The sequence below is a fragment of the Alnus glutinosa genome, chromosome 5 (assembly GCF_958979055.1).
Source record: "Alnus glutinosa chromosome 5, dhAlnGlut1.1, whole genome shotgun sequence".
NCBI classification, from domain to species: domain Eukaryota; kingdom Viridiplantae; phylum Streptophyta; class Magnoliopsida; order Fagales; family Betulaceae; genus Alnus; species Alnus glutinosa.
The window spans coordinates 19,944,575-20,016,663 of record NC_084890.1 but is presented as its reverse complement, the minus strand read 5'-3'; the positions used below and the strand labels follow the sequence as shown (position 1 = coordinate 20,016,663).

Sequence of the window (72,089 nt, the reverse complement as noted above, 5' to 3'; positions counted from 1 at the left end):
TGAAATAGCAGTACAATGCAGAGAATGGCATTTTTTTTCCCTATTAATGTCAAGCTCAAAATTGTGTTATGTTCAGATAATTGTATGAGTAGACCTATTTAAGAGATGTTATTGAACATGTTAGGTACTGTTTTATTGGTAAGTTCAATTACATAAATGCATGCATCCCCACATGATCAAAACAAACAAATAGTGGTCCTGTTGTATTCTTATAATCTTTTTGTCAAGTGATGCTTACAGTGACAAAATCTGTTGCGGTGGAGTTTGCACGAAAAAAGGATCCAATTATATGCGTTTTGTTGCACCCGGGCACAGTGGACACTGATCTCTCTAGGCCGTTTCAGAGAAATGTTCCAGAAGGCAAGCTATTCACCAAAGAGTTCTCAGTGCAGAAGCTCTTAGGCATCATCAACAGTGCAAAGATCCATGACAATGGCAAGTTTTTTGCTTGGGATGGTCAGGAAATTCCTTGGTGATCTGTCAGATTCATCATGATTGGACAGCATTGAATAATTATATCTGAGTTTAAGATTTCCGTCGTGTCTGTCTTTTTGAGTAAATTGTTGATTTTTTATTTTTTTAATGTTAATAAATGAAAGCCCATAGTTGACTTTTCAATTTCTTCTTTGTTAACTTCATTGATTTCTGAAGAGATGGATGTTTTCTGTTTCTAATGTTGTTGATTTTTTTTTATTTTTTTAATGTTAATAAATGAAAGCCCATAGTTGACTTTTCAATTTCTTCTTTGTTAACTTCATTGATTTTCTGTAGAGATGGACGTTTTCTGTTTGTAATGTTGTTGATTTTTTATTTTTTTAATGTTAATAAATGAAAGCCCATAGTTGACTTTTCAATTTCTTCTTTGTTAACTTCATTGATTTTCTGAAGAGATGGATGTTTTCTGTTTCTAATGTTGATTTTTTATTTTTTTAATGTTAATAAATGAAAGCCCATAGTTGACTTTTCAATTTCTTCTTTGTTAACTTCATTGATTTTCTGAAGAGACGGATGTTTTCTGTTTCTAATGTAATTGCTGTCAGAAAATAAATGGCATGACTTTTCTGTTCCAAATGCATTGAACAAGCTATCATCTTTTAGTTGTAGTCATTAGTTTTGATTATCCTTACTAAATGATGATAGCTTCAGTTTTGGCACAAATCATTCACCTTATAGGTTGGCTGAACCGCCCTCATTCTGTAAAAGTTGACATAGCTTTTAGCCAAGGACTTGAGCTTAGATATGGGATTCGATATCATTGGACCTAGTGAGATTAATAAAGATTGGATTAATGCTCTCTACATGAGATCATGAAAAATAATTGATTTCATAATTTAATGTTTGATTCCTAACATATGACATATAGAACAATAGGAAATAAAATCTTTTGATTTTAATGTAGCATTACTCTCTATTAATTAAGTGCAAAAGAAAACATTACATACATTGGACTAGTTAATAGGAGAGAGTTTTTCATGATTTGAGGGGCATGATTGCTCTCTTGACTTCTCAAAGAAAACAGGCTTGTCTCTTACACTTCAACTCACCGTTTCACACGACCAACCCTTCATTCTAACTCTTCCCATCTCTCTCATCTTCTCTTCATTTTCCTCACTCTCATTCACTTCCAAGAGCTCAAAAACCATTTCCTACTCCTCATTCACTTATAAAGCCTCACACCCCTTGCTTAGGAGAAGCTCTTTGTGTTTTCTAGTGTGCCTAACCTCACCTTTGTAACTCTTTATCTCATCCTTCAAAGTTATTTTATATGTTATGCATAATATGTGTGATAGTTTATTTTCCTTAAGTATTGAAAATGGTATTCAAACCATGAAAATGATACTATGTTACCTACCTTGTCTTGTATATACATGAGTTCCTTTTATTAGCTAAGGTCGGGTATGAACATATGGGCATCACCATACTTTAAGACAAACTTGTCAAGTCATTTAGTAGCCAAAATGCATGACTTTGTAAGATGGTAGTCAATAACAATATATATATTATCTAAGTTTATGTTTACAATTTTTGTTACTCTTTCAAAGAAAATATTTGTCCTTTAAAAATGTGTATACGGTTACAAAGAATGTTTGTAATGTCCGAGGCATTATTTAATGTCTAGATGTAAAATTGGATAAATAAAATAAGTAGGATTAATAGGATGTCAGAAAAATGGCTTAAAACACTTAGAATAGTGTTTCTGCTTCTGGCGTCCGAATGGTATAGACTAGTGTCTGGGCGGTCAACAGACAAGTAGCGAACAGGCGAGCAAACACCAACCACAGAGAGCAAATTTTGCTCTCGGGAAACCGAATAACCATTGAACAGCTACAGTAGCTTATTAGCATCCGGACAGTAGCAAATTCCGTTCGAACGGATTGTCTCAGCTAATGATGTGACGCCACGTATGTGCGTGTCTGGACGTTCACTTATCTCGTCCGGTCGATTCGAGAGTATAAAAGCTAAATGGACGAATTTTAGCCTATTTCTTTCGGATATTTCTTCCCCCAAACGTTTTCTCTCTCACTTTTTCACCTTAAAACACTGATCTACGGAGATCCAACCGTTCAATCTCAAATCCGACTTCAGAAACGTGATCTACGAAGCCCGATCTATGTTTCTACCGTTTGGTTGGAAATTTAAGTTATGCAATTTGTTTGAGAAAATAACATGTTGAACCGTCTATGTTTTATGAATAAAGCATGTGTTAAAGCTTGATCATGAGATAAATTGTATAGTGTTTGAACATAAGCATGAGCATTGAGCATAAACGAACTATTGGGGGACCTAAGCCCCAGGGTACCTGGCAGATATTATTGGGGGACCTAAGCACCATGGTATTTGTCAGGGAAGCAAAACTAGTATTTGGGGACCTAAGCCCTATAGGAACACCAACAGAGAACAACAAGCATGCATAGCATTGTTTTTTATATGTGTGATGTTTTCATGATATGATATATAGTAGTTTTATGCTAGATGTATTGATATGCATATAAGTCTTAATGGGAAAGAACATATGTATATTTCTATCGACTGGTTGCATGATTTAAGGGCATCGAGCTTCAATATATTTAGATGTTTACGCTACCAGATTGGGTAGTGCAAGTGTCTTCGAGTAGGTAGGCGGACTGTCGTTCATTTGGCACAAAGCTGTAATGCACTTAGACACAGAGTTACTTACATTTGGCAACGCTGGATCTCTGTATAGCGGAGCCACCAAATATAAAAGTAATATATTGTAGATGAGTTTATATGTAGATGCTTCCAAGGTGGGATAACTGGAACTTCTATATATGTTCATAGCTACATAGTATGCTTTCATATTTTTCTGAGATATCGATCTTTACTTTACCAACTGCGATATTGTTTTCAAGGGACGGATTTTATAACCTCAAAATGTAGTGGTATAGTAAACGTATGATAAATGAAAAACTCGGTTCTTTGTGAAAACCCAATGATTTTTATACCACTGAGGTCTTGGTATGTTTTATACTGATATGGTGAACTCATAATTTCACTTATACGGATGTGGTTAACCCCACAACCGTGTAGACATTGAGGCTTTGGTTGCAAATTCTGCAGATATAGATAATTACTCGTCCACCTAGCATATTGGATGCTATAATTGGAGTACATCGCGATAGTCATAAGTTACGGAGTAGTCCACATTTTGGGTATTTTGATATGGCTCGTGTCCTATATGACACATGTATTTTGCAGAGCCAATAGTTTGGTATGTAATTATAGTATCATGTTTTAGAAGCCTTAAACAGATAGACATATGTATGGCTTTTTTGGTATAAACAACAGGTTATGTCATAGATGTGCTTGTCCGTTGTAATATGATGGTATCTTTATGTTTTCTTCTGTTAGATATAACTCTGATTATCAAGTACATGTTATAGGGCATGTGTCATATGTTGGTTGGTTGAGCGACATATAATGGTGCCACTGTGATGATCCGTTTGTATGCTTTAAAAAATAAAAAAAAAAAAAGAAAAGAAAAAAAAAGAAAAAAAGAAAAAAAAAAGGTCGTCATAATGAGAAAAGATTTGTCTTTTTGAAAATGAGCCTCATTCTAGCCCTTATAATAATGTTTTTTTTTTTTCATGAAAAAGACCTAGGATTTCATCCCTAAAGCCCATAGTGATTATTAAGGTGAAAAGTACATTTTTAAAATGTATCATGAGCATGGATTTTAGACTAGGTCAGAAACTTGTATAGCAAAAAAATCTTATAATATGATTCTTTTGAGTAATCAAATTTTTCTAAACATTAACCCTTACAGTGGTGTTAAAATTATTTTAAGAAAATAAGTATTTCTCATATACGGCATCAAGAAACGATTTTACTTAAATTTGAAAAATGTATATCCATGGCATGTTTGGGTGGGTGTTTAATCCAAATTTTTTTGGGTGTGTTTAGTAAGTAGTTGTGTTGTGGAATATTTATTTGAATAGTAGAAATGATTGATGTGATATAAAATTTGAGAATGTTTTATAGAAAAGTAAAAAAGTTTTGTTTTGTAGTGGATTTTTTTATTTGAATAATAATAAAAATTAATTAATGTGATATAAAAAGTATAAAAAAGTTAGAATATTTTTTATTTGATGGGCAAAAAGACAATTATGGGTAATTGGCAATGGCTTGCCAAACAGACCCATTAAGTTGACAATAGCTTTAGTTGAGTTTTGGGCCAGTGGGCTAAGTGACTAAGGCATCGTTTGGTTCGCAGAATGAACCCCTAAAATGGAATAACTATTCCTATGGAATAGTTATTAGTTTGTTTAGTAGGGGTCTATTTCTTGGAATAGTTATTCTCTCATTAAAATAACTATTTATCTAAAAAATGAGAGGAATAGCTATTCCTAAAAGAATAAACTACATTTTCCAGAAAAAATCACTCATTATTTTCTATTTTCTTTCAATTTTATTTTTAAAAAGAAAAGAAAAAAAAAAACATTTACAGTGGCTGGTTGGGGTGGTCGGCCAACCACATATGGGGCCCAAGGTGGTTGCACCACCCCTGATTCTCATCGAGGGTGGCCTGGCTACCCACTAGTTTTCAATTTTTTTTTTTTTAAAAAAAAAAAAATTAATAATTTGAGTTTTTTTGTTTAACTTTTTTTTTCAGAAAATAATATGGGGTTTTTTTTAATAATTTTGATTGGATTCTAATTAAAGTATGTGAGTTGTTACCAAACTAAAAAGTATGAATAGTCATTCCATTCCACTCTCTTTTATTTCTGGTAATAACTATTTTATTTTTCAATAGAATACTCATTCCGCAAACCAAACGAGGCCTAAGTGTAGTGCACTAGTTTAGGCTCATTTAATGAGTTGTGGACCTTAGCTGGTTAACCTAATTAGAAGGCGGTCCAAGTGGGCCATTTCTGACCCAAGCCTCCATAAAAAAAAATTTTGAGATTTTTGGAAGAAAAAGTAAACCATTTTTTAGGGAAACTCCAAGATTAACTATACTTTGATCTCTTTATTCAAAGGTTATGAAAATATTAATAAGATAAGTAAGACTAAAATAAAATATGTTTTTAGGAAAAGTGAAATCCTATTTTCCAACCAAGGTCCAAAATAATAATAACAATAATAATATTAAAATATTTTTTTTAAGAAAAATGAAAGAAACTCTAGGGTTAAGCTCGTAACTTATTTCTAAGAAGAAAACTTCTCTAATAATAGGGAAAAATGTCAGAAATATCAAGTAAGTTAGGACCGGCTTCTATAAGTAGAAGTAAGTATATCGATATAAAGTATCTCAGTGTGAGAGAGAACATTAAGATACATGAAGTGTCTATTGAGCACATAAGTACTGAATTAATGATTACAGATTCTTTGACTAAAAATTTACCAGTAAAGAAGTTTAAAAGTCATGTGGTGCATGTGAGACTCATTAATTCATTTTGTACTTAGTTTCTTTCTAATTCGTTTAGATGTCAAATTGTTATTATAAAGTTTTTGTGCACATTTATTGTTTTTTTTTTTTATCCGTGTGGATAAATAAAGTTAGACCCAAATGACTTATAGGAAGTCTATTTATAAAGTTTGATTGCTCATGAAGTACTCATTTAGGGAGTATTACACATTGTGATACATGGAAGGGACAACCTATTATATAATGGTTTTACCGCCATGATTCAAATGTTGTGTTCTTTATGTGAGCGGAAGAATTCCATGAATAGTTAGAATAAATAAAGTTATGGTCATATTAACAAACCATAAGGAATTCATGTGTCATAAGGGCTAAATAAGAGAATGTAAGAAATTCTATTTAACATATGACCCATATGCCACATTTATTTTATTGCGATCTAACTTAAACACAATTATGGGTATTTGGTAATTTATTCAAAATAAAGAATTACTTGTGGAATCAAATAAATTATAATTAATTTTATTATGATTCTTATTCCTTTTTTTTTTTTTTGAAAAAATGATTCTAATTCCTTGGTGGAGGGATAAAGACGACAAATTCTAATTGAGATCCCTGGCCTAGCCTATAAATACAGAGCTTGTGTATTTTATCAATAAGGCATCAGTAGGTATAGGTCAGAAGATACATCTCTATTAAACTATTATTTCAAAGTTTTTGTTGCAAAGGGTCTTTGATTCGCTTGAGCAAAGATGACAGAAGGTAATTTTTAACCATTTCCGTTGTGTTATTTTACATAAATAGGCCATAGTTTTATAGTTTACCATAAAGGGAAAAGCCTCTTGCACAATAGTTGTGCACAACTGCAGAAACATGCGGTGGGTCCCACACACATGGAACTCACCCCATATGTTTGTAGTTGTGCACCAACCAGTTCCCTACCATAAATAAGCCAAAGTTTTATCCTATTGACTGGCTGGCCCTATTCTACTGATTGTCTGGCCTCTATTATCGTTCTTTCATGTGTTTAAAAAGAACTTTTAACTAATTGGAAAAAAAAAAAAAAAACTTTTAACTGATTGATGTCTTTGGATTATCCACACCTCTTGAAGGCCAATTGTTGGAAATTTTAATTTTGATGAATCCTTTCGTAACTAGTTCATTGCGCCTCATTTTTTTTTTTTTTTGTAAGTACAATAGGGGAAAACAAACAACTTAAGGAACTAGAAAAGGAAAAGAGGAATCCGTTCCAAAACAGGGAGGAAAGGTTCCAGAAACTAATAGACTATAAGAGTTGGGAATGCAGCTAGAAGCAAATCTAGTTGTGGCCCAGTAAGCCACATGGTGGGCACAGAAGTTTGCACTTCGGTTAACAGAGCTAGCGAACCAGCAAGTGGAAGATGGAATGGTGGAAAGAAAATCGGAGATGATAGAAGAGATACGCCAATCTTGTGTAATTAATGGATTGTTGATGGCAAGATTAACTGTGAGAGAATCCCCTTCAAATATAACATGAGACAAACCCAAAGAAGAGCATAGCCGAGCAGCAAGAAGAGCTGCAGTCGCTTCTCCATACAAAGCAGCACAGGGTGGCCTAATCTGAGTAATACTTTTGACAATGAACCCATTAGAGTCACGACAAACTGCAGATTGTGCTGAGAAAGTAGAACGAATGGCCGTGTCATAGTTGATCTTGAAGCAGCCAGGATCAAGCTTCTTCCATACTTCTTTCAAACGAGTGGTACTTGTAGACCATGCAGAGAAATGAATCCTAGAGATTTGATTAACGGAATGGGAAAATGATAAAGCATTGGGAATCAAACCTTCATGCAAAGCCTTATTACGCGAGTACCAGATCTGATCACAAGCAATCACTGTAAAAATCTGAAAGAAATGTGTATCCACTAGAGGAATACCTATCTTCTCCGGATGCAATATAATAAGTAACCAGTCAACCATAGAAGCAATAGGCAAAGCAGAAATATCCAAAGGCCAAAAAGAGTTTCTCCATATTACTCTTGCAATGGGACAGTAGAAAAATAAATGAAGCAAAGAGTCACTAGTATTAGAGCAAAGGGAACAAGCTGTATCCAACCCAGACTGAATGACTAGAGAAATACGAGATTTTGTTGGAAAAATGTTCCAAACTACTTTCCAGAGGAAAAGTTTAAGTCGATAATTAAGCTTAAGTTTCCAAAGACCTTTCCAGCTAGAAGCCAAAACTGGAGAAGGATGGAGAGGCCGCTGAGCAGTATAAAGATGATGCGCTGATTTGGTAGAAAAAAACCCCAAGGAGGAAACAGTCCATAGGAGAGCATCAGAACCAGATCAAATTTTGATACGCAAAATCTCTATCACCGATAATGAGTCAAACAAAAACTGTAGAAGAGATACATTCCAGGTTAGAGAAACAGGACATATGAGATCAAAAATTGCTAACGGATATTGAGCAACCAAACAAGGCCTTCGGGGAGTAAGGGTAAAATTTAGCATAGTGGGAATCCAAGGAGAAAACCAAATTGTCAGAGAACTCGAGATATGCGAAACATAACAAGAGCCTAATTTTAACAGGGGAACAATAGACTTAATACCATTCCACACATAGGATCCCAAACCCAAAGGACAAGAGATGAGAGAACCATATTTAATATATTTCTCTTTAAAAAGAGACACCCAGAGGCAATCATGATTTGAGAGAATTTTCCACCCAAGCTTGGTGATAAGAGAGATATTGATGTCCTTCATCAGACGAAAACCCATACCACCCTGATCCTTTGGTAGACATAAAGAATTCCATGATTTAAGAGATAGATTATGGTTTTTACCTTTAGGAAAACCCCACCAGAAGTTCTTGAAAGCTATGTCCAAACAAAGACAAAGAATGTCAGGGAAAAGAAAAGAACTCATTGCATACGAAGGGATGGTCAAAGCTACCACTTTAAGAAGAACTGACATGCCAGGTTGGGAAAGTGTTTTTGCTCGCCAACCTTCAATCTTATTGTGCACTTTATCCAGAATGTCCATAAAAGAATTATGTTTAGATCTACCAAAAAACATAGGAAGACCCAAATGCTTTGCCAAAGGTGGAGTTTCCGAATAGGGAATAATATCCAAAATACTTGCCTTTGTTGAAGGGGAAGTATTCGGACTAAACAATATGTTTGACTTTCCCATATTCACTGACTGGCCAGACCACAGACTATATTTTGCGAGACACTCTTTGATGATACCTGCCTGGAGAGAGCTAGCCTGTGTAAAAATAATCAGGTCATCCGCAAACAGTAGATGGGTAAGGGGAATGCATCCCCTAGCAACTTTATATCCTTGCAAATTTTGGTGAAGAAGTCTGGAAATAACCTCAGTACCCAAAATAAAAAGAAAAGGCGATAAAGGATTATCTTGACGTAAACCCCTTGAAGGCCGAAAAAGACCCAAAGGGGATCCATTTAACAGAACTGAGAATGAAGAAGTAGTAATACAAAGTTTGATCCAGTTGATCCGCTGAGGCTTGAAGCCCAGTTTCTCCATGATAATCAACAAAAATTCCCATTCCATTTTGTCAAATGCTTTCTCCATATCAATATTAACTGCCATAAGGCCACCACGTCCACGTTTGGATTTAAGAGAGTGAAGCATCTCATGAGAAAGAATAGAATTGTCTTGGATATGACGACCTGGAACAAAAGCAGTCTGGAAAGGAGATATGAATTTAGACAGTAAAGGCTTTAGTCTATTAGCAAGGATTTTAGATATAATCTTATAGATAATGTTGCACAGACTAATAGGACGAAAATGGTGAACCATAGAAGGGCCTAGTTTCTTGGGGACTAAAGTGATAAAAGTGTGATTCTGTTCCCTGAGCAGAGCATTAGAAGTGAAAAAATTTCCAATAGCCAGGAGAACGGTAGATTTTATACAATCCCAATATTTAACATAAAATAAAGCTGTGAACCCATCAGGGCCAGGAGCTTTTTCACGACCTAGACTAAGCAAAGCTTCAAAAATTTCTGCTTCCCCAGGGATAGAACATAGAGAGATGTTATCTAAATCCGAGACAACAGGATGAAAAAGATCCAAGAATTCCGGAGGGGAAGGTGGAGCTGTAGATGTGAACAATTGTTTGAAGCTATTCACAAAACAATTACCAATATCAGTTCGATCAGAAAGCCACCCACCATTTGGAGTCTGGAGGAGAGAAATAGAGTTACGGCGTCGACGAATAAAAGTACTAGTATGAAAAAATCTGGTGTTTAAATCAGAAGCAGTAAGCCAAAGCTCTCTTGACTTTGTTTTCCAGAGAGATTCCTCCTGTTTTAAATATTCATCCAATAATTTATGAAGATGGAGTTCCATTGCCAAATTAGGATCCGAAGGTGAAGCTTGTTGAACCTTGTCAAGCAAAGAGAGAGTAGTATCCAACTTATGTTTAATATGACCAAAATAATGCTTATTCCAGTATTTGATTGCATCTTTGGTAATCTTTAACTTCTTAGACGAACAAAATGTGGGGGAACCTGCAATAAGTGCTGACCATGCTTCATCAATAACAATACCACAAGTAGGATCCCGAGTCCAAAAAGCCTCAAACCTAAAAGGCCGAGGAAGGGATTGAACAGGAGAATTAGAATTCAGAAGTAGAGGACTATGATCAGAAGTATGAGCTGGGAGATGGACAACCGAATAAGAAGGAAACGAAGTTATCCAAGAACTATTGGCAATCCCCCTGTCAAGACACTCCTTAATCAAACTAGATCCTTGTCGATGATTTGACCAAGTATAAGGATTTCTACAGAAACCTAAATCAACCATTCCATAACCATCCATAAAATCAGTAAACGGATTGGAAGAATAAGAGTCAAAGGGCCGACCCCCCAATTTGTCATTTGGCGAGATAATAGCATTGAAATCCCCAATACAAATCCACAGATCATTATAAGAAGCTCCAAAAGCATCCATAGCATTCCAAAAATCAACACATAAATTCTTATAGGGAGGACCATAAACAAAAGTAAGCAAGCATTTAATGCATGGATCATCAGCATAGTGCCAAACACAGATTATATTACATGAAACATGAAAACATACAATATTTACATCTGTTCGCCAAGCTAACAAAAGACCTCTCTTAGAACCAGAGGGAGGGGCATGAGTCATTAAAGAGAACCCCAATTGATGCAAAATAGGGGTTGAAACCAAAGGTGAAACTTTAGTTTCAGACAAAAACAAAATATCAGGATTATGTTTCCTGATCATAGCCCTAAGACTGCAAATTGTAGAGGCTTGGGCTAAACCCCTACAATTCTAAGACAAGGTAATCATATGTCTGGAGGGGGCATGGCCAAGCCAGCCGCCTCAACTTGTGCAGAAGTAGTGGCCCCTACATGAGAAGTAAAAGTCCTTGGAGGAGAACCTGCATCCATCAAAATTAACTGAGTAACACTTCTAGATTTTTTTGCAGCCTTATAAACTTTTTTCTCAAGGTAGGTGACATTGGAACTGTAGATAAATCCCTTGAATCATTCCTGGCAGTAGGGGAAGATTCTGCAAAAGAGGAGTGGGTCACCAAAGGAGATGTGTGGAATATTGGAGTGGTTGGCGCCGGTGGAGATTCCCTCAAAGCCGAAAGAGACTGAGCCGCCAGCATCATCTGATCCTCATAACTACCAACAGAAGCAAACTTTTTTGATAGAAGGGGAAAAAGATCAGATATTTCCAAAACAGCCATCCATTTCTGTCCACAAGTTTTACTTATCTCAGAGAGTGGAGATGGATAGATATTATCAAGAGAGGGTTGGTCAGGGTAGTCTGTAGAGGTTGCTGCAAGGCCTTTTTTATGATACGGATGATGTCGAGTTACTGAACGAGTGGAATAAGTAGGCATTTTATGAGGTAAGGGAGCTGTGGGATAGACAAGATTAGGAACATTAGAAGTGTAAGGGTGAACTGGGGAAGGTGGCAGAGAGAGGATGGGTTTAGTGTATATTTGTGGAGGAAAGTTTGAAGGATGAGAGGAAGGTACCGGGTATGAAGGTGGAAGAGGTGGTTCACCAGAGACCATAGAAGGCATTGAAGAATCAGTAGCTAGCGGACTAGCATGGAAGCTTCGAGAAACCAGAGGGTCAGGGGAAAAAGTCGCAGGGGGCAGCATCGGCAGGCCAATAGAAGATGTTCCCTGATAGAAATGGAGGGCAGATGGGCCAAATAATGTCAATCCAGAAGAGGAGTGCCCCATAACCCCAGTTAATTGCTGGGCCAATTGCAGATGGCCTGAGTGACAATGTTGAGTAGTAGCTCCATGGAGAATGGGCCCAGAAATGGACGGCCCATAGCAAGAGGTGGAAGCCCATAAGTCGTTGGCCCAAACCCAGGTGGAAATAACTTGTCAGATACACCCCTAGATCGAGATTCCAGAACCTGTTCAGCATGACCTGAAGAAGAGGATATTTTTGCCTTGCCTTTAGGACACTTGTCATGATTCAGCTGGTGAGACGTGGCTTGATAGGGATCATGGAAACCACCAGCAACTGGAGAAGGAGCAATATCCGGAAAAACCAAAGAAGCAACACCTTGCATTGGCTGAGCAGATTCAAGAAGAAACTGACTAGATCCCAAATCACCATGAGAAGAAGCCGGGTGAGTATGGTAACCAGTACCCAAAGTCGCGGAACCGAGCTGAGAAGAGGAAGAATTCAGCGCCTGGGAAGAAGCTGGACGAGGTGGAGCGATTTTGGATACCAGATAAACATAACCCCGAAGTGTATGAGCAAATAATTCCTGCTGATTAGAGGGGATAGGACCAGGGCAAAAAAACTTCCTATGACCAATCAAACCACAATAAACACAGTAATCAGCCAACTGTTCATACTGAAATCGAATCCAAATAGATGGAAGATCCAGACGAGGCAGGAAAAAACCCGGAATGAGGGGCTGTAAGACATTAATCAGAACACGAATACGAAGATGATGATGAGCAATAATCCCCTCAAAATCACCATTTTCAACATTAAGAACTTCAATACCAATAAACTTCCCTATCTTGATTGCATTCACCGCAGTAAGATTTTGCAAGGGAAGACCATGAACTTGCACCCAAAAAGCACAAGAGGATAGATCAACTTCATCAATTGAAAATTCTGGGGGCCAAGATTTAACAACTAACAAAGCACCTTTAACATTCCAAGGTCCATTATCTATGATCTTAACAACCAAAACTTCAGAAGATATAGTAAACAAAAAACGATCACCTGGGATCAGATCAACCGTGAAGGGAGCAGCGAATTTCCAGGCTTGAAGAAGAAAGTCACGTACCGTAACGAGTGATGGTGGATTGGGCGAAATGAGACGACCTAGAAGCCGAAAACCAGCCTCCTGAGGGAGAGAAATAGGCACCGACTCAAGGGGAAAAGGGTCATCACAATTGAGAGCAGCAGTAGCTTTGATAAGTGCCTGTAAGTTGGTGGAAACCAAAGCCATATTGAGACAAAGAGTCAAGATGGGGCCGGAGAAAGTGGTTGTTAGATGGTGATTGGGAAAACAGGGAAAAAGATGTAATACCCGGGAAAGACAACCCACTTAAGTTATCTAAATATGTGCATAAATATAAGACTTAAGAATTGCTCTTAGTCTAATTGAGTTATATAGTTATGCATGTAGAGAGTTGGATCAGTAAAGTGAAGTCGATCGAGCGACTTTCTGGTCGATCAAGCGATTATAGGTCGAAGTCGATCGAGCGACTTTATTTTCGATCGAGCGACTTCGCCCAGTGTAGTGCAGTTTCCGCCAACTACGAAAATTGATTTTTCCACCTAATGATTTGGGACCCACACGTGGTACTTGATGCCAAACGATCATGCCCATATTTAGTTAGCCTAGTTAGCCCATTTTGGTTGAAGCCCAACTAGATTTCCTTAGATATCATGTAATCATGGACTAAGATATGGAATAGTCACCTATGAGATTTGAGCTATAGATTTGAGGTGTTGGCTGGCTCAAATCCGGCCATTGAGATGATGATTTGTTGGATAAATCTCAGCCCTTCAAGAGTGTTATATATAGGTTGCATGGGGAGTTGATTTTCATGAAGAAGAAACAAAACTCTAGCCAAAACTCTTTCTCACTCTAGTGCTGCAGAAGTAGCACGAAAATCCTCCATTTTCACCTCACTTTCCAGCACCTAGCAAGCCCAATTAAGCTCCAAAACCACCCTCATTCTCCCACAAAATCAGTGGTAGAGTGTGAGTGGAAACCTCCTTTGTTTTGAGACCAAGAAACCAAGCTTTGCAAGTGGAACTTTCTTGGACAGCAACTCTCTTTCACTCTGTAAGCATATGGATGAGTATTTACTACATGAGATTATGTAACGCCCCGCCTTTTTATAAAAAGCGTAAGTGAAATTTTTCCGATTTTCACGTGACATTACTAACTCATCAGAGTTATAAATTAGCAGCGGAATATAATTTTTCTTTAACAATGACACATCAGAGCTGACTAATAACCTCAATATATAAAAATAATAACCTTTTGTTTTGATATAATAATTACATCCAAAATAATAATATATGTGCCACAAGCGGCACTTAATAAAGTAGCAGTAATACCAAAATATTATAGCATCAGGAACATAAAAAGGAGTTTGACATATGTACATGAAAGGATAAACTAAGCAGGGTAGTCCATCACATCCAAGAGACCACAACACGAGGTAACCTAGCCTAAAAAAAGACTGCTACTCATATCCATCTAAGCATCTGGATAGTCCTGATATTCTTCATCCTCATATCCTGTATTAATATATAATATAGAGAGAAATAATAATACAAAAATACCTAGTGAGTCCACTGTTTTCAATAATATGATGATTATTGATTTAATTAACAATATACGATGCAATGATATGATGTAATGATAGTTTTATATGCACAGTCTTATTTATTTTCTTCTTGCACTCCTCTCATACCAGGGCCATTAAATCCCTGTTTGTTTAAGCGGCTAATTATTGGAGCACAGACTCCCTTACCATGTTTTCTTAGCTTTTCCGCACTAGTAGTCAAAGTAGCATACTTAGTACATTGGTCATCCCGACAACCAAGTACATTGACCATCCCGACAGTCAATTAAGTAGCCATAACTTGCCTAGCACATTGACCATCCCAACAGCCAACTTGTACTTATTATTGTTTTTCGCACAGGCGGTATGCTTGTCCATTGGTCATCCCAACAACCAACTTGTTATTAATCCTGCATCAGAATTATTAACAGTATGCAATATACTATTCCTATACATATAATTAAATAAAGCAGAAATCACAACATTATAGAAAACAACCACGTATGATCCTCAGTGAGTAAGAATACTCACAGTTCTTTCCTGCTTTAGAAAGTATTCACAGGAATGATAACTGCATAATTATATACATGCAATAATAAATTAGTATAAAATACTAAGAACTTATTTTGACGCTTTTATCATTTTCGACTTTTAAACCACTTAACCCGATTTCTAATATCGCTTCGATATTATAACGGCATAAAATAGGTTATTTATTACTACATATTTTATTCGGACATTATTACGGCATTTATTAATTAATATCCACAATATCCTTTTAAGTAAAACGGTATTATAAAATCTTATCTATTTTTGTACCAAATCAACATAGTGACTCCATTAATATAGTTAATGGGTTTTATATTTTAAAAGTACACAAGCGGTACAATATTAATAATCCTTATTTTAATCTTATAAATTTTGGGTGGAATAACGGCATTAGTGTTACTAATGCCTAAAAATACTTTTAGAATTTTGGGCGGCATAACGCTTTTGTAAAATATTACTTTTTACTCGGGCATCACAATGACGTGATTTATTGATTAAATACGCCATTTGGAATACTCTGTTAAAACATAATTTAAAACATTAGATACTTAAAATAATAAGTATAGTAAAATCACAAAGTATTTAAAATAAAATTAATAACTTAAAAATTACATAAAATAAATCAAAGCATTTAATTAAAAACTTACCAAATATTCATTCTTATATATATATATATATATATATATATACACAAAAGAATTAAACTAAAAAGGGCAGATGATGAAAAAGAGAAGTGGTCCATTTCCTTTTGTCTTATTTATCTATTAAGTTGACTAACCAAAATAAAAGGAGGACTTACGTGGGAAAAAAAAGGAGATGGGTCCATTTAGAATTGTTCTTTACTTCCTTTTTGTTCTCTTTTCTTTGCTTTTTCCAAAAGGCTAAACAGACAAAAGGAGAGAATGAGCAAGAGAGAGAGAGCTGCTGGAACTAGAGAGAAAAGAGGTCTCCAATTCTGTCTTGATGCAACCAGAATACAAAGAAGAAGAAGAAGGACAGTTTCTGCAGAAAACAAGAACAGAAAAGTGAAGAGAAGGACTTCACTTCTTTGCTGAATTTTCTTCTTTCTTGTTAATGCAAATGGCCAGGAGACGTGAGGGAGAGTTTCGGGTTTGTCACTTCAAGAGAGAGAAGAATGACTTGAAGGAAGGGGAGAGCTGCTGCATTAAAATCCACAGAGAACAAGAGAGGAACAGAGTTCCTGCTAGAAAAATGGAGAGAAACCGAGAATGAAGAAGAGAGAAAGCTGTGCGTGAAATGAAGGGAGGTGCTGCACTCTTCTTATACACGCATGGAACGGTGGAGATTGCTTGAAGCTGGAATTGATCTAATGGCTAGGAGTCATGCTTGGGCAGCAAGTTGATGTGCTAGAGGAGATGAATCACGTGGTGGAAGAAGGTTCTCAGCTTGGTAATAAATATATCTTATCTACAACAAACTAACATTGAGTTTCAACTAAGTTTCTAACTTAGTTTGCTGGCCGGTTCACTTGTGATTACTAGAAGCTGGGTATTAACGTGAAGGCTGGGTATCTTCAACGTGGGCTGGGCTGGGTTGCAACGTGGGCTGGATTAGGGGCTGGGTTCTTGGAGAATTAAAATGGCCCATTAATAACATAATTGAATTTTCGTTCTATTCAGAGGTACAATTTTTTGTGGATGTTTTCGGGTACTAAATGGAGTCCAAAAATTATGAAATTCGGAGGGTAGTTAGAGGACTTCGAGATGAGCGTTCTGGCTTTTGAATCGACCAAAATGGAGTTCGTTTGATCATGTTTCCGTTATTCCAAAGTTTAAGGTCCGTTTGAGTTTTTATCAAATTAAAACTATAAATGCTTCTAAATGAATATTTTATTTCATAAATATTCATATATATATATTCTTTTACCTTATTGTTAGGTTTTAAACATATTTTAAGATATTTTATTTAATATCTTAAAATACATGGCATTACAGATTAGTAATTTAGAATGGATAAATGGTGTTTTAAAAATGGATCAAGAAATGTAAGTGTGAGAGTAGATATGTTGAGGTTTTAATATATATATATATATAAAGAGAAAAGAGGTGAGCAATATTTAGGTGTATTATAAGGATGTGTGAATTAAAGAAGAGTAAAATCATATGTGTGCTTGATTATATGACAATGTATTCTTATTTTTAAGGTATGTTATGTGATGGATAATTCTAGTAGTACAAGAGTTGTTGTGTAAGCATTAAAATAGATAAATAAAAGATCATGTTTAATTCGGTAGCCGTTGCGATTTCTAGGAAGAGATATGGTAGTAATAATGATTTCATAAGAATACTTTATTAATTCGCTATCATCATATAATGATTGTTATGCAGTTGTAAAGGAAAATATTTGGAGCAGAAACTGGTAAGTATCTCTATACTTACTGAGGACGAAGCTGGTTGATTTTCTTATAATACTATGTTTACTGCTTTATTTACTTGTTTGCGCATGTGGTTTTGTATATTTTATTATTTCTAATAACCTGTCTAATAACAAGCTGTTGGATCAAGATCCACGGTGGGTATGCGAGGCTTCACATGAGTTCCAAAGTTCTCAGTGAATGAGGAGATACCTGAAAAGAATAATAAATACAAAAACTGGTGTACCAAGGTCACCAGGGAAACCAAGGTTTCCAGGAGCCAAGGCTCCCAAAGATTATAATTAAAAGTTAAGTGAGGAAACCAAGGTTTCAAATAACACGCTAACCGTGCCAAGGCCAACAGAGTAGTGGAAAAAGGGAAATACCTAAAACTATACCCTTAAAACTGTCATTGCCTTATGATTACGTTTATGTTCATTTTATGTCTGTGACTCGTGATCATGGATTATATTTTGTATATACATGTGATTATATGGCCATTGCATTGTCTTGTATTAATTAAATAAATCAGCACTCATATTATTATTGGAAACAGCGGACTCACTTTAGTGTTTATGTTGTTTTCTTCTCTTTGTATGGTATTTGTAATGGTTCAGGCTATGAAGAAGAAGAGGATTATCAGGACTATCCCGACACATAGATGGTTCCTGGTTCGGTTTTGTAAGGCTGGATAGCCTATATTTTGGGACTACCCTGTTATAGTCCATTAGCCTAACTTAAGACAATACTTATAATTCTCCGGTTATATATAGATATTTGGCTTGTATAATTATCTAGCCATGTGTGGCATGACTGGTATTACTGTCTGTATAATTATGCTGACTGGCTCATTATATATATTTTGAGGTATTTCAGTAGTAGCTCTGAGGTGTCAACCTATTCCCAATTTATATTACATTTATTCCGTTGCCAATAATTACCCCTGATAAGTTAGTAATGTCTCGTGAAAATTCGAAAATTTTCACTTACGTTTTTTGTAAAAGCGGGACGTTACAAAAGAGCAAGGTGGGGACAAAGTGGAAAAGTAAGGGTGAGTAGTTTTTTTCATTGCGCCTCATTAGTGTTGTTGTCTACCAACTTGTTTTTTGAGTTGTTATACTTATACTTACTCTTTTTCGGTTTTACTGTAACTATAAAACAAGCAATTTTAGCCATAAATATTGTCAAAATTAGTATTTGCAACAAAATTGAATATGAGTTTATCGCTGATTATTCGATGTTGTACATCGAAAGAGAAATTGTTGCAAAATTTTGTACTGATTCAATCATTAATGATTTTCGAGATCTAAAAGAATGTTGATTTCCATTTTAATAGGTGATTGAGTTGAAAATTGAAATATATTAAGAAACAATTAGTTTGTATCTTTTCTTTTGTTTATATTTTGTTAACACTAAATGGATACTAATTTTATTTTCTATATATTAATTTAAATATTTAATCTTCAATTGTTATATATTTCTCATTTATGCTTTGACCCCATATTTTAATATATTTTTCAACGATGCTTTGGTCCCTCCCATAATAATTCTTAGTTTCGTCCCTAATCACATCAACGTATTGACGGTGATTATGATTTGGATTTTGGATTAATCATATATATTACCATTTGGGGCCTTATTTTACTATGGGCTTTGGGGGACCGGCTAACTTGCCTAGTAGAAGAGTCGGCCCTCATTCATGGACATTTAATAATAATTTATTTAAATTAAGGGAAGCAAAAAAGGAGATGATGAAATATTAGAAGCAATATGTTTTTCCAATGGTTGGCTCGAAAAATTTCTTTAATTGATATAATTAGTTATTTACTACCTAACGACCTTTAGATATATAGATATGATATCAACTTTCGTATAACTCTTGTACATATGAATTCTTTTGGGACTACTAGGATCGTCAATCTATGAACTAACTCTAAGAATGATCTATACGCCAGTTTCATAATTATTACTGGAATCTATCATTATACATGTCTGTTCTACGTTTCTCTTATGGAAAAAGAATTGTTTCTTTCCAATTGGACATTTATCTCACGTAAATTTCTGTTGAGTTGGCATATTTTACCTATCCTTAATTAAAAACGAAAAAAAAAAAAAAAAAACACACACACACACATACACAAATGATAAATGAAACATGCCAACTCAACGGAAGAATACACGAGATGGACGCCATGATGAAAGAAAACATTTCTATTTTTCTCTGATACTCACTCTATGAATGAACATCAATGAGCCACACTTAAGGTTCTCTTGTATTGCTAAAAATAATAATAATATAGTTCACAGTTCACACTTTATTGTCTAGGCCTCTAAATAGACCCAATACGCAAATTATTAGTTCTTACATCAAAGGATCCACTTATAAGCTTGGACTTGATGGCCAAACCAAGGTCCAAACCCTCGTCGAAAAGCAATAAACGTGGTCTTAGGAGTGGCAGAGCTAGAATTTTAACTTAGAGTTAAATACCTCACGGGTACTTGTGGTTAGGCTCAAAATCAAATTGTCGCCTCAGTTTCCAAAAATGTCACAGGTCGTACTTGTCATTAATGAAAAAATTCAGTTAGTACTTCCATCAATCATCTGTCCATTCTTTTAACGTCCCTCCACATCACTCACCATAGAATGCTGACATTTGTCCCTCCTTCCATGTATTTCGTCAAACTTGGTTATTGCTCCCACGTGGCCCACGTATCACAGGTGATACTTAGAGTTTCAGTGCCACGTGGGATGAGAAAAATAATTTTAAAAAATACCTCAATTTAAATAAATATATATAAAAAAATGGAAAAAAAATTGAAGAAAAAAATGTTGGGGGTGGCTCGGCTACCTCCGTTTCGCCTGTGGGTGGTTCGGCCATTCCCAAGAGCCAACACTCCAATTTTTTTTTCTCCTTTTTGGCCTTTTGGGAATGTGTTTCACCCACCCCTATTTTGGCCTTGAGGGTGGTTCAACTACCCCCTGACTGGCCATAGGGGGTGGCTCAAGCCACCCCTTGGCACCCCCAATATTTTTTTCTTTAATTTTTTTTTTTATTTGGTTTTTTTTTTCTTAAAAAAAAAAAAAATTGAGGTATTTTTTAGTATTTTTCTCATCCCACATGGCACTAAAACCCTAAGTATCACCTGTGATACGTGGGCCATGTGGGAGCAATAATCCGAGTTGGAAGAAATATGTGAAAGGAGGAACATGTGTCAGCATTCTAATGTGGGTGATGTGGAAGGCCGTTAAAAAAAATGGATGGAGGACTGATGGAACGACCAACTCGGTTTTTTTTTCTTTTTTTTCTTTTCTTTTTTTCTTTTTTTTAATGACAGATAAGAATATACATAGCGTAATAAATTCAAAAAAAATTTTAAAAAAAAAATCTCGTTTGCTCGACACCCTCTCTGCCTCTCCATATATAATAGTATAAGCTAAAAAAGCATTGAGGATATTTATAATGATATGATTAAAAAATATAATCATGAGATTTTGTACGTGAACGTGGATGAGTCCTCCGGACGAGTCGAATTGGAAAATCATAATCATGAGATTTTGGTTCTACGATTCACTTTGAAAACCTCCCAGCTTCGAAGAGGGCTAAGTTGACATAAGGCATCTCTGATTATAGGCCATGTTTTCCAGTCGGCAATGCAATTTGGATTTTTCAAGGCCTGAACAATGATAAGAAAATCTCCCTGGCCTCCAACAGCAAAGGGATAGATAGAACCAATTGAATTTGCAAGTCTAGAAGCAAGAAGAGCAGCATAAGCTTCCCCTTCATTGATATCAACAGGATTGGGCTTTAAGGTACAAACAGCAAGCACTGTTCCTTTTTCATCACTCACCACAGCAGCAACCACAGAGAAATTATATTGGATAGCCACATCAAAGTTGGCATTAAGGACTCCATGTTTAAGAAAGAAAGGAGTTATTCTCCCAAGCCCTTAGATGATCATTAACTATGAATTTAATCTGCTTCAATATATTATAAATGCCAATTTTGCAACAATGATGAACCACTTGGTTTCTAAAGAACCAAATCACATCCATAACTATGATGGCAAACAATTGGAATCTCAAAACCTCCTTGTAAGGAATGCCCAGATATTTATGGGGACCCAGAATCGATCACTTTCACCCAATTAGAAATGGGAAGATTCTCAAATGCAACAAAATTGACAGGATAGTTAGAATTTCTCCATATAATTCTGGCAATATCACAACCCAGAAAAATATGCTATGAAGATGGTTTTGAGAAATATAAAGGACAAATGCATACCTCTTCATTATTTAAGTGAAGCAATCTGGCCAACCAAGTTCTTGTAGGAAGAATGTCCCAAGCTACCTTCCAAAGAAGGTGCATGCTTAAGAGAAAGCTTAATTAATATTAATGAAGGCGTTGACATTTAAATCTTCTTTGCTTCACCTTCTCCCCCAACCTGTTTTTGCCCCTCTTTATATTCCTGTCACCTTTGTTCATTGTTTTACATAATTGATCATATTGCCGCCTCATCTCTGAACCAAACTTTTGGTGATTGATATAGCAATGGGGTTTACTAATGGGGTTCCCTTTCCATACTTGTTCATTTTTGCTTGCTTCTTGTTACCTCTCCATGCTAAATCTACATAATTAAGTAGAGACTAGAGAGGACCATCTATATTATACATATTGATTTGTCCTTTATGCCCAAGGCTTTTTTACCAGTCATCAATACTAGTACTCCTCCATCATTGGTTCCCTAAAGTCTACAAACCCTATCTCATTGGACTGCAGGCATCAATTTTCACCATCACTTCTATATGCTTACATTCAAGCTTTCCATGGTTTTAGTGCTCTTCTTTCAAAGTATGAGCTGGAGGCTCTGAAGAAGTCTCAAGGATACATCTCAGCTCATGATGACACAACTTTCACCCTTCAGACCACCTACACCCCTAAGTTCCTCTCCCTCGATCCTACTACTGGCCTGCGACCAGCTTCGAATTACGAAGAAGACGTCATTGTTGGAATTATGGACTCTGGAGTCTGGCCAGAAATGGAGAGCTTCAAATACGCTGGTATGACTGCAAAACGCGCGTCCCAAGAAATGGAAGGGAACGTGTCAGGTAGGACAAGAGTTCAATTCCTCCATGTGTAATGCCAAACTCATTGGAGCTAGGTACTTCAATCAGGCTCCAATAGCTCGTAATCCCAGCATTGAGATTAGCATGAACTCGATCTGCTAGGGACATTAGAGGACACGGGACCTTTATTTCCTCTATTAATTGTTGCCGGAAATTATGTAAATGGTGCATCCTTTTTTGGTTATGCTTTGGGAATAGCAAGTGGAGTTTCACCACATTCTAGGTTGGCCATTTACAAGGCTCTTCGCAACTAGAGTTCATGCGAAGGTCAAATGTGCGTGCATGGTCCTATATTTGTCCTCAATAATTCTATATTAACCGAAATAGAGCGTGTCGAACATATTCTATATCATTGCCTTTTGATTGGCCCAAATGATGGAGAGACTTAATTTGTTCAAATATATAGAAGCAGCTGATCTTGTACCCACGGCGAACATGACATTCCAACAGACCTTAATAGGAATGAAGCCTGCTCCGATTGTTGCTGGCTATGCCACAAGAGGTCCCCCCACTCAGCAATCCACGCATTTTGAAGCCAGATGTAATGGCACCTGGATCACAATATCTTGTCTGGTACATCCATGGCTTGTCCTCACAGTACTACTGGCGTGGCTGCACTTTTAAAAGGTGCACATCCAGAATGGAGTCCTGCCGCTATTGGGTCTGCTATTGTAACCACTGCAACCCCATTTGATAATCAACATAACCCAATCCGGGATAATGGGAATAATGTGGAGTCTGCTTAATCTCTGGCCGTGGAAATAATTTAGCATTTACGAATTGACGTGACAGTCTATAATTGGTGAAATGATTAAGCAAACCATCTGACTTATCAACTTAATTAATTAGCGGTTGAGTTGCCAACCATATTCTTTTAATCATTTCACTCATTATGGAGTATAACATTAGTTTGTATAAAAATTGTATTACCCCAAGCATTTTCCAAGTTACTATTATCTGAGTTGGATGACTATATATCACAATAATTAGTTGGTTTAAAGTCTTCATTTTTATTTTTTTTTTGGGTGACATTTCTCTCAAAAGAACCACCTTAAGATGTGAGTTATGTACTATGTCACTTTAAGCATGGCGAGAATGCTAACTTAAAATTAAGGGGTAATTACGTTTAAGGGGTAATTCATTTTTTTGGAAGAGATTTATATTTTCCAAACTACGTTTAAGCTTCAACATAATGAATTGGGAGTGATCCTGTCCAATTTAAATATTTCTTTTCTTGCATTATTCCTAGAAATTTTCTTTACCTTTATATTGCGAACACATGAATGCGTCGTAATAGTGATAAGTTGAAATCACAATATTACATGTGATCACCCTACACATCAAGAATTTTGATAGTAGTAAATGTTTCACTCCTCTACTTGAGTTCACAATCCTCTCGATTTAGAGTAACAGTAAATGTACATCAGTTTGTTGACAACATTTATAAAATAATGATGACTCACATAGCTTATTCAGTGCATTGTATCTGCACCAACACGATGATCATAATTGATGTCACAGTCTTCTAATGGAATGCTAAGTTCCATTTATAACTACGAACAATAATTTATAAATTACAAGAATTTATGACTGAAATTTTCTGTATGACAATCTCATTATTCACACCAAAGTCATGTTTAATGTAACTTAAAAGACCTTACATGTACATAATAGAACAATAAGCAATCCATAGCATACATGTAAACAGTTATATATGCCCGGTGCTCATTAAATAAATAAATTAGTAAATAAATAACTTTATTCTCTTGCAACTAAAATATCATGCAAAACAATTGAAATTTAGGGCACACTTCCTAACACTAAAAACCATATTCTACACTTAAAACCCTAAATAACAAATTCTGCCCCAAAATTGTCTGGACCTCTCTTCGACACCGTTCGGACCTACTTCCCACATAACACATTTTTCTAAGTTTTCACCCACCAAGCTCTTATCTTTCCATTCTCCCTCGACCTCAAGGTGGTCTAAAACCCCAAAGGTGCCTACTTAACACAACCCAACGTTTCAAAACAACAAAAGGGTCCTAAACTTTAACACAAGGTCTCCAATATTCAAACTTTCTTAATTCTCTCGCACTTTCTTCTTGTTAAACAACCAAGGGGTGTTCTGTTATGACAAATGTCAATGAAAATTGCAATTCATTGTTCCTGATAATATATGCATATGTTACTGTGTTGTTGAGGTGAATCGGCAGTAAGTTCCATTACAATAATACTTCCCAGCATATAATGCGATGAATACCAAGCAGGAGTAGATCAACAGTTCATTTCAACAAAGGTGTTTGTGAATGCCGTCTACGTAAGGAAAGGCAAGCTCTTAACTATTTTTAACAAAGGAGAAGAGCTTCAGAAGTCATTTTGAACAACAACAAACAATTCCTGAATCAGTTTGGAGAATAAAGTACTTTGGCCTGTTTCGGAAATTATACAATCACAAAAGCAAGAAATTTAACAATTTGCCCATCTATAGCATTACAAATGTGGAAATGGGATTTGTGGCAGGACACTTTCGAGCACAAAATTGGATGACACTGTTACCATCACCATAGGTAAGTAGTATCGTACTTGACAGCAAAGAATTGATTGGATTTAGGAAGAGTTTCTTCACACTTACAAGCATTTTAACAAAGTATGATTCAAAAGCACCATGCACTAATTCAATCTTTGTAAAAAGTTGCAATCAGGAACAAGTTTGAACCCTAAAAGGGTAAGCTTGGCTCCTTCAAGCTCCAAGTTGCTGGCTGATGGTGATAATGTGCAGAGATTCAGTTATTGAGTTATGCTGTAGGAACTAGCATAAAGATGACCCCTGAGGGAGGCATTACCAAGTAGTAGCTGGGCGATTGGATCTTGCATACTAGTCCCACAAAAGTGGAGATAGTAGCTGTTCAAGAAATACAAAAAAAATTCTTGAGTAGCTTCTCATGGTTTTCTTCCTACTTGGATAGAAAATGTAGAATTTTATTTTCATGAGATTTTGATTTTACTTGAATTAATCATTAAAGCCAAAAGAAGAACACTAAAAATGAAGAAAAAAAGAAAAGAAAAGAAAAGAAAAAGAAAAAGAAAAAAGAAAAAGAAAGAAAGAAGAAGAAGAAGAAGATATTTCTCCCTACCCTCCCAGCAGGCAATTTTGGTAATTATCCATTCCAGCATAGAGGTGAATATCAATACAGGAGGTGCAGTGTTCATTCTGAAAAGTGCAGCCCATTTTTGGCTACAGTTTCAGGAAAGTAATGAGGAGGAAAGATCATGGATTTGTTTAATGGAGGTGAATAAAAAATGTGATAGAACAGGTCATATTGAACATCTTCACAAAATCTGAACACGGATATATATTTCATTTGGTCTATTCCCAAGATTATCTTACCAATTCTATTGATCAGAGTATCTGCGCTTGTGATAGATTCAATTATTTAGACAACATAGAAGCAACACACACATGTATATTTATATAAGAGGGAGAAAAAGACAGACAGAGATAGAGACCTTGCTTCACCTGCTGAAACCTATAGCATCAAGTCTTGTCTAAGATTCTGTTTTTGTCTATGAGGAATGTCCAGAACCCATTTAAATTGTTGGCAGCAAAAGGTGATTGCTTCATTAAAAACCTTGGTGAGAACCAGAAGGATATTCCTGCCCTACTTTTCAAAAGCAATCACCAAGTGTTGGTCCTGCCATGGGAGGTTATCTTGGGAGGGGAGATACAAATATGGTCCAAATCCTTAGCATTTTTCACATAAAGTTATAACTCCTTGCCTTTGATTTGTCTGCAGCGGTGGAAGCAGTGAAGAAAACCATGACCTCCATGTCATAATACTCCAACTGTTGGTGAGATTCCTCAAGGATGGGGCACTACAATGAATCTTATTAGAAAAAATAACCCACATCAAATTTCAGGTGATTGAATCTCCAAGTAACTATCCTTAGCTTCATACCTATCTTCTTTCAATGTTCATTTATATCTTTTTGCTTTTGCTAGGACAGACTTTTATTTTCTTAGTTTGAGGAGGGAGGATCCTTGGGGTTCCTGAAATTGTTCAATTACTGCCAAAGCTTTAACTTCATAATTCCACAGTGAACCAAATATCAGTCAACATATAAATGTAACGAATCATGTAGTCAGCTATGTTTATCACTTTAAATGCGGATAAATCCTTTTTGACAAATATTAGGCCTGACTTTGTGTTATCCATTATAACAAGAGGTTCCATCACTTACTTCTTGAACTTCAACACTAACCATTCTAAGATCGTCATCCACCATAGGGGTTTGCATATCATTTTTATAATCGATCCAACTATAACCTGGTTCCTTAATGATCTGTTTATCACTCATCAACTCTCTAACTGCCCTCACATCATCCCATCTTCCCAAAGACGAATAGATGTTTGCCAGAAGCACATAAGGAGCAGAATTCTGTGGGTCCAGTCGTAGAAGTTCCTCTGCTGCTCTTTTCGCTAAGCTCACATTGGCATGAACACGACAAGAACTAAGCAATACCTCCCACAAAACTGGGTCATCCTTATACGGAACCTTATCTATGAGCACTTCTGCTTCATGGAACCGACCGGCTCGGCCCAAAGAATCGATAATGCAAGTGTAATGGTCCGAGACTGGCTCCACTCCATGCTCTAGCTGCATTGAATTGAATATTTCTATACCCAAATCTACCAATCCTGAATGGCTACAAGCAGTTAAGACAGCAGTAAACGTTATACCATCAGGTTTCTCACCTGAACTGACCATGCCCTTGTAGAGACAAACGGCCTCATATCCAGATCCATTTTGTGCATACCCATGTATCATTTCATTCCAAGTAACAGTATTTTTACAGGACATCATATCAAAGAACCGCCTGGCCCCATCTACATCACCACATTTACAATACATATCAATAAGAGCACTCCCCACAAAGATATCACTAACATATCCACCTTTTGTTATCTGGGCGTGAACCTGTCTCCCTTGAAATGAAGAAGATAGTTTGGCACAACAACTCAGTACAGTTGCATAAGAAAATTGCGTGGGAAATATTCCATTTTGTCTCATCTGCTTGAAGAAAGTGAAAGCTTCCATGTCTAGAGAATTAAGTGAAAAACCAGCTATCATTGAATTCCAGCAAACAATATCCAATTCAGGTGTATTAAGAAATATGTGCTTTGCCATCTCTGTCTTCCCACACTTGGAATACATGGAAATTAATCCACTGGTAACATATACGTCAGTATGAAAGGAAGACCTTTGTGAGGCAGCATGGACCTGCTTTCCAGATTCCAGAAGCCCCATTGCTGCACATGAGCTGAGGATAATGGCCAAGGTAGTCCGATCAGATTGCACACTTCGAAATTGCATTTCCCTAAACAGTTCTATTGCCTCATTATGGTTCCCACTCTGGGCATAGCCAGAGAGTATGGCAGTCCATGAACTCACACTCGGGCATGACATGCTATTAAACATTAGACGCCCAGTTTCAATATCCCCAGACTTGATGCACGCCGCAAGCATATTAATATAAGTGACCTCGTCCGGTTGAAAACCGCAACATTGCATTTTTTGCAGATACTCCACAGCTTTCTCACTTTGGAATTTCTGGCCATACCCAGCTATCATAACATTCCAAGAGACAACACTGACTTCAGGCAAATTAGTAAAAATCTTCTCAGCACTATCCATGTCTCCATTCTTTGCGTACATATCAAGCAATGAATTATTTGAATGAAGATCTCTCTCAAATCCATGTTTAATCAGGAGGCCATGAACTTGTCGCCCATGAATGTTAGAAGAAAGCACGTCGGTCGGATCATCCTGACCAAATTCTCCACATACCCCTCTGGCACAAGCACCTAAAGTGCTCGACAACGAGACAGAATCGATACGAATTCCTTTTCTGCACATCAGTCTAAACATTTCCAAAGCCTCCACGACACGATCCGTCTGCACTAACCCACCCATCATCGCTGTAAATGTGACCTCGTTAGGCTCTTGCATGTCCCCAAAAACTTGACTTGCATCCCAAATAAGGCCACACTTCGCATACATACACAACAAAGCATTACCCACAAACATATTGTTCTCAAGCCCAATCTTAATGACAAGACCATGACATCTCCTACCACGCTCTGAATCCAACAACGCGCTGCATGCACTAAATACACTTGCCAACGTGAAATGGGTAGGCACGAATCCTTCCAAAATCATCGAATCATACGCATCCAACGCTTTGTGTTCAAGCCCACTTCGAACTAATGCGCTAATCAAAGTGTTCCAAGACACAGTGTTTCTGTCAGGTATTTTAACGAACAATGCATAGGCATCCTGTATGTTGCCCACTTTACACTGGGCACCCAACAGAGCATTCCAAGAATATACGTCTTTCTGAGCGATTTTATCGAATACCCCGTAAGCAGAATCGATTTTGCCGCATTTCGAGTACAGCTCGATGAGGCGGTTGGCGAGGAATGTGTCGGAGGCGAGTCCGTTGCGGAGGATAAAAGCGTGGAGGAGCTTGCCAGCAAGGTGAGCTTTCTTGTGAATGCAAGACTGCAAGAGGTTTGCCAAGTAGGTGGTGGTCTTGCTTTCCATGGTTAGCGCGGGTCAAGTTTTGAAAATGAGGGCGTTAATCCATTTAAATTTTGGAGTACTGCTCTTAAAACAACTCAGCTTTTATATATATATATATATATATGATTTATATAATTTATTTTAATCCATATAAATTAAAACATGTTAAAATATTTTTTCCTATATGAGTAATTTAAAATGAAAAGAAGTATAAAGAAAAAAATAGAAAAAAGAAAACCTATAGATAATGTTTATTAAAGCATTAATAAAAAATTAGCACGAGTTTCTAATATTATTGGTCTGATACCTATTACATTCCGATACAAATAAAACTCATATAATTCTGAACATTTTAAAAAAGTATATAGAAAACTAAACAAAATATTTTTTTATGAATACAAAATAAAACAAAATCTTTCATTAAATATTTAACACAATCAAATAAATCATCATATCATGTTCAATGCTTAATATCTCTTTGGTGTTTCAAAAGTATTTATGTTCTTTTTATACACAACAATCAAATAAATTTTTATGTTTTGCTTTCAAAAGCAGAAAAACACTTTAAAAAAAAAAAAAAAAAAAAAAGTAAATCACATAAACGAATAAAAAAAAGAACCGTAAAACATAAGAGCCTTTATTTTAGTTTAATCCATATACATTAAAAAGAAAAAATAAAGAAGTAGCAAACTCCAACGCCAAATTCAACCTCCACAAAACAAAAAACAAATAATAACAATAATAATAAAAAATAAAAAATAAAAAAATAAAAAATAAATGAAAGGAAGAAAAAAGAAAAAAAGAAATCAAAGTCCTTAAAAATACAAAACAAAACAAAATTATATACTTCAACACGCTGTTCTTCTCTTTAATGTCGCTGCTGGATGCTCTTAAGTTCACAATTCAAGATCTTTCAAACCCTAAGAAAAAAGAGAGAGAGACAAAAATAACAAATCTAAGAAAGTAATATGATTTTTCAACTTACTTGTACGATTTCTTTTTTCACTATTTTGTCATAGGTTGAGCCATTACTAATATGCCTAATTTTTTATTTTTTATTTTTTAAAAAAATAATAATAATTAATGCATGCATGCAATACCTTATACCTATATGGTTAATTATGGGTAATTAATATAATATGCTCTTAATTTTAAATTTTGCCTCTCTATAGTTTTGGAGAGTAGTAAATTTTGAAACCATAATATCTTACATTAAAATTCTAAGCTTAATGAAATCCCTTATAAGGAAAAGTTTTGAAATAAAATGCTAGAGAAAAAAAAAAAATCTCTCCACTTAGAATTAATGCATGCAATGCCTATTTGGTTGAATATGGGTAGTTAATGTACTATGTTTTTAATTTTAATTTTTTTTAAAAAAAATCTCACCACTTGATGCTATAATGACACTTAATGCTATAATGCGAAAAAAAAAAAAATCTTTATTTTGATCTCACGAAGATTCACACCAATAATCTTTTTATTAAAACACAATAAATTTATCAAAATCATGACAAAACCGGTTCAGTCATTAAAATTCATCATCTTTTATCGATTCAGTGTTTAAAAATTATGGGTTCACGCCACGTGTCACAATTTTAGGCCAACTTTAAATTGAAACTCAGTTTATATATATATGAAGCCCGAGCCCTTACCAATAATGTCATGGTATAAATGCATACACTTTAATGCTTAGTTATTAATTCTCTTATCTCATATCTTATAGAATAAAAGGAGAAATTGATGAGTCATCGCATATCTGGTCACTGATACAGAGTTAAAGACCCCGGTATGTAATTATTGCCTATAACCATATTCCCAAAACTGCCCACGAACAGAGCTCATAGCAATTTAATTTCCACAACCATAATGACATTATCAGCTTAAATGATTTATAATTAACCATATTAAGTTCAGCCATTTAATTACAGCACGCATTGCAAACATAGAGGCAATGAACTTGATCCACAGCTTACCAAAAAGCTGTAGCGTAAAATTTCTTCCATTGCTGTCTACTAAGGCGATTCTACGCTAAGTAAGATGAATTACAGAACTTACAATATAGTTAGGAACACTTGCTCTATATTGCTTTGCTTTTCTTAGACAAGAAAGAATTCCTTTCATTGTCTTTCCTTTGGCTATGGACAATTACTTTTGTTGTTATCTTCGGTTAGGCTTGAGTTGATGTTGTGGAGGTCTAGCAGACCGAGTCAATGGCTCGGGGCTTTCAACGACCACTGATTGTGTAGGTGGAAGGTTCAGAAAGCTTCCCAAAGAAGGCGGCGGATCAGGTGTCTCTGACAAGAAGGGATACACAAGAGGTCTGAGAACCATGTACATACTGAAAACCAAGACAATTTGAGTTAAAGAAGAGCGTACCAAATAATGACCGAACAGAGGGTCTCTTGGGCTTGTTAGTCTTTTTCTTTAACACAGCTGCATTGAAGTAGTCATTTAACAGTCAGTGAATCTCTAATAAACAAAACTTAAAACGATAAAGAAAAGAGGATATGGCACCTGTAAATGAAGTATTACCAACTTCATGAAGTTGGTAAAATTAGGTTTTTTTTTTTTATTTTTTTTTATTGTTATTATTATTAGAAGAAAAAACCATCATTGCTATTTAACAATGTCGGTTTTCATTACACTATTAATTGTATGGTCCATATTCCTCACTCCCGCCCTTTTTTTCTGGCCATATACAGTAGGGCTACTGAAAACAATATACTTGAGCATCATAACTAGAGAATTTGAAGGTTGATTCGTACCAACGCCAGGTATATGATCCTCATTCATGATCTCAAGATTCTTGTATGTATAGCCGACAAAATTCGTATCCTTCGATGGAAGCATCTGTCATAAAATGAGGTGATATAATCAATCAGTTAACCCATAAAGCTTAGTAGTTGAGACGCACCAAGGAGGGAAGATTTAGCTGCATAAGATGTGTCAAACAAATACACATCTTGGAAACATTTGGCATGTTGGAATCTTTTACAGAAAACAATTAACTAACAAAGGTAAAAAGAAAAACCAAACAGAAAAGAAGATAGATATAAACTGTATTTGCAGTATGAACAAAACCCATATCAAGGTTTTCATACATCTATAGATGGCAGAAAATGAAAGGGGTAACAAGTGAAACGGGAAACATTCTTCTTTCAAGTTTGTTTATTTATAAGAAAACCCTGTACCCCCACTAACAATACACAAGCTTAGACCACAAACCCCCCCACCCCCCACCCCCCCCCCCCCCCCCCCCCCCCAAAAAAAAAAAAAGAAAAAAAAAAACAGAAGTCATTAACAATCTGAAGGAGTTTTTGAACTCCCAACCTTCCTAAAGAGGGATCCCTCATTGCCCACAGTACATCACTGGACAAATTGGGTACAGAAGAGATCAAAAGAAACCAAAATAAAAAAAATAAATCCTTTTCTGTTGCAACAACAGGTGAATTTATGACACAGAAAAGAAAAAAGGAGGAACATAGAAAAAAGAAGGCGAATTTATGATGATTCTAGCAATTGCTGCTTTGAATTTAGAATTCCTCGGCCCCAACATTTTGTGGCAACTGCATACCATTTCTATTCCAACATTGTATCTTGTAAAATAAAGATGGCAGTTTAACTTTAAGACATAGCAAATATGGAATACTACCTTGAACCTGACCAACTTAATTGGAAGCACCAGGAGCGAGAGAGGGAAGGAGGGAGGGAGAGGGAAGGAGGGAGGGAGAGGGAGGGAGAGAGAGAGTACTAACAAGCTTCTAAGAAAATATTCTGAATTTAAAAAATAAGTGAATTTCACATCAAAATTGGCCATTCTTCGCCAGCCAAATCCACCACCCTTTTTTCCCCTTCCCCTTATTTCGACCTCAATAATCTCATGCAGGTTATCTTTACTGAATCTGTTTACCAACACCAAACATTCTGTGCTGGATTTTTGTCACGCCATCATCTCTCCCAAACCTACTTCACGAACTTTAACTTTCCAAAACCTTGTCATGATGCATAGGATAGCAAACACGAATATATAAATCAGTTTAACTTGTTTGTATCACTTCATTTATCATGTTTCCTTGTTTGAACTCTGAACTAAAGTTTGGAGATTTCACAAAGTTCAAATTGGAGTAATGCTTCTTACAAAGTATGCTTATGACATTGTGTTAGGTGAATTTAGTCCATCTTGGATTCTTGACACCCATTCACACACTAATGATGAAAGCCCTTTTACATGCCAGAGACAAAACCTTCATTCTTGTTGAACTAAGCTAATAGAAACAAGATACTTGGATTCTTGACCCCCATATACCTGTTAAAGCGTCCCACATTATTAAAATTTCTTTCACCTGAACACTTTATAAGCCATGATGTCTCATTCTCTCTAAAGGCGTTTTTTTAGAGTAAGGCCCATTAGACTTTTACATAGTATCAGAGCCACATGTTTCTTGCGATGATAGGTCTTTCCCTCCCGTTGTTATCAACGTGTTTGGCTATTAGTTGCCATATGTAAGGAGGCGTGTTAAAGTATTCCACATCGTTAAGATTTCTTTCACCTGATCACTATATAAGCCATAATATCCCCTCCTCTCTAAAGGCGTCTTTTAAGAGTAAGGCCTATTGGACTTTCACAATACCGGCTGATGGTGAAAGTTTTTTTTCATCTGAAAGACAAAGACTCTATTCTCGTATAAGTAAAGCAATACAGTAAGTATGTGTCTGAGGATTGGAACTAGAGTTACGTTATAAGTATACAACAATGTACGTAACAGATGGGAAAAGAGACTCTAAGCAGGGTAATTTTGTTCAAAAGTTTTTGATATTTTTTTGAAACAGATGTACGTAAAAGACTTGCAATTGTAACCCCACCCCCCTGGTTTAGTTTTTGAATAGACGAACACAATATTTGGGCTTCTAGTATCTGAGAATGTTCTTACAGGTTTTCTGCATGAAAAAATTTCTTTTAAGGGTGTTAACAGTACTTTCTTTCTTGCCCAAAGGTGCCATGGAGGAAAAACTCCATCAATAAGTCTTCTCTAATTCTGTCCTCCACAGAATACAACAGCAATCACCAATCTGAAGAATGGCAGAAGGAAGAAGCCATCCTAAACGCCCTTTATTGTAAAAGACAAGCTCCTATCAGCCTAAAATTTCTGAGACAAAAATTCCATAAGCTAAATTAAGGTGGTTGGAAGTTATGCAGGTTAACCCACGCCATGTACTTAGTGACTCTTGGTCTCTCCAGTTCAGTGTGGATTCAGCCCCGCAGCATGCCCTTTGCCCTGGACTAAAGGCCCCCCACACCATGGGACTAAAGGGCCCAGTGGAAAGAAAGAAAAGACAAAAAAAAAAAAATGCAAGTAATTTGCATTCTTTCCCTTCTCCGTCTTCCAAATTTCATTTCCATTTTACCCAATATCTTTATTTACCTTTCCTCAAATATTAAAACACAGAATCCTCTTTATAGCTTCCTTCTGATAAGGATAATTTCACAAGCATTATACTTCTTGCATTTTTATAAGCTTTAACCGAGAATAATACAACTTAAAATACCAAAAGAATATAAAGATCTTCTAAGAGTTCCCAAGGCAACAAAATATACAACTAAAGCAAATTATGAGACTTGCCTTTCTCCATGGACCCGATTTTGATGGAGTTTGTACTGGAGCTGCTAACTGCATACATATTAAAATGGACAAATCCATTAATAAATAGTACCATTAAATTGCAAAGTGAATGCATCAGGTAGCTAGGGAAAAAAGTAATTTTAATGTATGTCTTCTCAACATCCATTAGCTCAAGCAGATTATAGATGAAACTCAACAAATGCCATCAAGCACTTCACGTGAAATTCGCATTCTTATAGGCATTGTATGTAGGTTTGTAATACTCAAGCACTATAAAAATTTATAGGAAAACCACACCACTGTAAAACTACATGAAACACACACACAAACAAAGAAATAGCAAGGAATTTATCACTCAACAAGGGAAAAGAGCAACTCTAAACAACCAGATGATGCAGATGATGCACAACAACCAGTACCATCAGTGACTTCACATGACATCCAGTACAGGCTTTGGAGGTAGGTTTGCAATATTGAAGCACTATAAATTTTTTGTAGGGAACCCACATGATGGTAGAAATAAATAAAATGCAACCAAAAACAGACATGTATAAGGGTAGGAGCTTTTACAACAATTCAAATTTTCTAATCACATACATATACAAAATAAAACCTTTTTTAAGAAGCCATCAGATAACAGATTATATCATATTATCATAGTGAAACAACACGAAATAAGTTCCTTTTGATGTTCTGTGAGCAAATCAACTAGCCATCCTGTCACAAGTTGAAAATAGTTGCAGAGACAAGACCTAGCAAAGATTTTTTTGCAAATGAAGAGGGAGAACTTCCAAAAGCACAAGCAGACTAAGATCCACACATAAATTAATGCAGAAAAAATATAACACACACAACGACGAAACAAACAATTACAACATTTTACATCCCTCATTTCACAGAAAACATAACCAAGGAATGACAGAAAAAGAATTTGGCAAGCTCCACCATAGGCTATGAACAGGACACGATCAAGTATGTGGAGAGGACTATAAAAGCACTGTTGCTAAAACAACACAGAATATGGGAACTCTCAATGTAGATTATGGAACTTTTGGATGACAAAATATGTTTTAATTAAATACAAAAGCCTAAGCTATTAGGTAGAGAGGTCCAACTGGATATAAAAGTCCACACCAGACCAACGTTAGACTCTCTAACATTTACACTCCCTCTCATGTCCAGGCCTAACAGAGAGGAGAAGCAAAGACAAACGGATCTCACATGTTAGTCCAAGAATAATGAAAACAATCAATCAAAATCTTAAACTACTAGGTTGAGAGGCCCAACTAGTATATAAATCCATAACAATAGCAAAACAAAATAAAATTATCAAGCCGATGCATAAAAAATGCATGATTTGGATGGATGACCACAACAATATTCTTCAGGAAAATGTTTGCTTGAAATGTCAACTAGTCAGACAAAATGGCTTCTGATAGCTAAATAAACACAACAATTATTGCCACATCAATGAGTGCTTCAAGGCTTCAACAATGCAATTATGCAAATTACTTAGAAGTTCTCTTACAAATTCGGAAGGAAAAAGACCAGTTGTAGCAATAATGCAAATTACTTAGAACTTCTCTTATTTCCATGCAGAGCAGCACATTTTTTTTCTTAAGCAGGAAATAAATAATTTTGCCAAAAAGACCAGTTGTAGCAAACATGCCATCAAAGAACATTGCCAAACTATAGCAGTGCTTTAATAACATCTCCTTCCCTTCCCAACTGCAGACAGTATTCAAACATTTTTAGCTGCAATGCTGATATTCAATTTTGAAATTTAATTCTGTAGCTTTTGGACATATAGGCCCAGTTTGAAAACCATTTTCCCCTCCCCTCCCCTTCCCTTCACTTCTCCCAAAAAACATCAACTTCAAAACATTCTTAACTTTTTTCACTTTTTATATCACATCAACACTTTCTTATTACTTTTTAAATAAAAAAGTCACTACAATACAAATTTTTTCTATTTTTCCATATAAATTATATCAACTTTATATCACATCAATTTTAATTTTCAATCATTCAAAAAAAAAACCCAAGGGGAGGAGAGGGCAAGGGGGTTTTCAAACGGGGCAATAAAAACCAAATCAGGTACTGTAGGCAGCAAGTTTCAAGATGTTCATGTGAGATAAAGAAAAATCGGCAAAGATTTTCAATTGTAAAGAGAGAATTTAAAAAGAAACCATTATCCGCACCTCTTCAAACTTTTCAAAGTTCTGAGTATCTAACTCATCCATGACCTCTGGTATGAAAGCAGCTTCCATCTGATATAATCTATCCCATTGTAATCCTTTAAACCAAGGATGTGCCTAACATTAGCAGACAGGTCTCAGTTATACTTATAGAAAATAAATGACCCATGTAGACAACAAATCAAAAGAAAGAACAGTCTAAAACACCCTACTTTTATTTCATAAGCTCCTTTTGTCCCAAGCCTCCGCTCAACATTGCAGAGGAGCCTACAAATGAGATCTTTAGCCTCACCGGATAGCTTAGCTTCTTCAGGGAATTTCAAATGGGTTCTCCAGTTTACGATCTGCATTACATGAACTGACCATTTGTTTGATAAGAATATACAAATCATATGTTAGCAGTCATCTCTTTATTTACCAAACCAATAGGCAACATTCATGTCCACACTACAGGAAAAGCAATGACAATATCCTTGAAAATAGCTTAGATGGGGACATGAATGTAAGATTGGCTAATCAAACATATTATTGTTGTTAAAAGGTCTGACTATCGGAGACATGAAAACAATATTTTTAACACGGCAGTTTCCCACTTTCTCAAACTGTACGTTCCAGAACTGAATTACTAAAGTTATGAAAGGGAGAAAACATCATTTCCAGTTTAAAGAAAACATTCTTTAAATTCTAAATATGATGAAGTAGTCAAAATTATATTAGATATATGTCCCATTGCCAGAAATATAACTGGAATTTTAGGTTGAACGTTAGGTTTAGGTTTAGGTTTAGGTTTTGGTTTTGTTTTTGGCTTTGGCTTTGGCTTTGGTTTGAAAAAACAAATTTTAACAGAGAAACAGAGGGATATTTTTGTAAAAGGAATAGAGCAAGCCAATAACATACCTTGTGTCAATCTATATTTGTCAAGATTCTTCGATATCCATATCATATCATAGTTTTGTCCCTTATCCATGTTCGTGATTCATAAGGGATGTCATGTTCTATTGGACCAGAAGAAAGCAATTTGAAAGGGGAAAACATTCAAGTTGAAATTCTCTTCTGAAGCAATAAAATCAATTTAAAGCAGTATTCCACGTAAGGGAAAATTTGTTATTCTAATTTACTAAGTTTTTCTTCCAAGATATCATCAGTGCAAAACTAATAATATTCTTTAGTCACGGCAAAGCTGGCATATCTTATATAAACAAATTTAGTATGTATCTAGGTGGCACAATGATATTCATCATGCTGAAACTTGGAACTTAATATTATTTTTTAAAAAAAAAAAAAAAGTGGTCTAGCTGCTTTTGGTTTTGTTGAGTAAAAGAGCGTGATTGCGAATAGGAAAATCATTCATCAGAATATAATTAATTAATTGAAAATATCAGCAGGATTAGGTTATTCTAAACTGATTGATTGTTTAACTTCTCATGAGTTTTAGTTCACATTCTTAAGAATTTCAGACCAGTGTTTTAGAAGGTTCTTATATGAGTCACTATATGTATTACATATATTATAACTCTTTACATTTAGTTCACAAGCTTTTCTTCTTCATTTAGCAAAAGAAATTTTCGTTAAGTACCATAAGTAGTCCATCTGTAGAAATTCATTTTATTAAATTTTTTATGCTTTTTAGGTCCTTCCAGAGCGTGTGTAAAGTTGAGATATCCTTAAAACAACTTTCCAGGAGAAATTACTCTAATACTAATTCCAAGAATGCATGACAAACATAGGTGCCTCCCAGTGCACATTCCTGCCCAAATCACCTGACAGGGACACGTCTAGCCAAGTTGACTCTATGTATTTTAATAACCCAAGTATCCTTGATACCATTGATCTCCCTAATTACACACAAGACCAGGAAGCACCTCCGCTGGTGGACATATGGATCTATATCGTGAATTACAAAAAGAATAAAAAAAATGATAATATGCCCACGCTTCCATCTTATGGGGCTGCCACATGATGCTTTTAAAAATGCCAGTACTGAATTTAGCGATGGTGCAAAGCCAAAAACAAAATGCAAGTCGCATTTCGCATTTTGCATACATACAAAAATAACGTGTTCTTTTCAAAATGCCAACAGGCGATCAAAACAGAAAAGGTCATCTAATCATCAAAATTAAAGAAGCTCACTGCAGCTTTAGCATGAGATTACAACACAAATGATAAATATCCATTAAGAAACCATGTTTTGCTATTTTATTTATTTTTTTTAAAATAAAATAAAAAAAATAAAAAATAAAAAAATAAAAAAAAAATAAAAAAAATAAAAAAACCCTCTTCACTAATCTGTATGTCACATGATGTTCAGAAAACGGTATATCAGGATCAAGTTAACATCACAATTACCTTTCTGCATGTTGACATTGGTTCTTCAGAATAGAAAGGTGGATACCCCACAAGCATTTCATACATGATTGCTCCAAGAGACCACCTGGTACAAATATCTGGTTACCAAATAAAAACAAATTACTTGTCTAGATTATGTGACGTGTACTAAAGAATCAACTAACCAGTCACACTCCATTCCATATCCTTTCTTCAGTAGTACTTCTGGGGCAATGTAGTCTGGTGTTCCCACGGTAGAATAAGCCTGGATGGCATATGGCAGATCAATTTATATGAAAACATTCACAGTGAACACTTAGAAAACAAAAAAGCATCCAGTGTGGTGAAATATGTACTATGGCCTTCAAAAGTTTAAATCTAGAATTTGAAGTTGAGCACTAGGACAGCAAAGCATGCCCATTTTTCTATAACAGTTACGAAATAAATTTGGAGCATTTGCTATGTCAGATTTTTTAGGGGACGTTTGTGTGAGTGTTTATACATCCCTGGACTCCTCGATATCAACCAGTACATGGCCACAAATTAGTAGTTAAAAGAAAAGCAAAAATATAGATGAATACAAAGCTCAAAGCCGATTCTTTGGTGAGTATCTGGTGGTCATACTGGGATTCATGGGTTCGTCTGACAAAGCCAATTCCATGAGTTCACTACTCAACATTCATATGTAATGCACTCCTCATTCAAACATAAACCAAACAAACCCATGCTACTTTGTGTGCATATTAATTCTTTTTACAGCTTGAACTGAAGTTTCGGAGCATCCTCCCTTCTTTCAGCTATCTGAGCTTTCATCTTTTCTTTTCCCCCTTTCTTTATGATAAGTGTTAGGGGTGTGATATGTTCATATTCTAGAATCATGATGAGGTGTTCTTAGAGAGTTGTCCTAGTGACTATCAGACAAGCCGAAAACAGGAGACTCCTCTAGTCTTTGGGATTAGGAGGATAATCAGATCATGTCTCTCATGCCCAGCAGTATTGAACCCAATATTAGTACTCCTTTATTGCATCTTCAACCCACAAAAGCCATTGGATAGCACTTGGAGCATATTCAAAAGCCATTTAGGAGCATTTTGGTCCACAATATTTCTGTCTCACCCAAGGCAACCATATACTGGTAGAATATTATGCTTCAAGTCATGGGTGTCATTGAATACAGAAAATGTATCAGCCACTTACATCTGACCTTGCCTGAATGGAAAAATGTCAAGATACGGATGTTGTTCGTTTCTACTCAGTCTGAAGTCCAAATTTGAGCCAGCTCATGAGCAGATTTTACGTAGTTCTAAGCTTTCTTCTCTTTATGAATTCTATTCTCGACTTAAGCGTACCACTCCTTTGGTAATGACACCAGTATTCACACTGAGCGCTTCACTCTTGTTGCATCCCGTGAAGCATCTAGTGGTAACCATGGAGGGCACAATCGTAGAGGTGGCCGTAATTCCCGTGGTGGTAGGGATTCTTGCAGAGGTGGTTGTACTAAGGTCGTAATTCATGAAAGTGTTCTCATTGTGGCAGCAATAATCATTCAGTGGACTATTGTTGGGACATCCATGGCCGCTCATCTGGGTCTGCCAATCAGGTTTCTTCTCAGGAGGATCTCACTCTAATATGTGGGCCATCTCTTACCCCTTCTTTCTTTAGCTGTTGACTCTGAAATGGTATCCATTTTGAGAGATAAGTATGCTTAGGCCCATAAAAGGGTCTCTACTACTTCCACTCCTACTCTTGCTCAGTCAGGTATTGCATTTCACTGTCTCTTATCCTCAACTTGCAACCCATGGGTTATCGATTCTAGTGCAACAAAACATATGACTAGTGCATTTACTCACTTGTCACTTGACTAATGGTTCTTTAGCTCCAGTTAAAGGCTCTGGAACCATCCATCATGATACTAAGTTTGAATTATCATTGTCTTACATGTCCTTTGTTTTCCTTTTAATTTATTGCAATCAATAAGATCACTAAAGACCTTCAATGTTCTATAAGTTTTTACCCTTATGAATCTTTCAAGATTTCAAGATGAAGCGGATGATATAAGGCATGAAGTTGGTGGCCTCTATTATCTGGACATCACACCCACCTCTCCACGTGTACTTCAGTTCACCTTATCTCCCTTTCAATGGCATTGTCGTCTTGGACATCCTTCTTTTTCTATTTTAAAGTGTCAACTTGTTGGTCTTAATAATGTGTCTTCTTTTCAATGTGAAACGTGTCAATTTAGTAAGCATAGACGGGCGTCCTTTCCATATCATCCTGTTAGTAGTGTCTCTGACGCAGCAAGAATAACAAAAGAATATAAAATAAAAATAAATCTACGTTAATTTAGAGTTTCACCAAATTAACGAAGATGATAGAACAAATCAGCGTCTCACTGGCCTTGGCAGCATTGAGCACTTTTGACGCAGCAGGAATTCAAAACAAACAGAAAATTAAAATTAATCTACGTTAATTCAGAGTCTCACCAAATTAACGAAGATGAAAGAACAAACCAGCGTCTCACTGGCCTTGGCAGCGTCTCACCACCAAGAAAGAAGAGAGGAGTCATACCTCATAGGAACAAACTGTTTTCTTAATTCATCATAATCTGTCTATTACAACAGAACAATATGCTTAAATAGGCTCGTAGACTAAACCCTAACCCTAATATGACTAACTTTGGGCCAAGGGCCAAGCCCATTATTAAATAACAAATAACCTAAGCTAATGTGACTCCCTTTTTGGGTTAAACTCATTATTGAATTACAAATAACTTAAAACTTTGGGCCAACCCATAATTAAATTCAAATAAAACTAATAATTTAAATAAACTAAAATGACAAATTTATTCTTGTTTCAATCTGCGTCAGTCTCTAGTCGTTTGAGTTAGTACACTCTGATGTCTGGGGTCCTCTCAGTACTGAATCAAATAAAAACCGAACTATTTTGCAACATGTGTGGATGATTAATCCTATATGACTTGGCTATTTCTGATGAAAAATCGCTCCAAGTTGTTCTCCTACTTCATCTTTTTCGAAAGAAATTAAAACTCAATATGGTTTTAAAAATTCATATTTTAAGGTCTAACAATGGCAAAGAATAACTCATGTTTTCACTACTTATCTCACTGCTAAAGGCAATATACATCAAACCTCCTGTGTTCACACTACACAATAGAATGGCATTGCCTAACAAAAGATTCTTCATTTGTTGGATGTTGTTCGAGCCCTTTTGATTCATAGGCATGTCCCAAACGTTTTTGGCCACTACATGCTACCTCATCAATTGGATGCCCTCCTTTAGTTTGGATTGAGCATCTCCTTACTCCATCTTGTTCCCTTCCTCTACACCTTTTCCTTTACCCCCTAGATTTTTTGGTTGTATGTATTATATTCATAATTTTAAACCAGCTTTTGACAACTCAATCCTTGGGCCACCAAATGTGTTATTCTTGGTAACTCACGAACTCAAAAAGGTTATTGGTTACAGTCCAGTTTGGCAATGGTACTTTGCCAGTGCTGATGTCACCTTGTTTAGTCTCACCGATACGTTTCCACTCCCAATTATCCTAAGTATTAGTTTGAGTCACCTACGTCATTCCTCTCCCCTTAGGAGTCCATGTTCCTCACCAGCTCCTATACAGTCTACCAAGATTGTTTCTTCACCATCTGCCGTTCCTCTACAAGTATATTCCCATTGCTTGCAGCCACCAGGTCCTATGCCTCTATTGTCCTCTGCAATGCCTTCAAATCCAGTCCCACCAATTGAGTCAGATTCATTGTCTAATGCTCTCGCGAAAGGTATTCCATCCTGCGTCACTCATCGTCCCATTAGTAATTTTGTTTCATATGACTCTCTCCCTCCCTCTCTCTCTCTTTCTTGACAGTTACATATGCTCTATCTGACTCGGGTTGGAGGAAAGCAATGGAATTAGAGATGCAGGCTCTACATCAAAATGAAACTTGGGAATTGTGCCTCTACCGCCTGATAAACAAAAGGTTGGCTGCAAATGGGTCTGTACTATGAAATTTAACCCTGATGGGTCTATGGACCGATTAAAAGCCCCGTTGCTAAAGGCTATACTCAAACTTACGGGATTGATTATGATGAGACATTCTCTCTTCTTGCTAAAATCACTTATATTTGTGTATTACTGTCTCTTGTTGTTAATCTTGATTGACCCTTGTTTCAACTTGGCGTAAAGAATGTATTCCTCCATGTTGATTTGCTTGAAGAAGTTTATATGGAACAACCACCTGGGTTTGTTGCTTAAAGGAAGTATGAGAATAGTGTATGCAAGTTGAAGAAAGCATTGTATGATCTAAAACAATCATTGAGAGCATGTTTTAGCAAATTCTTGGAGGTTTTAATTCAATTCAGTCTTCATCGATGTCAGATAAATAATTCAATATTTCATTTACATGTTGATAAGGGATATATTCTACTTGTGGTTTATGTGGATAATATTGTGATTACTAAGAATGATAATGGAGGAATCGATAGGTTTAAACAGTTTTTGCATTAATAATTTCATACTAAAGATCAAGTCAAACTTCGGTATTTTCTAGGGAATTAAGGTAGCTATGTAACACTCTGATTCCATATTGGAAATGTGACATCCCACATCGCCTGGGAATGAGGATGTGCTTATATGTATAAATGCACCCTATATGACACAACGCGTTTTAAAGCCGTAATGGCAATGAACCTATCAGAACTCCGCAGTTAAGCGAGTCGCTGCGAGAGCAATCCCAAGATGGGTGATCTCCTGGGAAGTCTGGTATGGGGAGCCAAAAGCGGACAATATTGTGTCATTGGGGGTGGATCGTTACAAATGGTATCAGAGCCATTGCCCAGCCTGAGATGGTGGGAGCGTGCACAAGCCCAAGGGGGTTGCCGGCGGGCACTCGCTGGGATGCCAAGAATGGGGTGATCCCATGAGGGTCGCCAGCGAGGACGCTGGGTCCCAAGGGGGGGTGATTGTGACATCCCACATCGCCTGGGAATGAGGATGTGCTTATATGTATAAATGCACCCTATATGACACAACGCGTTTTAAAGCCGTGATGGCAATGAACCTATCAGAAATCCGCAGTTAAGCGAGTCGCTGCGAGAGCAATCCCAAGATGGGTGACCTCCTGGGAAGTCTGGTATGGCAATCCCAAGATGGGTGACCTCCTGGGAAGTCTGGTATGGGGAGCCAAAAGCGGACAATATTGTGTCATTGGGGGTGGGTCGTTACAAATGGTATCAGAGCCATTGCCCAGCCTGAGATGGTGGGAGCGTGCACAAGCCCAAGGGGGTTGCCGGCGGGCACTCGCTGGGATGCCAAGAATGGGGTGATCCCATGAGGGTCGCCAGCGAGGACGCTGGGTCCCAAGGGGGGGTGATTGTGACATCCCACATCGCCTGGGAATGAGGATGTGCTTACATGTATAAATGCACCCTATATGACACAACGCGTTTTAAAGCCGTGATGGCAATGAACCTATCAGAACTCCGCAGTTAAGCGAGTCGCTGCGAGAGCAATCCCAAGATGGGTGACCTCCTGGGAAGTCTGGTATGGGGAGCCAAAAGCGGACAATATTGTGTCATTGGGGGTGGGTCGTTACAGGAAAGATGAGTAGTCCACATAAAGTGTGGGTGGTTTATAAGAGAGGCTGATGGATGCTAAGCCTCACATTGCTTACTTACTAAATGAAACTATGCTTTATAAGTGAATCTAAGAAAACTCCAAATTGACTAGTCTTTTTGGGGTGATAGCATAAAAGTGGCTACGCTTTTTCCTAGATCGTTATAAATGGTATCACGATAGCCACCTAGTGACATCAAGTACTACTGGAGCACTACATGACATGGCCCTAACCACGTCAAAGGTTTAATGGGGCGAGTTTGTAACACCTCAATTCCACATTGGGAAGATTAGGACAGCTCACATAGAGTGGGTAGTTCATAAAGATAGTCATGAGTGATAAGTCCCACATTGCTTAATTACTACGTGAAACTAGGCTTTATAAGTGATTCTAAGAAAGTTCCAAATTACTTAGTTTGAGGTACTAGCATAGATGTGGCTAGCACTTTTTCTTAGGTCATTACAAACTAGATCTCAGATCGGGATCAACCTATCTCAAATGACGTATCTACTGATTTACTCAATGAAACAGGACTTTTGGGTGCTAGTCCTGTTGATGTTCCTATGAACCCAAATCAGACACACTTGAAGGATGAAGAGAGTTATTTGAAGAACTTGGTAGATACCACCGACTAGTTGGAAAGAAATGTAATCTTTTCTTATTAGTTAAGCTAGAGACTAATAAGGAGTAAATCTCCATTTATTTTGTAGTCTAGTCTAATAAGGAATAGATATTCCAAATAAAGTTATAGGCTATTCATGAGTATTCTTTCTCATTAGGTTCTAAGTTAATGACAGCTACACCTAGCCTTGTAATATGTAGCTATTATTCCTGTAGGGTTTTTGCATGATGTAAATGACGGCTAGACCTAATGGTTATGTTTTATGACATAGCCGTCTCTTATTAAAGCATAATCCTTATGAATAAAATATTATGCTGAATTATTATCAAACCTAGAAGTTTTTTGGTGTCTTGAAGGTCACGGCTCCCTCGAAGTAGCTCATATCCCTTTTCCATTGTTCTTCTACTATTTGATTACATCAAGTGGTATCAGAGCTATGGTTCCTCTTGTTAACAAGCAATTATTAATCATAGAGGTTGGTTGATTGTTTTCTACTGCAATCACTGATCCGCACCATCACCATGTCTTTTCAAATCTTTTTGGGTGCAAAGCAACAAGCAACGCTAGGAAAGATGTGATTAGATTTCCTAGTGTGGAAAGATAAATCTAGCAAACAGATGGAGGAGCACATGAGAAGAACTAAAAGTTTTTCTCCACCATGCACCTCTTCAGCAAGCCAATCCCCGCCTATAACACCTACCCCACCAACGCCACCCTCAGTCGTAGATCCGTGCTGTTCAATCCACCAACAGCCACCGTCATCCCAGATGCACCGGCCACCACATATCCGCCATTCGTTTCATACTCACCGTAAAACACCGCATCAAGCAGCCGCTATGTTTTTCTTGTCAACCCTGAGTAGCCCACCCCAACTGCACATCCAGAAATCACCAAACCTGGGCTTCTAGATGCCCCGTCAACCACCACGCCGCTGAAAGCTTCTCACTGTCAAGTCTTCCGCCGTCGCTAGCCACCCCACATGAAATAGTTACTACATCACAACCCAGCCGTCACACTCTCAGAAATAAAAGAAAGAAGAGACGTGTTTTTGCTTGGTTCAGGAAAAAAAAAGCGGGGGGAAGAAGAAGTTGGTCAAAGACTTAAAAGAGAAATTGCATATCATGCTGTTGATTGAAGCCGACAAAGCCTTGGTTTGCTTTTTACTTTTTGTTATTTTCATAATTGTTAAGTGATAATTTTAGAAGGGTTTTAAGGGGATTTCAAGAGTAGTTTTTAGAATTTTTCCTTGGGGACAAGAAAATTGTTAGGGGAAGGGAATGATGTAATCTTTTCTTATTAGTTAAGTTAGAAACTAACAAGGAGTAAATCTCCATTTATTTTGTAGTCTAGTCTAGTCTAATAAGGTATAGATATTCCAAATAAGGTTATAGGCAATTCGTGAGTATTCTTTCTCATTAGAGTCTAAGTCAATGACAGCTAAACCTAGCCTTATAACATGTAGCTATTATTCCTCTAGGATTTCTGCATGATGTAAATGACGGCTAGACCTAATGGTTATGCCTTATGACCTAGCCGTCTCTTATTTAGGCATAATCCTAATGATTAAAATATCATGCTGAATTATTATCAAACCTATAACTTTTTTAGAGTCTTGAAGGTCACGGCTCCCTCGAAGTAACCCATATTCCTTTTCTTTTTTCTTTGCATCAGAAAGTTGAACTATCTTACCATCACCAAACCAGATATTTGATATGCAATTAGCGTTATGAGCCAGTTTTTGGAAGCACCTAGAATCATTCATTTGGATGCTATCATTCGTATTGTTTGATATTTGAAGAAAAGCCCCTGGTCTCAGTATATTGTATATGAAAAATGGACATCTCCAAGTGGAACGTTTTACTGATGCAGATTGAGTATGATCTCCCTCAGATAAAAGATCCACTACAAGGTATTGTACATTCTTGAGAGGAAATCTGGTCGCATGGAAAAGTAAGAAACAAATTGTGGTTGTCCAATCGAGTGCAGGGTTATAACAAAGGCTCATATTGTTAGTGAACTAACACGGTTACAACATTTCCTTCAAGAGATCAGTTTTGCAACTCCTATTCATATCCTTTATTTTGTGATAATGAAGTTGCCTTGCACATTGCTTCTAATCCTATGTTCTATGAAAGAACCACACATATTGAGGTTGACAGTCATTTCATCCCGAACAAGATACTAAGTGGAGACATATCTACACCGTTTGTGAAGTCTGGCGATCAACTTGCTAATATGTTTACAAAGTCCTCATGACGTAGCCACTTAGAATTTGTATGTTCCAAGTTGAGCTTATACAACATATACGCTCCAACTTGAGAGGGAGTGTTAGAATAGTACGATGTGTACATATTCTAGAAGGGGTGTGATGTGTCCATATTCTAGAATCATGATGAGGTATCCATAGTGAGTTGTTCTATCCAAAATATTGAACAAATCCTTCTATAAATAGATATGAATGTGTAATAGAGGGCAATGATAATGAAGCCCATTTTCAAATAAACTATGTAAAAATAAGCAAACTATTGGAGCACATTTTCACAACCCTCTTTGATGAAGTTACGTCACAGAAAAGAAGAAATTACAAATGAAAAATTCCATAGTCCGCAATCAAGGGTTTGTATATTTATTAATTAAAAAAGGAGCTTGGAACAGATTTTTTTTTTAAAATAAATAAATAATAAAAAATAAAAACTCGTAGAAGAAAAGGCAAGCGTGAAATCACATAAGGAAATATTTCAAGGATGCACATATACACTACACCAACATTTAAGCACAAAGACTAGACTATAGGTACCCAAACAAACCTAGATAAAAGATTAGGATGGCAATTGACTTGTATCTAGAAATTGATGGGTTAAATTTGAAGTTAAAGGTTTTGAAAGTCATCAAATAAGTATAATGACAATAAGAATGTGTTATAAATAAATTTGGTTAACATAAGAAGTTATGGAGTGCTCTCTTTACCCACTTTGATTTGTCTTGGGTTATGCCTAGAAGTGTTATCGACATGTTTGCTTGTTGGTGGACGTTTGGAAGGCCGAGGAATGCTGGGATTTGGAAGATGGTGCCGATTTGTCTTTTTTGGTATTTATGGAAGGAAAGAAATAATAGGTATTTTGAGGATTTGGAGAGGTCCTTGTAAGATATTTTAACTTCGTTTTTTCATACTTTGTATCTTTGGACAGTGGCTTTTGTGTCCCTACTGTCGCTTATTTTTGTCCATTTCTTGTTCTTTTTTCTCTTTCTAGTTAGGGGTGCCTTACGCTTTTAATAAGACTGATTATTACTTACAAAAGAAAAATGGTTAATAATTATTCAGCATATAAATCATCGGCAAAAAACAATTGTGCTATAAGGCTATACACTTAAAAAAATAAAATCTAAATTACAAAGTGTCTAATAAAAATAATATTTATGCGTACAATATTTCTATGCTTTTTTTCTAAAAGTTTTTCTCAAATTTAAAATATGACATCGAAAAAAAATACATATATGTTCTGCATAAAATATTGCCATGAAGAATTAGCAATAATAATGTTGACAAGGAATTTGTCACTCAAAAATGTAAATATTAATTTTTCCAATCTTAAAAATTTATATGTTGGTAGATTTCTTATCAAGTTTCAACCAATATAAAACTAAATCATCATTTAATCCTGTTACTTGAAATTCCACCAAAATTTTCATTACATAAATGTGGACGAAAGAGACAAGCTACGGACAAATTTTCAAAATTAATTGTAGAACAAAACTATAATATTGAATTTATTTCAAAATTAATAAATGCTCTACGGCCAAACTCATTATCAATAAACAAATTTTTCAAACAGTTGAGGTCCAGTGGTTTTGACTGGAAATCATAATTAAGATGTATACCACTAACATCGAATCCTCAAAAAAATTTCTATATATTTTTTCTTAACCAAATTTGGTTTCTTTAATTAAGTTTACATTGAAGTTCTTTTGGAAGAATAGAAACATTTACATTTAAAATATGTTACATGTTATGTTATAACATATAACATAAAACACACACACAAACATCGAATCCTCAAAAAAATTTCTATATATTTTTTCTTAATCAAATTTGGTTTCTTGAATTAAGTTTACATTGAAGTTCTTTTGGAAGAATAGAAACATTTACATTTAAAATATGTTACATGTTATGTTATAACATATAACATAAAACACACACACACACACATATGTTTGTGTGTTTGAGTTTAAATAACATATACACACACATATATGTTTGTGTGTGTGAGTTTAATGGTGCGTTTGGTTCGTAGTGATATTCAATATTCGAACCGGGTTTTTATTCAAAAACCCATACCCGGATCCAAGTTGAATAAAACCCATGGGTCACTTGAATAAAGTTTGAATAGTTTGAATAAACCCATCATATATTTTTTTTAATTATTTTTTACTATACCAATCATTATACACAACTTTTCATACAATCCAATCATTTCCAATCATTTTATACTATTATAAAACACTTTTTTAAAACCCATCATATATTTTTTATTATTATTTTTTACCATACCAATCATTATACACAACTTTTCATACAATCCAATCATTTCCAATCACTTTATACTATTATAAAACACTTTTTTCCAATCTTCCAAATTCAACACCCAAACACATATTCAAAAGAATCTAAATTATATTCAACATCCAAACACATTTTCATTGCCTTGAAATCCGTGATCAGATTCTGAATATTATTCATATTCGAAATATTCGATACCCAAACGCACCATAAATAACATATATATCACACACACAAACATATATGTGTGTATGTATATATCACACACACACACACACATGTTTGTGTGTATGAGTTTAAATAACATATATGTCACACACACAAACATATATGTGTGTATGTATATATCACACACACACATGTTTGTGTGTGTGAGTTTAAATAACACACACACACGTTTGTGTGTGAGTTTAAATAACGTGTGTATGTATATATCACACACACACACATGTTTGTGTGTGTGTATGTGTGAGTTTAAATAACATATATGTGTATGTGTGTAATATATGCGTATGTATGTATCTCTCTCTCTCTCTCTCTCTCTCACACACACACACACATGTTTGTGTATGTGAGTTAAATAATATATATGTGTGTGTGTATATATATATGCGCTAACGAATCAAATTTATACGAGTTTGACTCATTTAATATTTGAGTAGATTAATTGTTCAAGATCAACATATTTATTAAACAAACCGAACTTGAATCAAGCTTTACAAGCCGAGCTCAAGCTATTCATGAACAGTTCAGTTCATTTAATGCTCTAGCTGCAAGAGACAAAGGTCATCTGGCAACCAGGCCAAAGTTGGCTGGCTACCATTGAGGTCAGCGGAAACCAACAAAACCACCACCGACCAAATGGAGGTAACAAGAAGTGGAAAGGGCACTGATGGCAATTGGAGTACTGTAAGGGGCACAAATGGTTGGATGAAGGCGGTTGTGGGAGTGAAAGGCATTAGCCTCTTCCAGGAAATTACTTACGCTTCTCAAAAGTGCAAGTCATTTTGCAGAATTTAAATTCTAATCAAATTCCCACTCCAGGAAAGGCTTGACATTTGGGATTTCAGAAATGCCATCTTAAACTGGAATTCTAATCATATTCCCTCATCCAAATATAGCCTCAGTGATTCCAATAATGTAATCTTTTTAATTTTTTTTTTCTTTCCAGAGTTTGATTGAAAATTTTAAGTGGCATAATTTAATATGCCATCAGAAAATGCAATGAGCAGAATTTAAATTATTTTCCATAAAGAAGTTTTTCACCATTATGGACAATCACTCTATGTCGTCACTTAATTTAAAGAGCCTGCAAAAACAGTTAAACTATGCTGTGTAACAGCATTGAAAAGCAAGTATTGGCACTACAGGCACTTTCAACAACTTGACAACCAATTATCTACAGTTTCTCTTTTTTGCCTTAACATATGTTTGACAAGCAACAGAATATAAAAATTCCCAACCAGGGACGACACTGGTGACTTTGCCCTACAAATGATGTATAATTTTCAAGAATGGTAGAGAGCATACCAACATTCGCCTGTTCTTTTGCCAGTGCAATAACTGTTCCTGTTGTGTCCGTCTTGGTGCAGAATGCAGACTAGAGTGCTTGCCACTCTCCCCTGAAGATTTGAAATCCTTTTCCACTCCATGGTCATTCTCACTAAGATTTGGAAAACTACTACACTCCAAGGGCTTACACAAGCCAAAATCTGAAAGCTTTAAATGCCCATTACGATCAAGCAGTAGATTGTCAGGCTTTATGTCCCTATCATGGAAATGAAAATCCGCACTTTCATGGTAGTTTAAGTAAACTTATCATATATATGATGTATACAGTTGACCCAAAAGAAAAAGTAGCAAATAAAATAATAAACTGGGTACAACATACTCAACATGCAGGCCTCAAGGATCCTTGAGGTTTCTTTCAATCAAGCATTTTCTAAATTGAAATCTCATCAAATGGTTATAAACAGATAGGATTGCTCTTCTTTACCATTCTTTCTAGAAAGAAGACGCTAGATAAGACTATTGTCAAGTTATCAGAAGTAACTTGTTGGGGAATGCTGTGATAGTCAAAGCTCTACTACCAATATCTGTTTAGGATTTGAACTAGTGAAAGCACACCACATAAACAAGACAGTAAAAACATTCACATAAGACAGTAAAATTTAACGTGGTTTGGCCAACTCCATACCTATATCTATGGGCAATGCTAATTGAAATGCACTATCAATAAACAAAATTAAAAACACTCGCAAACATTCAGAAACCTCACAAACACAGATTACTCTCATAATCCCTTACAAACACAAACCAGCTCAAACCCATTATACCCAACTCACACACACGAGTATCTTCCAATAATCCACCAAACTAGCTCAAAGAAGAAACTCATTCCATGTTCTTCTAAAAGCCTTCTTAAAATCACATAATTCCCTCACATGGAAAGACTACTTTGAGCTTAAACCATCAATTCTTAGAAACAATACTTATTACTAGGTTCCAATTCCTATTCCTTGACAAAGAATACAAAATTACTTTCGACAAAGAAAACACTTTACTTTCCCACCAAAAAAAATCAAATTAGTAGCCAAGTCAATACAGGAATTTAAAGTAATATGCAACAGAGAATGTACACAACAATATATCTATTTAGAAAATAATGTCGACGGCCTCTTCTCTTGTTTATTTCTTGTGTACCTAGGGGCGCCTTACGCTTTTAATGAAATTTTGAGTACTTATAAAAAACAAATAAATAAATAATGTCGACGGGCAAAAGCAAACTCGGAGCTATGGCAAATTGGGGCATGTCAATAGGTGAATACCACCACAAGATGTGCATTGCATGACGAAGATACTGTGATGATATCACTATCATAGTCTAGGCCTAACAAATGGGTAATATTATAGATCCAGTACAATGGCATAGATCAATGATATGACACCTGTGGATGTAGTTGTGCTTGTGAATAGACTCAATGGCCAGGACTGTCTCCCCAACATAAAACCTGGCCTCATCCTCAGTCAAGGTATCTTTGCGCATTAGTAATGTCATCATGTCGCCACCAGGAAGATATTCCATTATAAGATACAGAAACTTCTCATCTTGAAAAGAGCAGTAAAGGTTGACTATATAAGCACTATCAACTTCAGCAAGAAGATTTCTTTCAGCTTTAACATGTTCCACCTTCCAAAAGTAAAAGAAAATATAAGTATGAATAAATGAAGCTATTGATAATGTCTTTTTTTTTTTACAGAATAGTCAAATTAGGTCAAAATTGTTAAGCAATGTTCCTCTGAAATTCGCACTCAGCAAGGAGATACGAATTAAAATTTCCTTTTTTTAAGATATCTTTGATTCCGGCTAAGCGAGTATCTAGTAAGGAAAATGAAATCAGTCAGTTTGAAGCCCAGAAGGAAATTTGCATAATGGCATCAAGTGTATAGATCGTTAATCTTGTTTGGAAGTCCACAATTTCCAACCCAATTCTGCATTGTTTCTTGAATTCATGCTTGGGTTGGGCAATGTAAAATTCTATCCAAATTTTTTCAACCCAACTCAATTCACTTTACCTAGATCTGTTTGCAAGACCCAATTCACACAAAGAACCAAGGAGAGAATACTCGCTTTTTACAAAAGCCAATGGCCGCCGCTGAGTTGTGGTGTCGGACAGTCTACAAGAACAAGATCCCTCTTTATCCTCAAAATTAGATTAGATTACCGTAAGTCAGGGAGACCAGCCAGGCTTAGAAAAGTCAAGAAAAACAGTGTATATATTAGGTGTCAAAAATATGTTGCATACAGGTGTTCCAACAGAATACATTTATCTAGAAGAGTACGGCGAAAGAGAAGTTGAGACAAATAAAAAAGTCAATGCATGGAGCAATGACCTAGAATGGCTTTTAGTCCTGGTCGTCCTTGTGGCCCAAAAAAAAAAGGAAAAATTGAGAGAGAAATAACAAAAAAAAAAAAAAATACTATGATTTCTTTTGAGCAATAACCTAAAATGGCTCTTTAGTACTACTCAACCATCAAAACCACTCTCATCCAAACATGAATTCAAAAATGAATTTAGTTTTTGGATTATGAAATCAACTTTTAGAAAACTTTCCAAACATGTTTTTCGAATTCTGTTTATCTTTTCAAATTTAAACATAATTTCTATAGTTTTTGTTTTTTGTTTCGAAATTTTGAAAACAAGAAACAAACAAATGTAAAACGAATACAACTGAATAGGCTTTCAAACGAGCTCTCAAGATTTCATTCAGTAGGGTACTACTGGTTCAAACGCACCTGACCTCTGCGAAGCATCTCAGATTTCTTCAGCTTCTTCATTGCATACACATGGCCAGTAGCTTTCTCTCTGCAAAGTCTCACCTGTACATTCACAGAAAATAGGATGACATTATGTACACCATAATTAGATATTTAAAAAATGTTATAAACCCTATTTCTTAATACAGTTTTTGGCTTATCAAAAAAAAAAATAGAGTCAAAGATTAATAAAAGGTCGATTGGGATGAAAGAAACAAGTAAATAAACACATCAATATTAGAAGACAGAATAAGAAGAGGACCTCCCCAAATGCACCCCTTCCTATAAGGGTCAAAAGTTCAAAATCTTCAACACCCATCTTATGTCTTTGAAGACGCATATATTCTGTCTCCTTTTTCTCTAAATATTTCAGAATATTCATTTGCTCTTCCTTAGAAACATCAGCATCAGCAAGCTTCCTCTCCAACACCCAGCGTCTGTATTAGAAGAATTACTAAACTAAGTATCAAACGTGGAAAACTTGATGAGCCAATACGATAACAAGCATATAGCAAGTTTTATTGCATTCAGTAGAAGCAAAAAATTACAGGCAGGAAATGAAGTGATTGCGTCAATAGTAATCAACAAATACAAAATGGAATACAAAATAAAAGGGGAATTCACAATTTTATAGAAACCATGATTTTCAAAGCAATCATTTTGGGAGATATAATAATCCTGAAGAATGTCTGCAACCAAGTTAAATCACTACATGGAAAACCAAATGTCTGATATTTTAGATTTAATCGCATACCTCAGGCAGTTTGCAAAAGCTACAAAAGCTCTCTTCTTGATATGGAGCTTCACTAATTGTATGCACAAAGAATAATGTAGACATTTTATCAGGACATTCATGAGAACCGAAGTCCTATTAAAAAAAAAATTACCTACCTTTGAACACACATAACTTGGCCAGTCAATGGTAAATGGTAATTCACTTCAAAGCTCTATACAAATGATTTTTGTCTCATATATAGAAAGGATAGAATAGTTTCTAGCAAGAGATCTATGGAAAAAATTTAGTCAATTTGAAATAATTGAGAACTTTTGGCAAAAGGAAAAAAATTTAAATAAAATATATATATTAAGGCGAGATTACTAGACATTCAGACTGTAGTAGTACTTAATCAAACTGAAAATGTTAGAGATAAGTCATTAAGAGGACATAAACTTCTTGTCTTTGATAAGATGTGTTTACTAGGCATTATATAAGATGAAAATTTACTGTGATAATGTAGGCATGGAATTTCATTTGCTTTTTTCATTTCAAAGAAGAACATAAGAAAACAAGGTAATTTTCGTTGCTAATGAAACTCATTATGTGTCATTAAGAATAAAGGATATATCAAATTACATCTATATAGAAGATCTTTAGGGCCTATACATATGTGCATATTTCCAATAATTTTCACACCAATTCACTGGGTTGACTTTTAGTCTTTAAATTTAATTGGAATTAACCTCACTGTTAAAATGAAGACAATGTTCCAATTGATTCCAACTTTTCAAACGTCTCTAACCGGATGTAATAATTGTTCCTTATTGAGTACTACACTAGATTATACACTTCAACCGTAGATTGAGAGTTCAACTACAAGAAATATGGAATTGCTTCCTAAAGATTTATAATAGAATGCAAAACTTAAGAACCATAGCTGCGTCCAGTCATGCAAGAGTTTAGAATTTTATCACAAAGAAAACAAAATTGTTTTATTTATTCATAAGTGTCACCAAAGAAAACCAAATGAAAAAAAAAAAAAATGACCTAAGTCAGAGGACTAAGGCGCCAATAGAAAAAGCATTCCATGTCTACAAGGCCTTTTTTAAGCTACAAGGCCTGATTAGAAAGTAATGGAATAAGCTGTTGACGCCGAAGACATATACACATCTAAAGAATCAATTAAGGAAAAGAAAGACGCATGTTTAAGTCGATCAAAGAAGTCAAGCAACGCATGTCAGAGTTTACTACACAAGTTTCCAAAATTCCGTTTGTGTTGTTCTTCCCTTTATATCCAGGCCAAATCGCAAGATGCTCAACAGCTCAAGCCCCCCAATTAATAAGCCTTGGGCTCGAGGCTTTGGGCCCAATTGACACCTTAAGGCCTATTTACTAGAAATGCCAAAAAGCTTTTCTCTTTACAAATGCTCTACTAACCCGAGTATCGGAGGCTTTTGTTAATTAGCTCTTAGCAAGCACCATTCTGATAGCTGTTTTCTTGTCTTGCAATTGGCCCGTCGTCAAGTCATGCCGTGCGAAAACCCGCCTTCTGCTACACTTATATAAATATCGAAAAATGATTTCTACCGTCTCCCAGCACCCCCTTGAGATTAAATTTTTTTTTTTTTAATTAAAAAGTTATCCCTGATATCACATCATAGACAACTTTTTTGATTAAAATCAAATTTTTTACTTAAAAAAGGCCTGTTGGGAGACGGTAGACCGTTCCCTCCATATCAGGCCTTGTAGAATCAAGAAGCAAATGCAAGCCAAAAATGGTCAAAACTCCAATACGATGCCTCCACATCACAGAAAACACCACATCCCGACAATGTTTCAATAGCTAAAGGGATTGAACTGAGATTGAAAAATACTAAGGTAAAAACTATCACTTCTCATAGTTCATAGAAAAACTGCGTGCTCACAGTATCGGGACGTATAAGTGTTGGTAACCTTACCTCTCCTTCCTATCTTGCAAACACTTCATTTGGGATTTGTAGTGGTTCTCGATATACTGCTTCGCTGCCTCAGCCTTCTGTTTCGTTGCATTTGAAGGCGCCTCATCAATCACAGACTTACGCACATCCTTCACATTTTCCCTTCCATTCAATTGGGTAGGTCCAGTTTTCACTCTAGGTTGGAATTTCTGAAACCAACTCCTAGCAGAATCCATCTCTCTCTCTCACTCATTCACAACCTGGCATTCTTCTTCCGATTCCTCTAAATTATAAACTAAAAGAAAAGTCAAAACAAAAAACAAAATCATCAGAACAAGTCTCAAAGTCAAATTCCCCAGAACCAAGATGAATCAAGAGTAATAGAAAAACAGCAATAGCATTATCATTTAGACAAAAAAACATAAAGCCTCAATTTTTTAAAAAAATCAGCACCAATTTTAACCCTACAACACTCCAAATAGTAAAACAATTATAGTTAAGTCTGAAACTTGTATGATATTCACCAAGTCAGTTTCAAAGAAAACCTAAACAATATATTATTAGATGCATCAGACTTCACTCTCAACAAGCTTTCTAAATATTCTACCGTCAGCTTTGTTTGGTTAACGGGAAACTGTAGAATAACAAATAACACGAAAAATCAAAACCTCATCACTCATGCATAGAGTTAATACAAATACAAACACAAATACAAAAGCAATTAATTCAATTTCGAAAATGAAACTTCTGAATGATCAGGAAAAATAGAAATACCAGAAATTGCAGGGATCGCATGAAAAGGAATCGTAATTCATCGAATCCTCACATGCAAACTATAACTATAATCGTAATTAAAAGAGATCCCAAATTACGGAATACTCCATCGGATAATATAGATTATGAGGAAGTAGGCGAGGGTACTGTCGGTAAACGGAAATGCTAAATGGTGTTTGAGCATCGTGCAAGTCGCGATGACTTTGACATGGGAGTTGCCCTCGCATTAACGCTGAGGGCGGGCCTCCTAGCCGGTAATTGTCACCGGAATTGAATGCAAATGCCTATTGCCTGCAGGAGATAACCGGGAGCGGGAAGGTTTTGAACCGGCACGTGGCGGTTTAGCGACGGCGTCAAGTTTAGAAAACGTGTAATAAGCACGACTGAATGCTATTGGAAAACGTGTAAGCACGACTGAATGCTATTGGCACGCAGGACGGGCATAAAAGGCGCGGAACTGGGCCTTACGCGTTTTTTAGAATAACGTAATCTCCGCCGTACACGTGTAATGGACGTTGGTAAAAAAGCTCTTGGTTTGGGTTTGGGTTTGGGTTTGGGCCACTCTTCTACTGATCCGGCCATTCACGGCCCAATAGAGCATCTACCCTACACCACTCTCTGAGTCGGGAAAAATCACAGGACATAAAAGAGTTGCAGTTTCGGAAGTCTCAGCTGAGTTATTCTCACCTCCACTGAAGCGATCGACTTGCTTCTCCAAGAAGCCTCCAAGACAGAATGGTAATTGCTGGCCACTCTCTTACACCTTTGAAGAACTCTCCACCAGCCCCTGAAAATCTGTTCACAGTGGCAGTAGCTCCACATTCATCCCCACCGGACCTGCCAAAGTTCACTTCAGCAAACTTTTCATTGGCCGCAGCTAAACCAGATCATTCACGGCTGGAATCTTTACCTGTTTCCACTGATATTATGTCTCCTTTAGTTGCAAAGAGGGGTTATAAGGCAGCCAGAAATTCCAGGAGTATGATCAGCTGGTTCTGGTTGATGAGAGTTCCCAGGTAGAAGTTCAGGCAGGGTTCTGACCACTGCACCTTTTGAGGCGGCTGGCTCTGTCATGCCCCCTCTGGTCCCATGATTATCTTATCCTGGAACGGTAGAGGTTTGGCTAAGTACTCTACAGTTCGTAGTCTTAGGGCCATTATCAAGAAACACAATCCTAATATCCTTTTTTTTTACAGAAACAAAAACTGCTCATCATATAGCTAGCTCTATTTTGCGTCAACTGGGTTTCACTTTGTTAGTCCACCTCCCTTCAGCTCCAAAGGAGGTCTTCTACTTGCCTAGAAAAACAATGTTAAACTTGCTAGCTTTTATGTTTCTAATAATATCATCTATGTTTGGTACTCTTCTGATGCTCCAGTTGTGAAAGTTATGATTTCATTTGTTTATAGACCTCCTTACAAGAAATATTGCTTGAGTTTCTGGACAACCATGACAAGTTTTGGTTTTTCACATACCGATCCTTGGCTTTGCATTGGAGACTTTAATGTCATTACTTCTTCTGATGATAAACTAGGAGGAAGACCTTTTAACAATTCCTCTACCAATCTTTTATTAATGATTTTGGTATGATTGATTTGGGGTTCTTTGGTAATCCCTACACGTGGTCCAACCACCGGCAAGGGTTCGATTTGATTAAAGAAAGAATGGATAGGAGTATTGCTACCAGTTAGTGGATTGATCATTTCTTCCCATCCTACTCAGTTACCCACCTTCCGGCTCATAGTTCTGATCATAATCCACTTCTTTTAAACACATCCTTTCCCTCCCCCTCCCTCCCTCGACCTTTTAGGTTTGAGGAATTTTGGACTCGTGACCCCACTTATGGAATTGTTATTAATGAAGCTTGGTCCACTCCTATTAGAGGATCCCCCTCTTTCTGCTTAGCACAAAAGTTAAAGCTCACCAAGAAAGCTATTAGACACTGGAATAAGTACTATTTTGGAGATATTAAGACCAAGTTGAACTCCAATCTCCATTTCCTTGATGCTACTCAACAAGCCCCTCCCTCAAATTCAAATTTAGCTTTGGAACTTCATATTCAGTCTCTATTGGATGAGTATCTTCAACAGGAAGGATTTCTTTGGAAAAACAAATCCCGAGAGTTATGGCTTACTGCTTCTGATCTTAATACTAGGTTTTTTCATACAAGTACTCTAATTCATCGCCGAAGAAACTCTATTACTCTTATGCAATCTCCTCAATCGGGCTGGTTAAAGGATAGAGTAGAAATTGGTGCTTGTTTTGTCAACAACTTCAAAGAGCTCTTTACTACCACGAACCCATCACCTCATGCAAAATTACTGGACCTTTTTGAGTGTTCAGTTTCTAAGGATGATAACACTTTGTTCTGTTCTCCTCCCACTGAATCTGAGATTTATGATTCCCTAATCAGTCTAGGACAATCTAAAGCACCAGGCCCTGATGGTTTTACTGCTATGTTTTATGTGAAATACTGGGATTATATTAAGAGCACTGTTCTTCAAGCTATTAGGAATTTTTTTCAATACAACCAACTCCTCAGAGAACATAATCACACTTTTATTGCTCTAATTCCAAAAAGACTAGGCACTTCTTCGATTCATCATTACCGGTCTATTAGCTTATGCAATATTATTTATAAGATTATCTCTAAATTGCTTGCTAATAGGCTTAAGCCTCTCCTGTTTACTATTATATCTCCTTTTCAAACTGCTTTCGTTCAAGGTCGCCATATCTAGGATAATTCTATCTTGGCTCATGAAATGCTTCATTCTCTCAAATCAAAACGTGGTCGAGGGGGACTTATGGAAGTTAACATTGATATGGAAAAGGCTTTTGAAAAGATGGAATAGAGTTTCCTTTTATCTATCCTGCAAAAATTGGGGTTTCATGACAAATGGATAAATTGCATTCGTATCTGTATATCTACTTCATCTTTTTTGGTTTTATTGAATGGTAGTCATTTTGGCCATTTCAATCCTTCTCAAGGTTTGAGGCAAGGTGGTCATCTTTCTCCACTTCTCTTTATCATTGGAACTGAGGTCATCTCTCATTGGCTTCATCAGAGTCTTTGAGATTTCAAGATCTCTCACTTCTGTGCTCCTTTAAATCACCTTTTATTTGCAGATGATTGGTTATTTTCACAACTACAACTTCCAGTGAGGCTACTATTATTAAAAGCTGTTTGGATAAATATAGCTCTTGGTCTGGTCAGTCTATTAATATATTTAAATCAAATATCTTATTCAACAACAATACTACTGCCTCTACTATTTCAGGAATCAAGGATATCCTTCCCTATGTCAACACTCCAGTTTCAACAAAACATTTGGGTCTCCCCATGTTATTTGGTAGATCTAAACAAGCTGCTTTTCAGATATATTGGAAAAAGTTCAAGGGAAAATTGAAGGATGGCAATCTAAAACTCTATCTCAGGCTGGTAAAACAGTTCTGGTAAAGGTTGTGGCATCTTCTATTCCCTCTTATGCGATGAGTTCCTTTTTGCACCCTGATGTATTTTGTCACCGATTGGACACTATTTTCAAAAACTTTTGGTGGGGTTTTCCTAAGGATAAATCACATAATTTGTCTCTTAAATCTTGGAGCTCTTTATGTTTACCAAAAGACCAGGGAGGTTTGGGTTTTCGCCTTATGAAGGATGTCAATATTTCACTCATCACAAAGCTGGGATGGAAACTTCTTTCGGATCATGAAAGTCTCTGGGTTTCTCTTTTCAAGACAAAATATGTTAAGTAATGTGATCTCTTAACTTGTCCTCTGAGTTCTGGTTCTTTTATTTGGAATGACATTAAAGCTATTGTGTCTATCTTAGAATCTGGAGCATGTTATGTTCCTAACCGATCTAGTCAACTAGCAGCTTGGTCCTCTCCCTGGATTCCCACTATGCAAAATTTTAAGCCTTTGCCACGGGTCCCTACCTTCCTAAGTGTATATCCTTTGGCAGTTTCTGATCTTATTAGTTCTCCTTCCTAGACCTGAAATCTGCATTTATTGAATTTTTTTGTTTCTTCAAGAAACAGTCTCCGAGATTCTGAAGAATAAAATCAGAACCAATACTGATGCACTCCTTTAGACCACTTCTTCCTCCGGAGAATTTTCAACCAAATCTGCTCATCATCTTTACACCTCTAACCGCTTTCGATCTACATCTCCTTTACCGAATTCAAGTTGGAAAGGTCTTTGGAAACTTAAACTGAATCATCGATTACGTCTATTCCTTTGGAAGATGGTTTGGAATATCATTCCTACAAAGACTCGCATTTCCTATTCCATCCCCTCTTCCTATATGGATACCTCTTGTTCCCTTTGTTCTTTTCCAACTGACTCTCTGGTACATTTATTCTTTTCTTGCCATATAGCGAGAGTTGTCTGGCGAAATTCATTTTGGCCTATGGATACTCTTGCTTTACATATTTCTTCCATGACAAATTGGTTGGATATTATTCTTCATCCAGAGAAAATTGGTATCCCATTTACAAGGTCACACTTATTTCAAATATTTGCAGCAGTTGCATGTGATCATATTTGGTTTGCTAGGAACAAAGCTTTTCATGATGATCTGATTCCAAATGCTCTGGTCATTTCTACAACCATTAATAGAATTGAAAAGGAACATCATTCAACTTGGACAAATAAGGTTGTTATCCTTATGGCGGTTTGGAGCAAGTCGTTCTCTCCCTTCTACAAGATCAATTATGACACAGCCATCTGGAACTCTTTCTCGGTACAAGCTAATGTCTGTCAAGACTCCACAAGTGCTATTATCCAGTGCTCAACTATAAATAGTCCTTCATGCACAGCTGTTTATGGTGAAGCAACAACAGCATTATTGGCGGCTAAGTTATCCCTCTCTCTAAAGCTTTCTTCAGTTATCTTTAAGGGTGATTCTCTTATTGTTACTCTTGCTATCAATAACCCGGCAATTACAAAACATTGTAGAATTTCATCACTCATCCTCGACTTTCTTTCCATCATTCCTCTAACAACTAGCTGGTCAACTAGTCATATCAATCGAAGTGCAAACTTTTGTGCCCATCATGTGGCAAACTGGGCCACGACTAGATTCTCCTCTAGCTACATTCCCAATCTATCCATTTTACCTGATTTCTCTCCTCCCTATGTTGGAAAGGAATCCTCTTTGTCCTTTTTAGTTCCTTAATGTTTTTGGTTCTTTCCGCTTAACTACATTTTTCCATGGTTAAACAATTGCGCAGTAAAAGAAAAAGAAATAAATTAAGTGGTTACTGGAATAATTTCAACGGGATAACTTCACAAAAAGGTATTGAATTATCGACCATTTTGAAAAAAATGTATTGAACTATCAAACGCTCAAATTAGAGTATCCAAGTTTCCAAACGTCTCATTTAAGGGTAGACCATTAGGACTTGCTGTTAAATCCTGCCAAAACTCCCAAAATTACCCCCCTCCCCAGTGTTTATTTTAAAAAAAAAAAAAAAATCAAAATTTTCAAAAATTCAGTCATGGGTATTTTTACAAATTTTGTTACATTCTGACCAACACCTAAATCCTAAATTTTTTTTTTTTTTTTCCAAAAAAAATCAGTATTTTGGGAATTGTGGGAGGACTTAACAGCAAATCCTAACAAAGTACCCTTAAGTAGGCCGTTTGGAAACTTAGATACCCTATTTTGAGACGTTTGATAGTTTAATACTCATTTTTCAAAACAGCTAATAGTTTGATGCCCTTTTGCGAAGTTATCCCAATTAAAAATGTGTTGGAAAATCTAACAAAACTTTCTAATTTTGATGGTCTTAGATGGTAGAAGAGAAGATAAGAAGCACATGCACGATATTAAGGTATTTTTTTAAAAAAAAAAAAACAAAAATTAAAGAGTTAATGTACTCATAAGTTTGTCTAAGAGTTTAGATTATGCTACTTTATGATTCTATGAATAAATATATTAAATAGATGAATTTGAATGGAAAAACAGATTGAACTGAGATAAAATATACTGAACAAGAACAAAGGCTTTCGAGGGCCCAACATCCTAATTCCAAAAGGAATAGTCATATGATTTCAAATCCCCCTTTCTCACTTGTTGGGCTTTTATATAATCCTCACATTTATTTACAATTAAGCCGATAAGATTTCATAGTACAATCGCTTGCAAAAGCCCAAACCAAATGGTTTATTAAAAAGCACACCCAAAGCATATAAAACGCATCTTCAATTTGTATCTTTAAACTTGCTTCTTCTAGAAGCTTGTAAGTGGTTGTCAGCTAATATATAGTTGTTCTCACTTCTCTCATTAATCACCAAAACTCATCAATTCTCCCTATAAACTTTATTGACTATTGTCCCAAGTCAGACGCATCAATCTCGTGCCTCTTCTTCTTCTTTTTCTTTTTCTTCTACAACTTTCTTCATCTTCTGATCATTACACTATTGCTCCCTTCATAACATTTTGCCCCACAAGGTGTGGGTAAGAGTGTTCCAGAGAATGAAATTCTTCCCAAGTTGCATCATCAGCAGGTTGACCGGCCCATTTGATGAGAAGCTCGCTGACTAAGCGGTTGTTCTTCTTGCGAAACCGCCTTGCTAACACCTCCATCGACTCAAGTTGTAGTGCCCCGACTTTCCAAGCAAGCCGTAAATGTAATTATCTAAAATTACACATAACACTACTACAGAATATAGCAGCAGACTTTTTTTTTTTTAAAAGATCAGAGTATTCCTCAAAAGTATAATTGTACCAGAGCATCTAATTAAAATTTCACATATTATATATATATACCAACAACTAAGAACTTAGTTATCCAAAACTGTCACAATCAGCAGGCTACATCTTTTACAATGTTATAAACAACATACTGATGATCATAAGTTGCTATAAGTGACATACTAAAATACACACCTCTAATACAACAAGTATTTTCACTATTGACTTCAAGTACGTTAGCCATTCCAAAAATTGAGGCTCCAGTCAGCCTCATTCATCATAAATCGTACACTCAAGCAGGTCCATGTCTTCTTCTTCCTCCTCCTTAACTGCATCTAAAAATTTTAGGTGGAAGAGTGAGTCCACGGCTTAGCAAGTTCAAGCAAACTAACCATTTATAATCTAAGCCCTCAGTTGTTTATAAAATATCTCGTCACTAGTGTTTACTAGACAGCCACGTATGCAGGGTTTTCACAAAGTTGTTTTCAATAAAAGTATGGCTAAATAGTAAACCATGTGATAGGCAGTTTGATACATAGTAATAAAACATAAATATTTTTCTTTGCATTTTCTTACTACATAATTAACTCCATATTTTATAATATGAAGCAGTAAAACATTTCATAACATGATAAGTAAAACATCAATTAAAATCATCATACTTTAATCATGCAACATTGCAAAACATAACATAACTCCCACTTATCCTCAGGAGTTTGCTAAGTGTTGCCCCACTTAACCGCAAGGTTACTAATAATTTATCCCTCTTATAGTTTCGAGGTATTAAGTGCTACCCCATTAACTGCAAGGTTGCTAATAATTTATCCCTCTTATAGCTTCGAGGTGTTAAGTGCTACCCCACTTAACCGCAAGGTGGCTGATAAGCGTCGAATATTGCACATTCAAGACCCTTAACTTATATATGTTAATTCTTTAGTATTGTTATTTGTTTAATTTTGTGTTGTTTTAATGTTTTCAGGTTTTAAATAAAGATGCAATTAATTCCATTACTTTTGGGCTTAAAGCACACTTTGAGAAGACCTAGAAGATATCTTTAAGCTTAACCAATCATAATAGAAGACTTCTATGATGTGGTTAAGTTTAATCAAATCAAGTGAAGGATTAAATCCGAATTTCTCCATTAAGAGTCAAAATCGGATTGGGTTCAAATTTGGATTCTGCACATGCCTCAATGTTTTAATCATAATTTTTTTCTCAGATATCGGATTGCAATGAAATTGATGGCGTTGGAAAGATAATAAAAAATAAAATAAATATTTCAGAAATAGTTTTTTTCCCAATTTGGATTTTACTATTTCAAAATCACCCCGCAATAAAAGACTGCAATTCTGGACGAATTTGAAATCATTTTCCTACTTGGATTGAAGTTTCAATCTCTTACTTGGACAAGAAGACTCAAGAGATGATTTTTTGGGAATTCTAAGAACTTCTAGGCTTCTCCTAGTCTCTATAAATAGACCCCTAAGCTTCAAGAGAATGGTGCTTGTGCTTAGTTTTAGACAGTAAATTCTTGTTGGAGGCTTAACAAGTTGAAGAGGAGAAGAATATGGTAGGAGGCCATCCCAGCACCACGATGAGCGACTAAATTCTCACAAGGGTGTTAATGTAGCCCTTTCCAAGCAACAATGGTTTGGTTGTATTTTAATTTGGAATTTTCTATATGCATGATGGTTGTATAACTGTGAGAATTGATCTTAATGTTTATATTCAATCATTATTAATTTCTTATCTTGTCTTAGAAAGTCTTTTATATTGATTGAACTCAATCCTTCATATTTTCTGTGATTATGTGAATGACTGTTATACAACGATTTTAAATGATATATGATCAACAGGGTTAGATAGGCCATGCCTAGGGAAGACGGATTGTACTACAACCTAATTTAGTGTAATTTAGCTAGACAGTTCGTATCAACCGAAGATGGATTATACTATTCCATTGATTGTGTGTATCCTATTAAAGACGTAGCTAATCCATACCTAGGGAAGATGGGTCGTACCGCATCTTAGTGGTTAGGTGGACGGTCCGTGCCAACCGAAGATGGATTATACTTATTCTTTAGAGGTAATTTCTTGACTACTCGAGTGAGAAAGTCTTCGCACACACACGCATTGCATGAGTTAAGTGAAAAATAAAAAGACTTCTAATTTTAACAAATGTGTGTGAACAATGTGCAACAAAATATTAGATGCGAAATTAAAGGAGACAAATATTTTGTTGACGAAGTGGAAACTCAACTAAGAGAAAAACCACTCCGGGGCAGCCAAACCCAAGATATCCACTATTCAGAAGACAAGACTAGATTCAAAGTAGTAACACTCACATACCCCTGATGCAGTGATCGTACCTTGCTCTCTAATGTGTAACCCAACACGAATGTCTCCCAACCAGGTCTCCTACCTGAAGGGGTCTTCAATGGAATCATTTACCTTAGGGCCAACCCCTAAGATAGACTTCAAGTTAAGCCCAAAAACAGCACACACAACAACGGCTTCAGAGAGATCAACTCAGCTCAATAACCTCACAAAATAACCCTCTAAGCACTAGTGGAATTCAATACCGAATTCTTGCTGTTCTCAAGCCTAGGGACTTCTATTTATAGGCTAACAATTCAAATGAGCGTTTGGCTTGATAAAACTGGGCACCGTCCGGACGGTGGTCATAGGCCGTCCGGACGGACAACTGTACGATCGAAATTTTGAAAATTTCACTGAAAATCTTTCCTGTTTGAGAGCCACATCCTGACGGTGAAGCACTGTCGCCCGGACGGTTGCACGTCCGCTGCAAGTAATTTCCATATAGAGGCTTCGCGCGTCCGGACTAGGAGGATGGGCGTCCGGACGGTCAATCTGATGCAGGCAATTTCCATATCTGATGCACGCACGTCCGGACCATGCTGACTGTCGTCCGGACGTCTGGATTTGAATTGCGATACTTGCCTTATGAATGAGCGCGTTCGGATGGGAATCCACGTCGTCCGGACGGTTGCAGCAATCTTCCCGTATCTGTGTTTGGAAAGAAATCCTGAAGCTTGATCGAACACTGAGGGTCGTCCGGACAGGCTGCTGAATCGTCCGAACGTATGCAAGTTGGAGCAGTTCGAAGCTTCTCGACACAGAGGAAGGTCCGAATGGGAATCCACGTCGTCTGGACGGATGATGATTTAGTCTGATGTGCATCCGGATGGTATGTCACGTCGTCCGGACGGTTGATGCATTGGACAGCTGGGCGTCCGAACGGTATGACACGTCGTCCGGACGGCTGGCAGGAAACCGAATTTTCTGACTTGCAAACTGTGGAGAATCTTCTTGAACACTTTTGAATAGCGGAATCCCTGATAAAAATCATCTTTCCAAAGAATTTATTTTGTCCAACAGAATGTGGCCAATTACAAACTAACAGAATATGATTCCTAAGTGGCTCATTACTTAAAGATGATTGGGCTTAGGAATTAATTTCCTATGGGCTTAAGTCTTTAAGAGCTATGAGTTCTTAGAATTAATTCCAAAAGGCTTAAGAAGAGATTAAAGAGCATTGGGTTTAAGGGTTAAAACCTAAGCCCATGTTGGAAAATTAGTATCAATTGGGTTATGATTAAAATCCTAGTCCTAGATGCATGGAATCGACACGTGGTGCATGACCAAGGGGAGTGTTTCACTCCCACTTGGCCATGCATCCTACTAGGAATGAGGAGGAATTTCATTCCTCCTATGACTCCTGTCCTACCTATGCTACCTATGAAAATAATTTATTGACTTCTAATTTTAAACCAAATTTGTGTTAATGTGCAAACAAATATCTTAAATGCGGAATTTAAATGAGACAAGATATTTGTTACGAAGTGGAAACTCTATGAAGAGAAAAAACTACTCCGGGGCAGCAAAACCCAGGAAATTCACTATCAAAAAACAAAGCTAGTTACAAGACACTCGTACTCACATAATCTTATGCAATAGTCATACCTTTAACTCTGACGTGTAACTCAACACGAAGGCTTCCCAACCAGATATTCCACCTGAAGAGGTTTTTTATGGATTCCTTTACCCTAGGGCCGACCCCTAAGATAGACTTCACACGAACATTTGAGCACACACCGGCAACGGCTTGAGAGCTAGCAGATCTTCAATCCTCCCTAAACACCCTCTCAAAGCACTATGGAATTCACCACCGAATTCTGTATAAAACACTAGCCTAGAGCCCCCTATTTATAGGCTTCAAGAGACCTCAAAAACTGCTGAGTTTCGGACTCTGGCTGGCGAGCGTCGGGACGATTTTCTACGATATCCTTTCAGAAACAGCGTAATTCTATCTTTATCAGGTTCATGTCAGAACGGCTTGACCAAGCATCCGGAAGGTCTTTCCTAAATCCTTTTCGCGTTCGAATGGAATTCTGGAATATTCTGAACTACTGGACATCGTCCGGACGTGTTGCCACGTCGTCCAGACGGCTTGCAGAGACTTCCCATACAGTGTCGATTTCTGAAAACAGACTCCTTGTTGAATACTGATTGACCTAGCGTCCGGACGATGTTGCTCTGTCATCCGGACGTCTTCAACGTTTATCCGTAAGATACTGCGGGGCGTCTGGACCCCTTCAAAGGCTCGTCCGAACGGTTGCACAAGAACCGGCTGTTCTGACTTGGAAATTGCATGGAATCTTCATGGACATCTTCTTATAAACTTGTGACCATACACATGGCATGAAATGAGACACTGTCCATATTTCTTAAAAACTCTTAATAGAACCAATAATCCTGTTAAAAAGCAACCGTTACATAAAGTCTTTTTGTCAACCAGAATGTTGCCAATATAAAATACTAACAACCTAGATAGTAAGGATTGAAATTGTAGTTCTCCTATGACTCCAATCATATCTATGCTACAACTCTTTCTTATATCCTAACCCTATATCATAAGTGTAAATCAAAATCTATAAATAGAAGGCCATAGTAAAGTATTATTGACCAATTCACTGCGTCAAGTTGTGAGTTCATATTCAGTCATCAAAGAAAAGATATGGAAGTTGAGTCAAGAGCACGAAGAATACATTCTTCACCATTCAACCTGCAAGGAGAAAATCAACCAAAGTTAAATGGCCCTAGTAGCTTAGGAGAGGTCGATTTCGATTGTAAATACCATGAACATGTTAGTTTAATTAATCTAGCCTTGTTTATCTTGAAGGAAAATTTCCTGGGATCGATATTCCGCTGCGCATACTTTGATTAGTGCATGATCCCCAACACCTTCACCATCTTCATATGAAATAATATGTCCAAAATAGCCTACCTTAGAACAACCAAAACGACACTTAGACATTTTAGCATAAATTTGATTCTCTTTTAAAGTCTCTAGAGTCTACCTTAAATAATCTTTGTGAGTCTCCAAATCCAATGATATCATCAAAAAAAGACCAAAATAAACTTCCCTCAAGTTAGGCTTAAAAACCTGATTCATAAGGCTTTGAAAAGTAAATGGACCATTAGTAAAAAAAGGCATTACCAAAAATTCATAATGGCCTTTGTGAATATGAAAGGCTGTTTTTGGAATATCCCCCTCTTCCACTTGGATCTGGTGGTATCTAGACCTTAAATCTAGCTTAGAAAATTTTCTAGCCCCCCACAACTCACTAAGCAATTCATCAAAAACAGGTATAGAAAATTTATCCTTAATAGTTACCTGATTTAGGGCCCTATAATCAATAGACAAACGACAGCTACCATCAGCCTTTCTTACCATCAAAACTGGAAAAGAAAATGACTTTGACTGGTCCGCACCATCCCTAAATACAACAACTCTCATATTATCTTCTCTATTTCCTCATTTTGATAAAAAGGGTATAGGCCTCACTAAAACTGCTTGTGCTCCTTCCTTAAGGACAATTGAGTGATCATGATATCGAGCTAGCGGTAAACCTTTTGGCTCTACAAACATCTACTTATATTCTTGCAAAATTGCTAACCATGGACTATCTCCCATTTTTATTTTTTTTTAGTAGCTTAGGATCCCTGTAATCACTCTTGTGAATTTGACTAGCTTCAGTAGAGAGCAATTGTATGAGTACACCTTTTCTCTCATTACAAGAAAATTTGAATGAGTCCCCATCTTATAAACTTATATTAGTCACAGTGACCAACCCTTGAACCAAGTGTTGATTCTTGTTAAAAGTAAATTCCATTGTTAGCTTAATGAAGTCCCATAAGATAGGTCCTAAAGTACTTAACCAGTGAATACCTAGGACCATATCACACCCTGCCAATGAGAGAATATAAAGATCAACTGAAAAAACAAAACCTTGCATTGTAAACTTTATGCCTTGACTTCTACCTGGACTTAAAATCTCTTCACCATTAGCTACCTTAACCTTGATGGAATCATGTAGCAATGGCTGAATTCCTAGAATAGTAGCCATTTTCTCATCATGTGATAGCATTCAAGGAAATCTCAAAAAATTCCACTACAAATACACTCATCAGGGTCCGAGTCTACCTTATGTTCTTTCTCCAACACCTTAGCAGCATCTCCAATTTCCTAAATCAAAAATAGCCTTGGAGAAGAACACACATGGCCTTAATTCCATTTGGAGTCACAATTGTAACGTAGGCCTTTCTTCCTCTCTCCAACATCTTTGCAAGTGAGAGCTTCTGCACAGGCACAAGTGCCTTATTAGTGGTTGAATTAGCAACTTTAGGTTGGTTAGCTACAAAATGTTTGTTGTCAAAGCTTCTTTGCTATCCAAAGGAAGCATTTTTTCCCCCCAAATGAATCGGCACCTTTGTTCACCGGAATTTAAACTCCTAAATTACTGTTACTATTCGTGTGATATGAATTGGAATTCCAAACCAGTCTTCCAAATCTGTGACTGTTGGAGACATATCCTTCTTGAATTTTTCCTAAAGCATAAGTATCAATCAAGGTTTTAGGATGAAACATCCTCACTAGCAACCTAATGTCATCCCTTAATCCTCCTGTAAAACAACTCATCTTACGAGTTTCAGGGTAGCCATAGACTCTATTTGCTAAAGTTTCAAACTGAATTTTATAATCTTCTAGCAATCCAGTCTATTTTAATTTGGTTAATTCTTCAATGGGAACATCATAAGATCCTTGACCGAATTAGGCTTTAAGAGCACTAACAAACTCACTCTAAATAGGAAAACACTTATTAGCATGTACTTCCTGAAACCACACAAAAGCTTTACATTCCATATGGAAAGAAGAGATGGTAAGCCATTGGACATCAAGAGTTGAGTAGTACTCAAAAAATTGAGCAGCTCTAAAACACTAAGTTACTGGATCTTCACTTGATGGACCTAGTATGAAAA

At 36.4% G+C, this 72,089-nt stretch overlaps 3 protein-coding genes and 1 pseudogene across 4 annotated transcripts in view; 2 read left to right on the top strand and 2 right to left on the bottom strand.

The window, feature by feature from the left end:
* The window catches only part of LOC133869585 (uncharacterized), an 11,204-nt gene extending 10,467 nt beyond the window's left edge, over positions 1–737 (top strand). The window contains exon 6 of the mRNA XM_062306620.1: positions 241–737. Within this exon, the coding sequence (XP_062162604.1) occupies positions 241–476 (236 nt within the window). The 3' untranslated portion in view covers positions 477–737. The remainder of the gene's footprint in view (positions 1–240) is intronic.
* A 21,447-nt stretch (positions 738–22,184) lies between these two features.
* Positions 22,185–23,013, top strand: LOC133869059 (subtilisin-like protease SBT3; annotated as a pseudogene).
* A 2,160-nt stretch (positions 23,014–25,173) lies between these two features.
* On the bottom strand, positions 25,174–29,403 carry LOC133869414 (pentatricopeptide repeat-containing protein At4g20770). 2 transcript variants are annotated; one of them, XM_062306406.1, is made up of 2 exons: positions 26,270–29,403; positions 25,174–25,664 (listed from the first exon to the last, which is right to left on the bottom strand). In XM_062306406.1, the coding sequence occupies exon 1, from the start codon at positions 29,363–29,365 to the stop codon at positions 26,969–26,971; it is 2,397 nt and encodes a 798-aa protein (XP_062162390.1). In that variant the 5' UTR covers positions 29,366–29,403; the 3' UTR covers positions 25,174–25,664; positions 26,270–26,968. The 2 variants fall into 2 exon arrangements, with proteins under 2 accessions (XP_062162390.1, XP_062162391.1); XM_062306407.1 differs by having other exon boundaries at positions 26,280–29,403.
* A 1,808-nt stretch (positions 29,404–31,211) lies between these two features.
* Positions 31,212–58,239, bottom strand: LOC133867716 (uncharacterized). Its single transcript, XM_062304481.1, has 14 exons — positions 58,046–58,239; positions 57,293–57,566; positions 54,879–55,053; positions 54,596–54,679; positions 53,247–53,488; positions 51,829–52,066; positions 39,674–39,753; positions 39,510–39,594; positions 37,376–37,507; positions 37,167–37,280; positions 34,966–35,013; positions 32,110–32,194; positions 31,721–31,777; positions 31,212–31,638 (listed from the first exon to the last, which is right to left on the bottom strand). Exons 2-14 carry the CDS (start codon positions 57,505–57,507, stop codon positions 31,502–31,504), a joined length of 1,692 nt encoding a protein of 563 aa, XP_062160465.1. The 5' UTR covers positions 57,508–57,566; positions 58,046–58,239; the 3' UTR covers positions 31,212–31,501.
* Between the last annotated feature and the right edge of the window lie 13,850 nt (positions 58,240–72,089).

Bases quoted from the DNA above. Each gene is read 5' to 3' on its own strand.
- LOC133869414 (XM_062306406.1), bottom strand. From the start codon at position 29,365: ATGGAAAGCAAGACCACCACCTACTTGGCAAACCTCTTGCAGTCTTGC.
- LOC133867716 (XM_062304481.1), bottom strand. From the start codon at position 57,507: ATGGATTCTGCTAGGAGTTGGTTTCAGAAATTCCAACCTAGAGTGAAA. The intron at 55,054-57,292 runs GTAAGGTTACCA...CTTCTAATACAG, and splicing joins TTGCAAGATAGGAAGGAGAG to ACGCTGGGTGTTGGAGAGGA. The intron at 52,067-53,246 runs GTGTCATATCAT...TTTCCATGATAG, and splicing joins AAGCACAACTACATCCACAG to GGACATAAAGCCTGACAATC.